Source organism: Amphiura filiformis, chromosome 6 (genome assembly GCF_039555335.1).
Source record: "Amphiura filiformis chromosome 6, Afil_fr2py, whole genome shotgun sequence".
Taxonomy (NCBI): Eukaryota; Metazoa; Echinodermata; class Ophiuroidea; order Amphilepidida; family Amphiuridae; genus Amphiura; species Amphiura filiformis.
This window is the reverse complement of record NC_092633.1, coordinates 8,082,571-8,133,765: the sequence shown is the minus strand read 5'-3', so window position 1 is coordinate 8,133,765 and position 51,195 is coordinate 8,082,571. Positions and strand designations below refer to the sequence as shown.

Genomic DNA, 51,195 nt, shown 5'->3' with positions numbered 1-51,195 from the left:
GAGACACCTGCTTGGAGTGACGGCTTACTTTAGAATCGCACCCATCACGAAGCTTCTTCTCTCTAGCTAACCAAATGTGCTTGAGGCCATTCAATCCACAAGAATGACCATGAGCATCCGATGCATTATTCTTTGATGCGATCCCGAAAAATCCAGCACCAGGCCTAGATGAATCAGGAACGGCAATATCGTCACCAACATGTAGGCCTACAGAAGTTGAGCCAGTGGACTCCGATGCATCAAAGTGATGACATTTTCTCTCTTTTTCTTCACAATCTGGGGTTCCAACGTTGTCTGATGTAAGTAGCGTGCTCTGATTTGGAGACAGTATACCTTCTTCAAGGGAGTATCTATTGTCCTTCCTTAAACATTGCTGCACATTGTAACATTTTTGGTCAGTTGTTGCAGATCCACTCTCAAGAGCTGAAGAAGATACCCTTCCTACGACTTCTTTAGTCGGACAAACTTTATTGCTGCGCCCAAAATTTATTTTTCTGGAACTTGACAACTTGTGGGAAATAGTTGGTGAGACGTTGTTTGCCAAAACTAGACCTCGTCCTGAGCTCTCGTCCAAATTCGGTGCGACACTCGAGCAAATTGTATCTTTGTCTGCTGTTTGCATTTCCTGATGCTGCATGTATGACTTCGAGTTCGACGGTGATGAGCATGAGGCAGCGATTCTTTCTTGATGAGAAGTTGATTTTACCTGTGAGCTAGATGCGAGCATATCCTTATTGACATCTTTAGGTACATTTGGCTTAGGTGATGAACCAGCAATGGATTTAACATTGCTTATAATCAAAGGTATCCCAGCAGGTTGGAAGACTACAGGTCGCTTTTGTATCTTTTTCGACGGATCAGGGCAAACCCACGTAGATGGTCGAACGGTGGATGAGACACATTTGCCAGTGCAATGAATGCCACAGGACCTTGTGTTATTGCTTATTGGAGTGCAGACATTGCTTGCAGATACCGATGGCGGGGTAGACACACCTTCTAGACGCATGGTGAATTATAATGACAAAATTATACAGCAATAATGTTGTGCCGAACTGCATGTAGCTTACTGTTGTAACGACTTCTTTGTTGTTTTGTGTATTTGTGTTGCCAGGGAATAGACGCGGACCACTGACTGAACCAATCAATACATCGCGTGTCTACTCTAAATCACGCGCAAGTGCGCGCGACACTTCAAATTCGCGTACCGACGCCCTCGGTCGGTACTACGCAACGCAACAACAAACCAAAAACAGGCTTGATAGAGCACTTTTCGGGTGTGTTTTTCGGCAGTGCAATCATGACTGCATGTGTGGGAAGGACGGCACGGATCGTTGTTACTGACGAAGAAAGGCTTTACAAAAATAAACTCAACAATGATCTGTACGAAGAAAGATAGATTTATGAAGTTAGCCCTTGAGGTTAGCTCTTTACCTTTATTTATTTTCAACGTTATCTTTGATATTGGCAGGATTCACAAACACGACAAAATTGAAATCAGATAATCTGGTTGAGGAGCAATTTATATTATCTTCAGTATCTTCGAGCCGGCGGCTTTAGGTTGAGCTAGGAGAGCAACATTTACTTCTCCACTCCTGCCTGGTAGGCCTACTGTGATCTTGAATTTCGGCATTGGATGAAAAGCACATTCTCAGGCATGTGATGTTCTCTCTAAACACAGACGTGGCAGATTTAGTAACACCCTCCTACTCTACTTGTTCAAGATAATTATCTTTTTTTTAAAGGCCCACCGGAAGATAGCAATGTTTCGGCGCTGTTTCACTGGATTAGACGAGAATAAAGTCATTTTGAACCAGTCCTTACGTCTAAGTTGGAATATGCATCAACCGTGTGGAGTCCAACATAAGAAAGTTGAGGTAATAGTCGAGAGAAAGTGCAGTCCAACGCCTTTGCAAAAATGATATCCAAATGGAATCTTTGGAGAGCAGAGGACCGAAGACAGATGTGACCACAGAATTAATTCTATAATTATGTGGACTTGACAGATACTTACAAATTCCTTCATGGACATGATGATGCTGATGCTGACAAGTTCTTCTCTCTCCCCCACAAAAGTCTCAGAAACCATTCCAAAGGTGAAATTATTTCAAAGGCGTTCCAGAACACATGCAAACCACTTCTATAAATAGGGTGGTAAAGCATTAGCCAATTACCAGATCAAGTTGTGACTGTGTACTGTGGCATCATTCAAGATGATTTTGAGAGTCCTGCCGATAGGAATCGACTGCAACCTTAATTTTTGCTCTGATAGAAGGTATACATGAATCTTTTTATATCTGTGAACAAACTTTTTCCATCATACCATATTGAGGCGAAATATGGGCATAACATTTCTCGGTGATCCATAGTTTTTGACCTATTACCAGTGGCGTAGATTTCTCTTTGACATGGGGGGGGGGTGGAACAAATTTCTTGAAGTATAGTAAATCCAGCACCTTTTGGCGAAAGAATAAGTTTATGGTACAAATGCGCGTGAAAAATTTGCCATATTGAAGCTAAACTGATGAAATATGGTGCAAAAATTCGCGCAAAGCATGCACAAATGGAGCTAAAATGGCCAAATATGAGGTTAATTAGGTCAGAAACCCACATACAGGCGTCAACATGGGTGGGGTGGGGGTGATTGTAGGGACAATCCCCCGGCAAAATATTGGGGGATTTGGCTCCCATAAAGCCCGAAGCCCCATACCTTGGTTCTCAAGTAAATACTTGTGACAAGGGGCCACCTATTTTGATAAAACTCGCCCCTGCCCTGGCCCTAATGGTCATTTTGAGTATTATTAATCAGAATTGTGCATTTTGGTCATAGAATGTAGGTTATTTCTTGCATTCTCTGCCTGTTCCTCTGGTTATGAAGGCAATTATCTTAACATTGTCGAACATCAGTAATTTTGTGCTTTCAAAATAGCCCCTGGTTCCCTGTAAAACCATGTGAACCGGGGACTATTTTTTACGAAGTAGCCCCTGGTCCGGCGCTTATTTCCCAGTCCGTCTGTCACCCAAAGACCCTTTATTTTTCCTTTTGATCTTTCACCAAAAGACCCTTATTTTTCCATTTGAACAGCAATAAGTCATCTATCCCGGATTTTCTTTTTTACTTCTTTTGAAATAACAAAGCCATTAAGAATTAGAAATTCAATTATTGAGGCTTCTTTTGGCTCTCACCCAAATACCCTTTTTTTTTTTTTTTTTAAAGGTCATATTATTCTCACCAAATGCCAAAAATGATGCTCTCTCACCCAATGACCCCATACTTTTTATATTTTCTCACCGAATGCCCCTTACTGTGAAAGTGCCAGACACCTATATCCATTCCATATAGAAGTATATACAGGACTTGTGAAAATATCACGTATCGATCGTAAAAATTGAGGTTTTAGTTTAAATTTGCCAACTACGCCATGGTTATCCCCAAATTGCACAAAAGCTTGAAGTTTAAGTTCCAAAATGTTGAATTTTCAAGAATTTAGTCACTATTTCATGAGTCAAGAACATCAGCTGTATACAAGCAGATAGGAACTTTAGCTCAAAATGTAAAATAAGTTTCCGCCAATAAATGATGTTTGTCCTGACAATTAAAACCTCTAGCAACAGCAACAATTTCTGGAATCAATATTGCTTGCCACCATGAATGCATGCTCTTATTTAATATCTGTTACCACACATAGGCTTATTATCTACATCATGGCACTTTACACTGCAACTTTCAATAATGAAATTGAATATTTCTTGCAATTCAAATCAAAGAGGGTTATTCAATTTACTCAAAAGGTTTTCAAGAAAAGACTTCACTACAAATCATATTATATCCATGCTTATTTTATTTACAAAACACATTTTCTTGTTTTCCTTGAAAAACTTGGTAATTCTTATGAGATTTGTAAAACAGAATGCTAATGCATTTGACCAACAATCATCAATCATGATATAAAAGGGCCCATGTCATGTGTGAGAAGAATATTTCTACTCATGTAGCGGTACTTAATCGACGACGACTATGTTAAATGTGGACGGATAATGATGAATATACTTTTTTAATTTATCAAATAATAACATTTATCATGGTAGAGACCGGAAGAATGTGCTTACATTTTGCCATTATAAGTATCATGGTTCAAAATCTGAAGGAAAAAACAATGTTTCTTCTTTCACTTTCACACTTTTTTTTCAACAGATCTATTACAGAACACCAAATCAATTGATACAATCCTGTAATTCATGTATGCAATACAACTATTGGTCAAGATGCATGATTTCACATTCTTCGGAACTTTCAAAACAAAATGGTGTACATTTGATGCAAGTAAGAAGACCAACAATATTTCAGTACATTTACACAAACATTAATAGGTATTTTATACCTAGCACGAAAAACTCACGATGTAGGAAAACCTATAAAGAAACGATGATGTTAGGTGGTTTGATTTTTGGTTGACTTTTATCAATTTGACCAGATTTGGTAGGAAAAGCTTTAAGACCTCTTTGCCCCGATTGTTGACAACAGATGCCACACATAATCAGGTTTCACCATTTCTGAAGCCAGATGTTGCTGGTGCAATCAAAAATCCTTTTCAGCAGTTAGCAGATCTATTCTTAGAAGAATATAGCACAGGCGTATTACTGGAATTCCAAAAAACTGCATTTATTGTGTTTTCCCATCCATCTACCAGGAAACCCAGTAGAGTTACCAAAGGCAATATCTCAATGAGAATACAATTATACTGACCATGCAGAGATTAATCAATCTTCTTGTATATATTTGTACACAAAAATCAATTCTATTTATCACATTTACAAACCAATTGTAAGAGGTCATAGCACTTGTCCAATGAGTATTTTCACAACGGGCTATTCCAGTTGAAATCCATACACTCCCTATGGAAGATATGGCTTTGCCTTTAACCTACCACAAAGGGAGTGTGAATTTAAAATGGGGTTACATGAATGGGTGACTCCATTTTAAGTTTACACCCCTTGTGTGGGAGATTACAATACATATACATACATGGCACCATTTCATAAAGACCACACTGCAAAATGGCATAAAAATACATAAATAACAATATAACAAAGTTAGATCACTGCAAACAATGCAAGCCTGACTATTTGGTGAACAGATGTGTTTAGATGGCTTTCTTAAAAACCGGTAGAAAACAGATGACTGGATGTCAGATGGTACAGAGTTATAAATTTTCTGAGCTTCTGCCTTTTATCATAAGTGGATTACAGAATTTGATAGGGGGAGATAGATTTCAACTAGAAGAGCCCAATTCTGTCAAATGAATCGATACTTGTAATTCACCCTAAAGTAAAACCAATGTCTTTATACAGGATAAAAACAATTTATTTAACTTTAATACAAACTAGAGTTCTTTCTCCTAAATACATTCCTGTGTAACAATTATCAAACAACACACAAATAATAACCCAACCACAAAACAAACAATAATGTGTACAACAAGAAAATAATTAAAGTAATTAATTAAATAAAATAATATACAAAACAAAAACCTCCCCCCCCCCCTGGTTATTCCACTGAATGAAGAAGCCACACATTAGAGTCTACATAAAATACTACAAGCAGTGAGCTGCTAAAAAGCACCACATTTAAGGCATTTGATCATAGGTGAGGTACAATTTAAGGTTTATTTTGTAATAAGGCACACTAATAAAAGTGATTCAAAAAATGATTGCTACTATCAGAGTATCAAATCTTTTAAACTCCCCTTGCCTGAAAATTTGTTTAAGTAACTCATAGTTTTCCCAAACTCAAAACTCAATACTTCCACTTTTAAAAGCTACAACAATAATTATTATTAAAGTTTTATAAATAAAACTATTCATACAAACGATTAGTACTTGTTCAACTAAAGCATTGCCATGCGGTGGGATTAAACTAGAGACAAGTATGTTTATTGAAAACCAGAATTTTGCTAAAATGGTTAATGATATATATTTACCACAGTATTAACACATAGATCCATCACAAATGGGCAAAGTCCAGTATCATCTATTAATGAGGGCCAGTATCTTTCATGTAAACACAAAGCCATGCAATGCCGTATACGATTTGTTAAGCTTGGGTGGTAGAACAATCGGCCCATGTGAGTATGTGAGGATATGTTTGCTTATAATGTGGGATTTTTACACATTTTTAAAGCCATTTTCCCCCTCATAAATAATATTCTGATCTTCCAGAAAAACATTTCAGTTTTGGCTGAAAATTGCTCTACCTTTCACACTATTTAATAGAATTGGAAACAAATGACAGAGAAAAGGTTCTTCTTCAGAAGCAGATAAAACAACTGTATCATTGAACACAAATAGAACAAGTTTTGATTTCTTTATACAGGATATATTTGTGACACAATCTAATCCACACAACCCATTAGGCTAACACACCTAGATCTAGTATTGGTAAGTAAATAATAGGTGGACAAATTGACACTTGGCAATGTAAATTACATCCTCTTACACAATACATACCCAGACCTGCCAAGTCAGAATGAGGGACATTGAGACCAAAAGCTTGAACATGTACACATGCACACAAACAAGGTACTGACAAATTCAAAGACTTGAGGTGTGCACTACTTTCAGAATTCAGAGGTTTTGCAGGTCTGAATTTATCACAATAGACTAAAGAGAATGCTATAGCAAAATCATTTTCTGCTGTTTTCATTTAAATTTGCAATCACTGAAATTTTCAGAAAACAGGACTGTCCGTCATTTTGACTTTGGTAAACCCTGATTGAAGGACAGTCCCTCAAAATGAGGGACAGTTGGCAGGTCTGCATACCTCATGCTTGATCGCCGATGTCTTTCATGTTACACTTAGGAATTTTGAACTACATGTGATGCTGAAAAGGTACCCCCCCCCCACCATCGGTACTCTTCCCATCACAAATATGCTCCAGATATAGGGTTTTCAGCATTTTAAATGAGCAATACTATAATTGGGATAACTCAATTTTCAAAATACCTGATATTGGTCTGAGTGGATCAGATCATGTCACATTTTATAGAGGACGGAATGAAGAAAGAATCACTTCAATTCTCCTGAAAGTCAATGGACGGAATAACCAATTTATTATACTTTACTACCTCGCCATATATTATCCAACCACCTGATGTACGTATCTATCGCTCTGTAATGAAAGTACTGCTGTTGTTGTTGCTGGTGTTGCCACTATCGGGAGAAGTCATCCTCTGCTGGTGACGGCGAAGTTGAACCTAATATGACAAAGAATACAACTCATTGCAACATTACTGTTATCAACTTTACAAGGTTTGTGTGATACTTGTATGAAGGGGAATAGTACATGCCTGTATGTCATTCATGCTTTAAGGTGGTACTACACCCCCTGATAAATTTTGTGACTAATAAATGCTGCATTATTCTCAAAAAATAACCACACATTGGTAATAAAAGTTATGCATATTATAGGGGCAAGGAATCCAATTACTTCAATGAAATATAAGTGATTCAAGACAAGTGGTTCATTATATATGTTAAGAAATGGGTACAGTCTAGCGGTACCTCTTTTCTTATCATAAATAACGTACTGCTTGTTTTGAGTCACTGAAATTCCAGTGAAGTAACTGGATTCCTTGCCCCTATAATATACAGAACTTTTGTTACCAGTGTGTTATTATTTTTTGAGAAAAATGTAAAAATAGTCACAAATTTATCAAGGGGTGTAGTACCACTTAAGCTCATGTTTTAAGATTATTCTAGTCTTTAAACATATGGGCGACTTCAAAAAAAATGACTCCTTTCAGTTTCCACCCTATATTTGTAAATTGAAATGATTTTTAGAGCAGGTAATTAGTCTTAAATATGAGTTATGATGCCCACCTTTCATTACCAGAAAATTTTTTCTATGGCTGCTTCAGAAAAAAAAATATGAGAATTTTTGATGCCAAAAATGGTCAGGAGGGTAACGTTTTTTGTGGACATTGAAATTCAACATGAAATTTATGTAAGCTATAGCAAAAGTAAGACCTATTCAATTTGATTCCTGATATTTGTTCCAGTAACATGTACCCTTATATTATAATTTTACCAAATATCTGTGTAGTTTATCTTTTGTAAGTACCAAAAAATGTGTCATCTACCAATGAAGTCAACATTTTCAAAAAAGGGGTCAAATTCTAATTTAGCAACAAAATCACTCAAGAAAGAATATTAATCAACAGCTGAAAATTCCAGTTTCCATATTTTGAATAGGTGTTCTGTTACCTTTCATTCAATGCTAAATTGATGTTTGTGAATTACATTTTCTTATTATAAATTTGAGTTCAAACTGTGTACCCTAAGAATGTCAGGAGTGTAACATTGAATTTTATCCTAGATTTTGACAATGTTATTGCTGATGAAATTGAGCAATCATATTTTTCTGTTGTTGTATCTAGTGCAAATAAACTAATAATGATGGAAACAGACATGTTATGTTACATGTGTCAGCTTCATTGTGCATTAAGTTGGTTGTCAGGAGTGTAACACCATTTTAAAGTTACACTCCTGACAACAAAACAACACCAATGCACAATTGTAAAGTGAAATTTATGGCAATATTATCAATAATATATCATGCAATCATATAAACTAAAGTACAAATACCCAACAAAAATAAAAATCATGGCAATGTTAATGTGTTCTGTTCAAAAACAGGGCTTCACCTTGCCTAAGTACCTTAACAGGCACTATGTTTAGCCACATATTTGTGCTTTTTATAACTAATTTATGTATAATTAATATATTTATGATTGTCAGCGTTACTTTAACATCCCTAACAGTTATTTTTTTTAACAATTTCAAATGTTTGTGATCATCAAGAGTTGCTAGTATTTACCACTCTTGGTGTGTCAGGAGGGTAACACAAAGTGAACAAAGTACATTGTGTGTCTTAGTGTTGAACTATCTTAGAAATGAATGAAGCATTAGCTCCACATTTTCAAAATGGTTAAAACAAGACTATGTTGACATTTTAAAGGCAAGTTTACATGGTGTTACTGATATTTGTTTTGAATTATCATTTTATATTAAAAACTTGAGATAAATTCTTGCAGAACGGACACAAAATTTCAAAGACACCCATAATAATTGTTGTCGAATGAGCTTTTCTATGTTTCATATTATGTTGGACAATCTAAATACTTGATTTCTAAACAAGACAAGTATTTTGATATCCACAGAATAGCAATTTCCTATCAAAGTTGGCACGTCAGAGTGTAACACCAATGTACAAATATGGTATAAATACATTTTGGATCCCGCAGTGCCTTGTCATGCATTATGCTATGAACTTGAAACTTTTGGAATAGTTTCTGACAGGTATTGTTTATAATGTAGGTATGTTAAACAGTTTAACTACAGTTAATTTTTTGGAGAATGAAAACTTCTGCCCCTCAAGTGAGTAAAAATCAGTGTTTTTAATATGAAAAATGATATTTTTTCAGTTTTTGATGGTAAAGATATACTTTAAAGGGCTTGTTTTTCTTTAACCATGTCACAGATTACCTCTAAATGTTACAGTAGTGTTGATAACCATTATTTTAGATACCTAAAAAACAAATAAAGTTTTATGTGACTTTTCTTACAAAGTGGGTATATTCTGTAGTACATGTGCCATAAAAAAATAAATAGATGCTTTCAGACTGTCCCCTCAATTGTTTCACAAACTTTAACATACTAACTTCAAAGTAGCACACAAAAATCACTTGGATAGCGAATTTGAATTTTCGGACAAAATGTCCCACTTTGGAGTCATTTTTTTTTAAGTCGCCCATATGCTAAAAATTCACACTGACGTCACTGTCTGAGCTTGGCCAAAGCACTCTACTCATTTAGAGATGGCCTGCATGATGCTATGTAGAGAGAAGACATTAGATGAACAAAATATTTTAATTGAGGACATATCACTTGTTAACTGCCTTAATTTATTTATTTATTTTACTAATAGAGCAAAAAAGAAAGGTGTTGTGGAGATGTCTGCTTTTATACCTGAAGCTGTAGTTTATTTGTGAAGAACATTTTCTTCCAGCCTACATCATGTGCCAATGACCTCATCTCATCTGTCACTGTGTCACAGTGGGTTGCGTAGATTTGTTCCCATAAGGCTTCCATGTTGCAAATCTATTACAAAACAATATCAAAACATCACAAGTTCTTTTTAATGTGTAATCAACAATATACAGCTGGGATTGCCTGTGACCTATGCAGTTCACTCATGCATGGTGCATGCAATCCTACACTTGTACTGGCCTGGCATGCATTGTACACACTCATATATATATGAGACTATGAGTACGTATACTCATATATATTATCACTGCACTGCACTGCAATTGTAAACAAAGTGCCAGCTAAATGGATAATACATAGATCACTGTGCCATCGCAATCACCCAAAGACCCCTATTTTTCAATTTGAACAGCAACTTTCATTTATCACTGAAAATGATAAGTAACTCAGTAAAACATGCCTGAAAAAATGTGGAATCCAGGAATGCTATCCATGGAAAATTTTGGGATAGGGAAATTGTGGCATTTGGATGTGAAAATTATGCTTTCCCAAAAACAAATAACGAAATACATAAAAACTGGGAAATATTTCTATTTTTTAACCTACCCAGAAAATGAATTTTTGTATACAAATTTGCATCCTGTAACTCACCTCATACATAAGTTTATTGGTCTGTGATAGTCTGGCTACAGAGTGTAGATCTAAGTGAGATGCCAGGTAGATAAGTAAAGGCTTTGGCATGCGTACTATGTAGTCAAGATTTCCATGGCATAAGCTCAAGGCATATTCCAGAATATGCTCTCCAAACACTCTCTTTACATCAACTGAAATCAATGAATCAACAAATAAAAAATAATGGATTTTGTGATGTAACCATTCATGTGTATATCAATATCATTCCATTATTTCTGTAGTTATCATTTTGATACAAAAACACAATTCACTATTTACCATGTGCAGTGTTTCACAATGAAGTGCATGGGCATCTCAAAACCATGACTATAATGCCCCTCGACTTTGTCTCGGGCATAGTCATGGTTTTGAGATCACCTTAGGAAGAATAATTTTAACCATGCTCCTAATAGCAGTCAATATTGAATGCTAGATAATCTCTATTGCCCCATTTATGTCAAATCTATGCATGTTATAAATAGGTCATTTTCCACAAAACAAAAAAACAATAACAAAATTGTTGTGCTGCCCTTACATGTTTGTGAAGGTTGACATTCATCCAGGTTTAATAAATATTAAATTGGAATATAAAAGTGATCAACTGGACTCACTTTTTACCAGACAGCCAATAGTACAAGGTGTGATACTGTAGCCTCTCAAAAAGCGAGTCCAGTTGATCAGTTTTATCATAGATCATCTTAGATGATCTATGGTTTTATATTCCAATTTAATATTTGCCCTTACATGAAAATCTTAGATCTATAGGCTTGGGTGATCTTATTTTTTATTTTAAAAATATTTTTCTACATACCGTATTTAGTCAAATAGTCCCCCCCTCAAATAAACGCCCCCACCACTTTTTTCAACCAAGATGTTTCAAAAATGCCGATATTTCCATGCTATCTTGTGTAGTAAGCTTACCGAGTTGCGCACATGGTCGATAATAGTGTCAATAATTGGCGAAAATCTGGATCAGAAACCCGGAAGTGAGCCAGAAGTCAGTGTTTCTAGTTCATAGTTCATCATTTTAGCGTGTGTTTTTACTTTACCTAATGATTTTAACGGGAATTATCGTTCTAAAATTGACCTTGAATAAACCCCCCTTGGGAAAATGTAACGCCCCCGTGGGCGTTTATTTGACGAAATACGGTAATTATACCAACTAAACCATTTCAAACCTACAATGATCGAGTGGTCAATAAACAGTTTTCACATTGTTGGCTGTATTTCATGAATATTTTTCGAGCAGTAACACTCATCAGCTAGAAAAAATATTCACCTGTGATTTTTTAGACTTTTCTTGATTTTTTTCGCAGTAGGCCTACTGTCTAACCACTTTCATCAACAATAACAACAAAAATGCTGACCTGATTTGCTGTATCTTGCAGTGCAAGATATCCATGTTGTACTAGTAATTAAAATTGATAATTGAAGAAGGATAAACCCAAGATTTTACAAAAACTGGGTCAGTCAGGTAAAGGGCACCACTATTTTTGCCTTATATTGGACACACTATTATAGTTCACTTACACTGCATTTTCTCATCATAAGTGAAGTCTTCATGTGACTCTTTGACCTCTCCAGGTGAAAGTCGTTTGTAATCATTCCTGAGAGTTATTCTCCATGTCCTCCATATTACCTGTGTGCAAAATGATCAGAATATTTATAGGGCCTATACAAAGTAATAAAAATTAAAGCCAATACAATTTTATAAAATAATAATATGAAAAAGCCAAGTTGCAGTTGCAATTTTACACAGAAATGAATAATTTGTAACTAAAAAGAAAAAGTCTGGACGATGTTCATGTTATTTACTTTTGGCCTTACCACATTTACTCCAAGTTCAACAGTCAAAATAGCAGGTGTGGTTTTCTTTCACTTTACCTTGTTTATATTTTGGCATAAAATGAACATAGATCCTTGCTGATACTTATTAAGATGTTTTTATAATAAGTATAAGTGAACGTGAATATGCAGCGTAACTCATGAACTCGGTGAATGATTAGGTTTGCAAAAGTGAAATTTGCAGTTGCATAACCACCGTTCGAGTTTTTATCACGAAAAGTTGTGCAACTCGGTAATTTATTATAGATAGCTCGGGTGGTATATTAAAAGAAAAGATCGCCGGTATACAATGCAATGCTGAATGGGTACAAAGTCATGCCAAATTGGTCAAGCTGGGAGATTCCACGTTTGTTGATAGAAAGACAGCTTAGGCTAATAGAAATTGGCACTCCATTCGTGGTGGATAATAATAAAGTTTAAAACATGTAGGCTAGCCCTAGTCTATGTCCGGCACTTAGGCAGTGTGATTCTTTGTTGGATTATTTTATTTGATCCTATTTGTGACCTCTTTTCTTTTCTCACAAGTATGAAACATCGAGTCGTAGTACCGTCCATGCGAACTTGGCCCGGGGAACTTGGAGTCGGATGTAAGCTTAAGCGAGTTTAGGCCTACATGTTGACGCAAATTCAAGAAAGTAGAAAACTTGGAAGTAGGCCTATATGACTATATCCCGGGACTATATCTGCCTCTGTATTTTGCAAACTAAAACAAGAATAGGGCCTACTCTATTAAATAAATACGAAAATGAGAGTAGGCCTATGACTGAATTAATTTAGATGCCAAGATAGGGACAGGCACATCTGTGTGAGGGCGCTATTTATTTTACTTGATAATAAAGCCCTATGTAAATCTGTGCCATTTTGTGCCACTGAAAACACCATTTTTGGAGAAAATGATGAATAAAACCAAAATTAATCTGTTTCAGATGCTCTAGTTTGCATTGACAACAGATTCAAAGCTTTAGGAAGCAGAATGCAACCTTGTCTTCACTTTTGAATATTTTTTTCTGTGAGATATGCCTTGGTGAAAATCACCGTTTTGGTCAAAAAAGGGGTCAAAAAGGGCCATTTTGGGAAAAAATTCTATTTTGACCCAAAATTCATTTTCTGACAAAAGGGAAACATGGTTTGACAAAACTTTCATCCTTTTCACATAACAATTCCAGTTTACTTATTTGCTGGGAGAAAGCACTTTTTGTTATCGCTTGGGGAAAATCATTGTTTTTGCCTAAAATGGGCCCAAAATGGCCGAAAAATGGAAAAATTTGACCAAAATTAGCACAAAAATCACTATTTTACCACCTTAAAATTTGAATTTTCATACAAAATTTAACAGATGTGTTGAAAATGATAACATACATAATATTCAACAAAAATTAGATTAAATTACAGTGAAAACAAAAAATTGACAGGGGGGCACAAAAATTATCAAGTCCCCCCATGCACTCGTATGGTAAGTCTTATCAGAGAAAATGGCCCAATGTTCCGACAGTAATTTCGTCATAACTTCACTTAGCAATACAGTAGAAGATTGGTTTTGGTGTCAAATTGTTTCTGAGAAGTTCTCTCTTCCAATAAACAACAATTCATGTTAATAGAATTAATTTGAAATTTTTATGCCTGTCCCTAGCCAAGACACTGAAACTGATATCGTAAAAGTCACACCGCCACCGGGGCTTGCACAAAGATTTGAAAGAATGAATTACAATGGTTTATACTCATCACATGTAGCCTATGGTCGGGGCACGTATGTAGCCTTGCATGCTTGTCATGGGTCGACCTGGCTAAAAATCCTGGTGTTTGCGGGCCGAATGTGGCAACCCAAAATTTACGGTCGACCTGGGAGAAACCGATTTACGATAACTTAGGTGGTCTATCGTGTGCGATACGCTATTTTTGGTCGACCTGGGATTTTTTTCTCCCAGCTTGACCCAAAACGCCAAAGTCATGGGTAAGCTTACTGTTTTTACAATTATGTCACGTCAAAATCACAACCAAATATTTATGATTCATTGGATAATTTATATCCCCTAACACAGAGGATTGCCCCATAATAACTTACCAGATCATTTTTTAAGATTTCAAACTGATGGAAGTCTTTGGAAGGCGAAGGGGCTTGATTACTGATGTCCAACAAAATACCATCTTTCGGTAACAAGGACGCCATTTTCGAAGGTCCCTGGTGATGACCTGACCCCTGAAACAGTGAAAAAAATTAGCCTTGCTCCCAGTCTGAATTATAATATTTTGTAGATTTCCTTTTACAAATAATAAGGGACCGTTCACAAACACTTGTAAGGGGGGGGGGGGACCTGGTACAAAAAGGAGCCCTGAATTTTGTTATCCCTCTGAAGGGATACATTTGAATGTATTTTATGTATAGTTCCATTTTTTCCCATAAATTTTAAAATCTTTTTCATAATTTTTTCCGCCGTTTTGTTTTGTTGAACCTTCCTTTTTGCCGAATGCCGCCCACTATTAGGCCTAGACCTAATAGGCCTACTTCTACTTATGCCCCAAAGCCGGGGGAAAGCCCCCCCCCCCCACCTTTGTTCCATAACCATTACATGTACGGTATAGGACAGTTTTTGTTTTTGCTATAGCCCCCGTATTAGGGAGTGTTCAGAAATACTTTGGTGGGGGCCTGGTAAAAAGGGAGGGGGCCAAAAAGGTTTTTGGCCTTAAAAGAGGGGGGACCAAAAAGTTTTAGGTGGTAGGAAAGGGGGGGCAAAAAAGGTTTTCCTCTTCAAAACCCAACATTTTCGCGCGCTCCGCGCGCATTGAGACCCTCTACCGTAAAATGGGGTAACTTCGGTCAGCAGGGTAACTTTGGTCGGTCAAATATATTTTTTGAAATGGTTATATTTCCGTACAGTAATATTTTTTTAGAAATTTACTTTAAAAAAATTGATTTTTGACCAAAAATGAGCATTTTTTAAATTTTTTTTCAGAAAAAATAAAAATCGATATTTGTGAGCAAGGATGTAACTTGATCAATTTTACAAGGGGTCAAATGTCACAAAAAACAACAACTTGCTCATTTACAGCGAAGACTTCGTCAATTGTTTTGATTTTTTTTTCTTCATGGAATGTAATACTTTGACCAAAGTTGCCTCAAATGCGGGGTAACTTTGGGCAGGCTATTTTTAACCCCTAGGGCACCCTTACAAAATTATTGAAAAATCTTTTTTAACTTCAAGGTGTAGAAGGGAACCCTAATGTCATAAAAAAAGAGTTAATTAGAAATATAATTGGTTTTGTTTGGAAGCAGTGGTTTAAAAGTGGCACAAAGTTACCCCATTTTACGGTATATCACTTTTACCATGGGCAAGTTTGGGTTTACAGTGCTTTATTTGAAAAAATTATGGCACTTAGTGTACACATATCTATTAATTAATATAACATTAAAGATGATCAGCAACATGCAACATCTGGGTTGGTTTAAGAAATACTGGCACTTTTTCTCATAGAATTTTATATCTCTTCAAAGTAGGCTACAAATATGATTATGTACCAATCTGATCAAAATACAACTAAATCAAGAAAATATTGCAAATAAATTGGATTTCTTTGCAAGTAAACTGCACACTTCAGTTTACTATTTCTCATTGCAAAATTATTTTGTACACATAAGCCCATGGGTAGATTTATATACCATATATAGGGCAGAGTGCTAGTGGGCACAGGCCCAGGTACCACGGTCTTTGGGTGCCAAAACTGATAGGCCTACCTGTGTACATTTGCGTGCAGTGACCAAATTAATCTCATATTTTACCATTTTAGCTTTTTGCATAAATTAGTTCCAATTTTAACAATATTTGACCATTCAAGCTTCAATATGACCAAATTTTTTGCGTGGTTCGCGCGCATTTGTAGGCTACTATCATAATAGCCACGGATCCAAATTATGCTGATGTGCCTATGAACCTCCAAATAAATCCTCTATTTCATTTATCCCTGTAAAATCAGATAAACACCCTGATTTGGGACAAATCTAAATTAAGTATAAAATGAAAATTTCCTTGTGCTTGTATTTCATGCGCAATTGTCCCACCGGGAATGTTTCAATCATTTGCCTCTGACATGTGACCCATACCACACCACTGAAAACAACACTATTAAAGGAGGATTTCGTGATCCTAGCATCCTCTTTTTATGACATTTTTCAGTAGATATCCACGAAAAAAGCTTATTTCCAAAATTTCAGTTGATTCCGATTTTGCGTTTGCGAGTTATGCATGATTATGTGTATTATACTGCTCCATAGACAATGTGTTGTAATTTCGTTCTGGTGCACCAGAACGAAATTCAAGTGTGGCGATATTTTTGCTAAACGAATTAATCTGCAAGAAATATTTGGTACATAAACATTATGTAGCCAGAGGTATCCAGTGGTGTAAAAATCTCAACTTTTTTGGGAAAAGTGCGGGGATGAGGCTGTGGATCACGAAATCCTCCTTTAGTTTAAGTATGTTTGTCATACGATAATGGGAGGGCGAGTTAGCGCAGCGGTAGTTCCCTCGCTTTGCACCACTGAGGTCCCGGGTTCAAGCCCCGGCGGCGCGGCCCAAGTACCATCATGTGCACTTGGTTTATCCCGATTCCATGCTCGCTCTCGCAAGTTTTCTCCGAGATAACCGGTTTCCTCCTGTATCGCAAAAATCGGTGATTAGTTGTTTGGTTATCAAAAACTTCAAAAAGTTTAGGGTCCATCGAGGGGGGGTCAAAGAAGTTTTCGAGCAAAAAATTTGAGGAAGACCAGCCCCCCCCCCCTAGTCCCTACCAAAGTATTAGGCCTAATGAACACTCCCTTAATTATGTTTGCACTCACTCAGGTAGCATTGTGTGTGAATTTTACAAGTGCTATTCCTTTTTATGGGCATTTAGTGTCTAAAATGGCCCAAAATGAGGGTTTTTCTATATTGCCTCCATTTCTAATCGTCACCCCCATATACTTTACATGAAAAATAAAAAGGCTCATAAAAATTTAATAGCAACTAGTTCGGATGTAAAATTCGCACAAAATGCTTTTTGAGTGATTACAAAGATAATTAAAAACTTTTCATGCGGGGGCTATGTGGAATTTTTTTCAATGTATTCCTTGTACAATGAAATTTCACAATAAATTGGAAACAAAGGTGCCCCCCCAAAAAAAAAAATACGCACATGCCTAGAGAGTACCACAAAAAGTCTTGAAAGTGATCCATGCTCTCTTAAAGTTTTCCTTAGGGACTGTGCCTGCCAAACAATCTTTGCCACCCCTTCACATGCCAATCCCAATTTGCAAACCATTTAAAAATGGTCTACTGTCTGTTCAATTAGCTTAGATTCTAGTGTTTTTAAGATATTTGAAAAAATAAAAATTGTGGTCAAAGTCATCAACGAAAAGTGTTAACACATACAGCCTTAGACCCAACGTGATTTATAGGCCTACTTTTCAAATTTCAAACTAAGTTCAATTTAAAACCCCATTTCTTTTTAATTTTGCCTCATACTTGGGTCCACAAAGGGTTCGCGACCTTTTCACAAATCGAGTGGAACGGTCCATTTTCAACTTAGGGCCAGGCCTGCTTAGGGCATATAGGCCCTATCCTAAAGTTTAGCAAAATAATCTGTGACATTCGTCCCTATTGCACTAAATGGATTGATTCAAAAAAGTTTATAAAAATATCGCGGGAAAAGACCAAAATTGAAAAGAAATGGAGTTTCAAATTGAACTTTGGAATTTGAAAAGTATAAATCACATTGGGTCTAAGCCTGTGCTAACACTTTTCTTTGATGACTTTGACCACAATTTTTTATTTTTTCAAATATCTTCAAAATACAAGAATCTAAGCTAATTGAACAGACATACATGTTTGGAGCACAGCGAGCAATTTGCATAGGCATATATAAGCGTTTCCGTGCTGTTTTCCTAAGCCTTTTTAGAGCGTTTTATTTAAAAGGCGCCCCATGAATGTTTGCCAAAAATCGCTTGCCCCCCCCTCTCGGCTTGCCAAAAATTACTTCTCCCCCCTTTCGGCTCGCCACAAATTTCTTGCCCCCCATTTTACCCCCCTATTATGCACATATTATTGCATTATTATTGCATAATTATTATTTATCCCAAATGTTGAAGGAAAAAAAACTGACTAATCCCAGAAATTGAGGAGGGAGGGGAGACGTCGAGACGTTTAATAAATATTGCATTTCTCTCTCGAGTCTCTTTTCACTCAGACAAACAGCTGTTTGAAGACTTGGCGCAGACTACGTACAATATCAAAACAAACTCCCCAGCACGAAGAAAATTAATTCGCCAACATGGCAGATCGAACGTCGACGGAAGCTGTAACTTCAGCTGTTGAAAATCAACCAAGTAATCCACTATCCCGCAAATTAAATAAGATTTTGGAAACCAGACTTGATAATGATAAGGTATGTTGGGTTTTTAGTGAATCAAAAAGTGTTATCATTGATACTGTGTGTTGTTTACAACATTGCTTACCATCGCAGATGAAAGGGTTGCCAAATTCGTCGGGCTCACAGAACTGTCAGGTTGATCGAAAAATCTATCTTTTATGCACGACGACACGAGAGTTATGTGTGCATAAGATAGAACTTACGGCTATTTGAAAACGCGTCTGCATAGCGTTGATACTTTTTATAACGCAAGTAAAAACATTCTTCCGAATGTCACTTTTGGCTACAATTTTCCTGGACTAACATAATGTATCTTCGGATTCAAGGTTGCTTACTTTTAAAAAAAAATACATCTTTGAAGTACATTCTGGAGATGTTTTAGGTCACAGCAGTGCGATGCTCCGAGCAATGATCATGGCCGATTTACTGTCACCGATGTACACGCTAGAGACGACCTTTTTCAATTGGGCAGGGTTGCCAAAACTTTTTAGCCCAAGTCGCGGGTATTAGCCGTGAAATGTCGCCCAAATAGCCAAAAAATCGCCCAAAATTTTAAAGTCGATTTTAGGGGGGTTCTACACCCCCCTTTTATTTTGAAATTTTTGGAAAATGCTGAAATAAATTCTAAAAAAAAAAAAAAAAAACTGAAAAACTGGAAAAAAAAAATTTAAAAAAAAAAAACAAAAACGGAAGACAAAGTTTAAAGTCGATTTGAGGGGTTCTATACCCCTTTATTTTGGAATTTTTGGGAAAAGCTGAAATAAATTATAAAAAACTAACAAAAAATGAAAAAAAAAAAAAAAAAAAAAAAAAAAAAAAAAGAGAAAAATAAAAAGACGGGTCAAGGGAGTTCTACACCCCTTTCTTTCTATGTTTTTTAATGCTGAAATAAATTATAAAGAAACTATAACAAAAATGAACTGATTTTTTGTTATAGGCCTAGGCCTACTGTAGGCCTAAGGAAAATTTATTTGTGAATTTTTGTGGAAATATTGAAATAAATTATAAACTAACAAAATTGAAAAAAAAAAAAATGTTTAAACTGCAAATTGAAATAATGGAAAAAAATTATGGAAAAAATGAACTGCAAGGAAAATAAAATGTTTTTAATTTTTGGAAATGCTGAAACAAATTAAAAATAATTTTAAAAATGCCAGGAAAACAATCACATTTATTAATAGACATGCCATTCATTTGCAATATAGGGGAATATGCTTACAAAAATTTGCCTGCGTCCATGGTGATAACAACATGTGCATGTAATATTTTTAATGAAATTCAAAACGGCCAGCCTACTTTTGATCATCATGCCGTAAAAAAAAAAAAAAATTGCCGTTTCAAAAGAAAATGTGCAGTAGGTGTTTACATATTTTATTTCAAAAGAACCGCCAACGGAAAAAAACTTATGTTGACTGAGTAGAAACTAATTAAACTTGGCACCCCGCTGACACTAAGAAGCTTAAACCACTTGTGAGTATTTAGATGGGATATTCTAAGGATAATCCTCCAGCTCAAGTGGTCTTTAGCAACAACATGTGACGCGATTAACCAGCCCCCCTCCCTGTGCGTGCCATTGTCATGGGAAGCACACTGACCCGGGACACTGACCACAGAGTGTTTTGTAACTTTTGCTTATTGAATTAGTTGTTTGGTGCTTTTGTTAAATGACCATTGAAAGAATTGGCAATCATGATCAAAAAATATGTTTTTGAAGTCGGCTTTGTCACAAATCGCCCAACATTTAATACATTTCGCGGGTGAGATTTTCAAAGTAGCCCAAATGTCGCTAAATCAGGGAGCACTTTCTTTGTCGCGGGACGGAAGTTGAAAATCGCCCAATTGGGCGCCCAAATCGCGGGTTTGGCAACCCTGCAATTGGGTACATCCGGGTCATAATCAGTCACAGTCACTGATCAGTGGTCACAGTACATGCGCAGTGTAGACGGCTGGTGGAATAAGCACGTCGGCGGAGTTCAGGATTGGCAAAGCAGCGACTTAGTAGCCCAAAAGGATGACTTTTCAAGATTTTCCACACTACTGTTTCCTGTCCAATAGACACCAATTGATGGTTAAGAAAGTAATTGAGCAACTTTTCAAATCTGGCGTAGGCAATTTATGGTATTTTGCTATCCCATAGATACCAATGTATGAATTTTAAAAACAATCGATCGACTTTTAATTTATTTGACTCGCGATTTGGGCTAACATTTTTGGCAACACTGCTGGAGGTCAGTGGGTGCATATACAGCAGAAACACGGCGTTGATCGAAGCCGTTCGGAGAACGAATATTGACGTTTTGTAAGTACATGTATGAAAATTTAAGAAAATATTATAGTACAGTGTGTCGGTAATATGTCACGAACTATTTCATGATATTTTGGAGACAACAACTAACTTGAGGAAGAAGTTTTTATTCATATGCATGAAATTGTACTCTGTATGGCAACTGCGTACATGTATCACACGTACATGTAAACAAGCACGTTACATACGATAACATCCTTGCAAGTTCTAACTTTCGTATCACAAGCTATCGGTTGTTCATACGAAAGTTAGAACATTTCGAACAACTGTCAGGGAACCTATCCCATCCCATACTAGACTCGCTTGCCAGTCCTATATCGCTCATTCTACAAAATCCGGTGCCAATTAGTACAAGGAACTTATACGATGTCCTCATTCACAAACTGATACTATCTGTCCATCGTATAAGACTGTTACCGCACGGCAACTGGTTGAAGGAATATTACACAGTCAAGAATAGGCTCCATCATTTTTTTGTTCTGAACCCTCCCAGTCTCCCAAAACATCAAAAGCGTTGCACTTATACTTACTTAAGACTGTCCTTTTTCATATAACGCAGACAAAGTAGGGCCAACTTGCCTAGAAATGGTCAAATTTTGGCAAGAAATATCACAGGTGTAATCCTATGATAAGTCCCATATCACATCGTTATCGGCGATCGAGGTTTTTTTTTCTTTCTGAAGTTTGGTTGGTACCCACCAGCGTCATGCATGTGACGTGACACGGCTAAAATAAGCGACCGGGAATCGGGGATCGTTAAAGCGTCAACAAATTTCAAAACATAGAAAGCAGTAAACTTATTGGCGAGCGGTCCGAATTTTGAGCCATAAGTTTACGTGGTGAACTAGGTGCCAATAGCCCTTTTTCCATTCTTTGGTCCACAAATACTTTGTCGAGCATTTAGGGCATCAAATATGTTGTTTTTCTGATAGAACTAAACGAGATCTACACGGACATATATAGTTTAGGTATACTAGGTGAATTCAAATTTGCCATCAAATTGCATCATTTTATATATCAAATTAAAGCCCTTGAGTAAACTAAGCCAAAACTGAAAACCTTTTTTTCATAGCACTTTCCGTAGCAAAGTTACATCTTGTCAAAGATTGACTTTCATCAAAAAGATTCAGCTAGCAAAATTCCCCAAAACGGCATTTCGGGGTGTTTCTAGATCTTAGTCTCATGGCGATAGCAGCTTTTTTTAATGGAACTGCTATCAAAATCCCTCTAAAATTCCATGTGCGACTTGATTATCACCATCAAAAATCATATATTTGGGTCAAATGAAGTATAGAAAACATATTTATGTAGGTTTCCTTCACCCACCTATTCTCGAAAAAAATTCAAATTTCTATGTAAGTATGCATTGTGTTGGGGCCCCGGTCTCGGCGAATTCGCTGACTAGTAAATGCGTTAACTAAGGTTTGCCTAGGTTACCTATATAGTTGTCCATACTTTAAATGCTTTCTTCAGCCTGATTAACCCTTGCAAAGGCTCGAAAATCGCTAAAATTGCGTTTCCACTGCTCAAGTGTCAAATCTGATCCTTTAATATTTTCTTTGAATAAATGCGATATCTTTACATATTTGTTGTTTTTAATTAGATAAGGCACCATCATATTGCATATCAACATTATTTTTTAGTGATTAAAACGTCTTTGTGTAATTCTAAAATAAATTGCACTTTCCACCAAAACGCTGTGAGCTACGTTACTACTTTTTAACACACGTTATTGGAAAAGACGTAAAACAGAGGTATCAACGTAGTTTACGGTTTTGAAAGGAAACACTCATAGGTTTTTAAAATAACAGTAAAAATCGTGATGCTGTAGCATTTTGGCATAGAAATGTTGTAAACATTGAAATTTCGACCGACCATGTTAAGATTGGTGAGCTACGTTACCAGAATTCCATAGTATGCACTTGTATAACAAGTACTTCCTAATAATATGTGATAGGTACCAGTGATCGAACCCCATTTATATTAGAATTAACCGACATAACATTCTAACGTTCGCAAATCACATCAAAAACATTAAAAACCCGTGAACTACGTTACTGTGAGCTACGTTACGCACTCATTTATGCATCTTCAAAACTTCTATGAAATGGTGAAATAGGTGTTACATTTCACTCAAGTGATCTTTCGTTTGCTTTTTATGACCTTGGATTAAGTAAAACCAGCCCATTTTGTAGCCGTAACGTAGCTCACATTACATTGAGTTTTAGTGTTAAAAACATCATGACTTCCTGAAAGAAAAATATACAAGTGGTGTTGAAAATCTTTTACATCTGAAGGTAGTGATACATATAAAAAAAAAAAACACAAAAATCAGGTCTTTTGAACAACTTTATTTTTTCAATTTTTACAGTGGATTGGCACCGGATTTTGTAGAATGAGCGATATACGCTGTACCTATGTATATTAAGGACTGGCTTACGCCATTTTGGATGTCAATGGGAAATACACACTTAACGATTTGCGCCGGTTAGAAACTTGAAAAAAAATCTTTAAAATTTCATCAATGTATACAAAAGTGGTACCAACCGATTGTGCTTGCTAATTTAAGACTCGGTTGAAACAAAATTAAGGATCGAAAGCATTTTAGTGTCCAAAAGGCAAAATTATCGTCAAAGTTCTGCGAAATCGGCACCCTTGCGAAGGGTTCAGAATTGAATCGGGAACGAAAATATCCGATCTTTGCGATCAAAAACACAAAATTACAACTTTAAACATACTATTGGCAAAAGACATTATTACCAAACAATACAGAATAGAAAATTTGACATCATTTTCTCAAAATATTGAAAAAATTTGCTCACTAGACATCGAAAAAGTACGCAATCCAATTCCCGTTCAAACGCGTGGGAAACTGAAAGTGCGATAATCGTGACTATCCCATACACACATGCATACTTCATAGACAGTTGCTCTGCACTGCACTCTGCACAATATAGGATTATTTGTATACACAGGTCTGGTGCAACAGAATTACACAATTGTCCTGTGCACATTAAGTGTCAGAGAGCTATTCGAAAAGAGAAGAGGTAGCATCCCCTGTTAATTCTGGTACCGTACTATAGAAAAAATATTAAATTTGTGTACATCGTGGAACATTCAACTGAACTACGCTTGTTACTCCACGACTAATCATGCTAACTACACACGCGTACAATGCTACTCTACGCGTCCATATTAGCGAGGCTATCTGCGTACAACTGCTTACTACGCGCATCCACGCAAAGAGTATGTTCCACGATGTACACAAATTTGATAATTTTTCTATAGTACAGTACTACTCAATCCTAGGTTCCTGGTTCAGGTACTGCTAAACACCCCCTTGCGGGAGCCAAACTAGCAGGACGGTGCACCACTTGGTTACTTGGTGTTGGCGTAATACTGAGTTACTGCTGCCTTGAACTTGTCTTTGTCCTCAATTGAGGTTATGTGTTCGGGTATGGCATTCCAGTCTACCAGTGTTTTTGGAATGTAGGAGTACTTATAGCAGTTTTTGTTGGTTTGAATTTGGGTGTATTTGACGTGTCTTGATGAACGTTGGGTTGGGCGCAAGACCTTTTGCATTGGGATGGCGAAGCTACCCTCTCTAGAGCTTGGGGGAATATTGTCACTCTTGAAATCTTCCTACGCACCTCCAGAGGCTCCCACTCCAACTTGGTCTTCATATTCGTTAAACTGCTTTTTCGTTCATAATCCTGACAAACAAATCGAGCCGCCCTATTTTGAACAGCCTCTAGTTTCTATTTGAGTTCTTGTGTGTTGGGATCCACTAAACTCCATGTACATGGCCTCACAAGTGACTTGTAAGCTATGATTTTTATATTTTGGGAGCATGAAAACAGGTTTCGCCTAACAAACCCCAGAGTTCTGTTTGCTTTGGACACTATACCATTCATGTGTGGGTTCCATGATAATTTTGAGTTTAGTGTAACACCCCAAGTATGGGTGTTCATTTGTTTCAGCTATATTGTATGATTGAGAGTATATGTATGAGTTTGTGGTGTTCTTGCATGTGTTATCCTTAACACAAAACATTTTTTTGCAAAAAAACTTATTTGCCACCGTGATTGCCATTCAGTGAGTGGATCCATATCCTTTTGCAATTCGCTTGCATCCTCTGGTCCAGCTACCTTCCTATAAACAATACAATCACCTGCAAATAGCTTCACGTGTGAGTTTATATTAAGTGGCAAATCGTTTATAGCAAAAAGGAAGATTTGTATTGACTTGTGTACGTATGTATGTCATCTGGGATGTTATTTTTTGTCTTGAATTGAAGAAAGAATTATTATTTTTGATTTATGGAACTTATATTTTTGCAGGATATGCTAGAAGCCCTGAAAGCTTTGTCCACCTTCTTTCATGAGAACAGTCTCAGAACTCGCCGTAATTTGAGAGGTGACATTGAGAGGAGAAGTTTGGAAATAAGTGAAGAATTTGCTTTAGCTTTCAAAGTTGTCAAAGAGGTGAGTTGTATTTAAACTATTAATAAAATTTTTATTTTATAAAATGATAAAACTTTAGTATTTCGGCCACTTAGCTGTGGAGCTCTATGAGGATTTGGTGAATAAACCCTGGGAATCCCTGGGGTTTATTATATTAAAACTCTTACAATTTTACTGTAATGTAATTAAAAGCACTTCAAGCTTAGTCTTTCACATGGTATACACCATTGGGTATTACATTGGTGCAAAAAGTTGAACCTCAAAAAAACCCTGAAGGTGTCGCTGTGTGGAGCATGACATTAGAGTGACAGTTCATAGTGAGAGGTAAAACATGTTCAGCAACAGTGGGGGAAGAAGCATTCAAATTTAGGGGTCAGGGGGACAAGCATGTTTTGTTCTGATGTCACTAAGATTTTTTTTTTGCACAGGAAGCACACAAAAATGTCAAATTCAGACTATTTTGGCCCCAAATGCTGTGTGTTTTGCTATTTGATGGGCCAGTGCACACAAAGCATTCAAAATGTTGCAATTTTACCCTATTTGGGCCCAAAATGCAGTGGTTTTTGTGTTAAAAAGGAAGATGCACAGGGGCAATGATTGCTTGATTTTTTTCTTCCATCATGATTTTTAGGGGGATGTCAAAAATTTAGGGGAAAATGTTCAGCACACATGTCCAATCCAAACATTCATGAAATAACATATTCATACATGTGCATTAATATCTAATATAATGGCTCACATGATTGGTTGGGAGCCGGGCATGAAACATGTTAATGCCTGGCTACTTTAGCTTGACGATTCTGGTATAGAACAACAAAAACAAACAAAACAGGAAAATCTCATTTAATGTAACATCTTATTTTTTTCTTATTGTTTGATGAAAATACAATCACCGATTGTTGGGGAATGTATGGCCAGGTTCATTAATAGAATTGCATGATCGTTGTTCATGCCCTCAATTATATTAATGAACCTCACAGTACAAACTAGACCTCACAGTACAAACTAGACTATGTGATAAGAACTGATGTTAGAGATGAGTACAGATAATAGGAAAATGTAAGAGTAATATTGTTTATAGCTCACCTGTCAACCAAATTGATTGACAGGTGAGCTATAAACAATTCTGACCAGTAGTATAGCCAGCACGGACTGCCCCTTTATTTTGCCCTTGCCCTCGCTACAACCAAGAAAGCTGGCTAGCTACGCCCCTGATTCATCATACATGCGTACATTACACCCCAGGCACACCCGCACATGCATACAATTAGTTTTAATTGAAAGATTGTGTTTGTGTTTTAACAGGAGCTAGATAATATTCATGAAGATGTGGAGTCTATGAGTACCTGTTGTCAGGACATGACAAAGAGACTCAAGGTAAGAATTGTATACAAGGTCATTCTTTGAATGTAGAACTGGAATCATACCATAATTATGGGCCCATTTCAGGGCCTAGATTTCAACGAGAATCACAGAATCAATTCTTGTAATGATTCTCGTAAGATTCGGTTTTGAGAATAGACTTCTCTCATTGTATCATACAGTAAATGCAGTGACTATGATGGATTTTGATTCTCACAAACCAAGATCAAATCTAGGCCCAGCATTTGACACAAGTTGAATTTTAGGCACAACCTAAAAGTGCCCTCCTGTAAATTTCTCACCAGCAAATAAGTATACGGAACCTTCATTCTTGTTGGAATTTCAGAGGAGGAAGCTCTCTATTTGCACATGAAATTTACCCCAAGGCAAAGGAGCCCAAGTGTGCCATTAGGCTAATCTTTACAGCATCGTGGTTAAGGAACTGTGTCCTAAAGATTGTTATGTTGAGATGCTAGTGATGGCAATTTGGTGCACATGTCATTTGCATAATTATGTTATTATTATATCAGAGCATGTCAATCATAATCCATTGCTAAATGGATTTTATGATTCAATGTTTTTACTTTCTTTTGCTACAATGAATGTGTTACAAAATACTAATTGCAGGTCCTAAATTCATTCTTCACTATATTACCGGTAGTACTACTACTAAGCACCTGTTTAGCTACTGATGAATGCCTACAAATTCCATATTATATTATTTACATTTAGAGCACATGACTCGTCAAGTTTTTGTATTCCTTTTCAGGCTGCAAGAGAACAAACAGCAGATCTCATCAGCAAGACCACCGATTTACAAAAAGAGAGGTAGTTTCATTGCACTATTAGAAACCATTATTAGATGCAATATAATTATGTGGTACTCAATTTGATAAACTCATTTTCACAACTACCAATTTGGATCAATCATATCACATTTAGAGAATTTTAGAACATTATAGAGTTATTTTCTGTGTCACAAAATTATGAAGTTCATGTTCGCCTTTGTTGGACATACCAATAACACAACTGCAGTGTCACATCTCTTCAATTTGTAATAGACCGCAATGTATTGGAGAAAGGAGTTTGTACAAGCAAAAGTGTTAATGACAAGAATTGAAGCATCAGATTGTGTCTCCTGTCCTTATTGAATTGTAGACCCCTAGTAAAACTGCATGAATGGTGGCATGCTGGGCATTTTCTGCAGACCCGACTGACCAATCTATCAAAATTAGTCTATGAACAACTATTCAATCTTTCTTTCTTTTCTTTTTTGGCCTTGTGGGAATGATTTGTGCTCCACACATCAAACAGCCTCTTTTAAAGGAATTTGTGACATTGACGTTATATATAACACACTCACATTGGCCTAATCAAAACACCCTAAAATTCATCAAAGGTATGATTTTTGGAACAAGCATTATTTAAGTTACTGAAGCGGACAAATCACAAAAATTAAAGCAATCTGATTCTTACTTCAAATTGCAGATAAAGTGAGGTCATACTTTTATCATCGTCGTAACTTTCTTATCGTCAAATTTGGCATGATGCAGTATGAACATATGCTAGCAGTAGACACCGCACCACTTCCTATACTAAGCAGGTTATTTACATGATGCTTTATGATACCATAGGCCTTCAAAAAAAGCCTTTTGAAGAAATTGATATGGGATATATTATGATTAAATTGGCCTATGCAATAATTGCTGATAGGTTGGTGGTGCAATTAGGCAAAATATTTTGTACTGAAAGTCTCAGAAAATAATTTCTGTAGTGCTCAGCTCACACTGTCACCAAGATCATTTTACTGTTATATCTTTCAGTCAACGTTTGGAAATGAGAGCCGATGTTGCCGATGCATTCTTAGCAAAATACCAACTCAAGCCAGAAGAGGTGAAAGTACTTAGAGGAACCAGGACTGGACAACTGCAAGAGGTATAACAGACAAGCACTTCTATAATCAAAGCCTGAATTAAAAAGACTCATTTGTGTTTGACATCACTGTCAATCAAACTCCCCACGCCCTTGATTCGTTAGTAGCATGTAAAAAAAAGGATGGTTCATCAGACTGGTGCATTCATCGGAAAAAAGGAATCGCAGAAAATGGTGAAAAATAACTGCAGTACTTTAACAAGGCAAAAAGCATCTTTTCTAGGCATAGTTGACATGGTGTCTTCAGGAAAGAAAGTTTCTTATTACTAAGACCTAACTTTTAAGGTGGTTTGTATGTTTGAAGGTGCAAAATTAACATTGAGGCATGCTGATTTACCTCTGCATTCAGAAATTTCTATCATCATGACAACTTGTAAACAAACCGTTTCTGAGTTTAGAGTACTGTAAAACACTTAAATTTCGCGAGGTATTTAATTTTCGCGAGGACCTGAAATTGGCGAAATTAAATCCTCCCGCGAAATGTAAAATTTACATTGAAACTAACAGTAAATCTTCTGGATTCGCGAATTTAAAACCCTCAAAAATCCTGCTTTTTTCAATTCGCGAAATAAAGTACCCGCGAAATTTAAGTGTTTTACAGTATCTCTGGCTTCGATGGCCTAGAGACACAAAGCAGCTATAAGCTCATCACCTTCTTTGTTTATTATCATTGCATTCTTGATCATTGTGTTCAAACCTTTTAATAAAACAAAATTATGCAAAGAAAAACAAATAATTATCTTTATTTCACACGTCAAATGTGATCTATGTAAAGCATTGCAAAGTAAAATTGACCTCCCCCACAAGATCTCTCCCTCCACACTTTAAAGATTTTGAGCACTTTTACCCTCAATAACTAAAAGTACATTATTAGCAAGATTTGACCATTGCCCTTGATCATGGTCACTTCACACATTGTTTATTTATATTGAATATTTCTGTCAGACTCTAGAAGGAAATCAAATTAAAATGATCCTATTCTTATATTCTCTTCACACAGAATTTCTTCAAAGCACTAGAGAGAGTGAAACAGATTCACAGTGACTGTAAAGTTTTGCTAAGAACAAACCAGCAAACTGCAGGGTAAGTGTTCAAAACTATTCCATATTCATGTTATATGCTTGTCGGGGATACTGAAAATGTTGGACCTGCCTCTTTCACACTAGTATAGTAAAAACAAAAATTGTTATTGTTTATTCTCTAATTAATGATATTGTTGTTCTTTGGCAGGTTGGAAATCATGGAGTCTATGGCCTTGCATCAAGAGACTGCTTATGAAAGACTCTATAGATGGACACAAGGTATGGGCAAGGGGACAATGAATTCAAAGGGAGAATGTGTTATCTGCCATATTTGCTTCTATGGCCTGTGGAGGGGTAGTTTTAAATTATTTCATTACTCGCATTACATTACATTACATTGTACATTTTCTTGTCTACTATATTGCTCATGATTTTACAAATGGAATGGTCCTTTTTTTTTCTCATGGATTAAATGATTGGGTTTATTTATTAATTTTCAACAGATAAAATATGTAGAAGCTACTAATATAAGTGCAGAAAAATATACAAATTTTAAGAAGACAGACTAGGTAAACAAATAATATATGAAAAGTGCTGATAAAAACCTGGATAGCTCATAAAATCCAAAAACATCTCACGCTTATTTCATATAATGAGGTCCTTGGTTAATCATCAATTAGAAAATGGAGGTACAGCTGTAATAACCAAAACTGGAGACAAACAAGCCCCAAACAGGCTGGGGGAATTGAAATGACCAAAGAATAAAAATATGAAAAAAGAAGGAAGGGGTGGATGCACAAATAGGACCTCATTTGCAACATATTCTTAGATTGCACACTTTAATACTCTGACAGACTAAAGTAAAAAGATGTGTCAACAGCACTTTGAGTTTTGGAACAACAAAATTGACCACCACTATAAGTTGGGAGTTTGGAGAGATGTTTATATCACCTGATTTCTTCTGAAAGTTATTTGCAATGATGTACTTTTGTTTTTATAGGGGAATGTCGCAGTTTAACTGGTGATACAGTGGAAGTGACATCCATTCACAGCAAAGCTATGCATGCTTTGCAAGACAGACCAGTACTGTTTAGGTAAGATTCAAAGTGATATACAGTCTTTGACACGCAAGGTAACACTAGCTTATCAATGTTTTTTTTTTATGTTTAAATTGCAAGAATAATTTAAAATTAGACTACAATGTAACTTATTTATTTCACTGGGAGTGCTTTCAAGGAACTTCCTCATCATCAGCCGATGTTGTTAGCTCTGATGTTCTGGGAAATATATGATCACATTCATGACAGTGAAGATAAAAGAATTCGAAAGAAATGTAACTGATTGGCAGATACTTCAAAAGCAAGTAGAAAAAAATCTTCTTCTTCTTCAAGTTACGGCTCAACACTCCAGGTGGAGAAAGGCGAGTTGGAAATTGCGTGTGCGCTAGTGCTTTGATGCTTTTTATTGGTAATGGTTCTGTTGTTGATGTTTAAATGCTTCGGGATCTTCTATGCTGATGATGTGTTAGTGCAAACTATTCCAATCTATGATAGTTCTGGATATGAATGAGTCAAGTTAATATCATGAATACATTATTTATTATAACATTATTTGAATGTTTTGCTTTACACCTGTGCTTGTTTGTTTGTTTGTTTTTGTCAATTAGGTATGCTTTAGATGAATTTGGAACTGCAAGAAGAACGGCGGTAGTTAGAGGCTTCATCGATGCCCTGACTAGGGGTGGTATGTATGTTGATGTACTTAATATACTAAGCAACAAAACCTTTTATTGCCTGGAGGCTTGTACTATTGGATACTCACAGATGTAGAAACATGTACTAAAGATTCTTGTGAAGGAAGTTTTAAACTACATGGGGCTATACAAAATGAAATTGCCTATCTAGTAACACATCCTGCACATACAAGTATTGCACATGTAAGCATGTGACATTATTTTTTAATCTGACCAAGATGTATGAAAAACAAATGACCACATAATTTTGGTTTCTGTTTTGATTCAGTTTATTTCAAGTCCATTGACCTACAAATCTTGGTATTATTTCCCATAGTTATTTGTTTTGTTTTGTTTTGGTCACCAATCACTAATATTGTTACTTATGTCACAATATTCTATGCCATAACAGGCCCTGGTGGTACACCTCGTCCAATAGAGCTTCATTCCCATGATCCTTTGCGGTATGTTGGTGACATGTTGGCATGGCTACATCAGGCATGTGCATCGGAAAAGGAGCATCTGGAAGGGTTACTTAAAATGGCTACAGCTCAGTGTAAGTAATCTGTGTATTACTATCAAAGTTGAAACTTGCAGAACAAGCATTAATGTAGCTATCATGTACGGGCAAATTTAATCTTCTAAATTGCGTAAATCTGTAAAAGTTCGCAATTGTGTATTTTAGTTTGATAATTACGATTACAATTTATTTTTGATTGACAGCACGAGATAATGAGATGCAGGAGATTCTTGGACACATATCTGAGGGCGTATGTCGGCCATTCAAAGTGAGGGTTGAGCAAGTCATTGTAGCTGATCCTGGTCCTGTGTCCTTATACAAGCTTACCAATCTACTCAAATTTTATCGCTATACTATAGGGTAAGCCAGACACTTGCAATATGTATTTTTCTGTCAGAAAATAGGTAAACAACAGGAAACACATTGTGTTGGTAGTAACGTAAGGTTGATCCAAATGAGAGACAAATGAGGGGTAAAATAATTTTTCTAAAATGGGTTTTGAGCTCATCCAGTTAACAGGAGAGCTGTGAGGTAATACAATCTAGTGAGAGGAAGTACCGTATATCTATGGGACACTAGCACTAGGATCTGAGTGTTATGGACATCGTTCATGTAAAACAATGTTGTAAATTGTAGTAATAGAAATAAGAACTGGTAATTGAAAGTCATTATCAAGATTCCTGTGATTTAGTCAACAATTTTGTACCCAATAACATGCAAAAAGTGCACTTATATAGGTTTCTTAAAGATTACATATATTAAGAAAGCCCACTGATGGGTTGTTAATTAGTTTGAATAAGAGTAGGTGGTAGAGCTCTTAAATGTGAACTCCTGCAACTAATTGTACATGCTCTTTTTATGTTAAACAGTCATTGAAATTAGAAGAATTGGGAGGGCGAGTTAGCGCAGCGGTAGTTCCCTCGCTTTGCAGCACTGAGGTCCCGGGTTCGGGCCCCGACGCGGTCGTGGACGTATGTGCGCTTGGTTTTCGGAGGTCGCTCGCTCTCGCAGGTTTTCTCCAGGATCTCCGGTTTCCTCCAAAAAAAAAAAAATCGGTGATTAGTTGTTTGGTTATCAAAAACTTCCTTCACCCAATGGAATTTGGGGAGCTGCACGTATAATTGGTGGATGTTACAATCTAAATGCGGATAGGTGTGCGCTGTTCGGCAGCAACCTAGTTGAGATGCGATCTGATTGTGATGATTCACCATTGCAGCGAAATTACAGCGCTTTGAGTCCTCTAAGATCTGGAGAAAGGCGCTTTATAAATCCAAAATTTAATTTATTTATTTATTTATTTATAGAAGGTAATGTTCTGAATTTGATTTGCTTCATTCATTGTTTTTAGGATCTGTTCAGGTGGTGGTCGCATTGCATTCTTTAAATTCAGTAAATTTTCATTGTCAACCGTGTAATTGAATGGGATTATTTTGAAATTTTAAAACGCTTGAAATATCACAAACAAATAGGCCTATGTTAATAAATAATATAAATACATGCTAAAACAGTTGGGGTTCGATAATGAACCCCACAAAACTAACCGAGTATATGGAAAATGCCATACGGCCGGGCGGTTTCACAAGTTGCCGGCTCTATATCATGCCATTCGCCGCCTGGATCTGTTATTGTGTATTATAATTGTTTCAGAAGGATTAACTTGCTACTGGTGAATTGTCTCTAGGAGGAATGTGATTTGTGTTTTATAACTAAGTAATAAATATGATTGAATATCCTCTTATGATACTTTACAGGCAATTATTAGGCAGTGAGGCAACATTACTAAGCACCTTGAATGAGATGGAAGATTTATGCCAGAAAGTGTTCTTCAATGCACTCAATGTTATGTCATCCAAACTTGTGGATAAGGTATGTGGACATTGCAGTAAACCCTTTATCATGATTCATTCACTGTACCTATTGTGGTTGTGAGGAGTTGTTTCAGGCTGTTAGTGTTGGCAATGTTTAGGCCAATAGCAATAGTTCTTAATGGCCACCCCAATATTTCCAACCTCACTATTATTGGCTCTTACAGTATTCATGGCTGTGGAGAGCTGGCCCGGTTCCATGGGTCAGTTGAAATTCAGAAATACCAACCCTCCCGGATTATTATGTATTTTGTACATTCCTGCAAACAAATTTGATAACCTCCCGGATTCAGGAAGGTTTTGTACCCATTAGGTTGCATGTAATTCTGAAAACCTGCCTGATTTCTGTGTGAAACCTCCTTGATTGCTGAATATAAATGGTGGCATCTCTGCATATCAAATAGGCTCTGTGTTTAAGGGGGTACTACACCCCTGGCCAATTTTATGCCTATTTTTGCATTTTTCTCAAAAATTATAGCACACTGGTGACAAGTAAGATATGTATATTATAGGGGCAAGGACTACAACTACTGTACTGAAAATTCAGCAACTCAAAGCAAGTAGTTATTGATTTATTGATCAAATATTGGTTTTCCTCATTTTTGACTGTAACCCCACAACTGTTGTCTGTGCTGAAATAAAATTTACAGTGCAGTAGTTGTAGTCCTTGCCCCTATAATATACATATCTTACTTGTCTTCAATGCGCTATATTTTTAAAGAAAAATGCAAAAATAGGCACAAATTTGGGCAGGGGTGTAGTACCCCCTTAAAGGACAAATTTGATATATTTGTACTTTGAAAAAGCCTTCCAAATGGTAACTTGTTTGATTTGAGCTAACTTTTGGGCTTTTATGTTCTTGCCCCTAAGACTGTTACACCCTTCCCCTTCTTGACAGGATGTCAGTGTTAAACAATGGGCTGTTCCATTTGAAATCCACCCCCCCCCCATGAAGACATGGCCTTAATCTTTCCACACAGGGAATGTGAATTTCAAATGGGGTTACCTATTAATGAGTGACTACATTTGAAATCTACACCCCCAGTGGGAGAGTAGTGTCATGTCTTCTATATGGGGTGTATGTATTTTAACTGGATACTGCCACATATAACTTATAAGAATTATTATGCCTGATTTTATTCATTTGTCGTTCATTTTTGTGAATTAATGTCACTACATATGGAGGTAACTTTCACAATCTGTGTCAAAAAATACAATATGAAGCATACAGCACTGTACACTAACACTTTAAAGCATTGATTTTGTACAGGTGGAGCTTCCTCCCTCAGATCTAGGACCAACAGCAACTTTGACCCAAACCTTAGGCCTACTGAGGGAGGTGTTGAAATCACATGATGCATCAGTAGTTCCACTAGATTCCAGACAAGAGGATTTTGTAAAGGTATGTAGTGTAAAAGTGGAATCTTTTATCACTCTGTTTAAAGTAGAAATGTATAATTTGGCAGTTAAATGTATCATTTTGAAATGGTCATCAACACTAACACTACTGTACCACAGCAAACTGAAGCTGATAGCAATACATGTATTATTTATTTGAAGTGGTGCAATTATTGTTTCTAACAGTTTCACCTGTAAAATTCCTCAAAATCTTCAGTAGCAAAAGGGGCACCAACTATAAAGAGCTCCTTATCAGAGCCACCATCCCAAGTAGATATGGGGCAATCTACTACAAACTGTATCAAAACGATTGCAACTGGGATATAAATTTTGACCTTTCGTATTGAAGATATGGATTTTTTTCCCAAAACACAAAAAAAATTAGGTCTTTTGGGGGAAAAAATCCATATCTTCAATATGGAAGGTCAAAATTTTCAATTGATTGTCGGCTTTTCCTCCCAGCTACATACACTTTAAGACTATATCATTAGATTTATAAAATTTACTTCGAGGACTGTTATATATCAAAAATGTGAAAAATATCAAATTTTAATAATTTGACATAAAATTTGTATTATATCGTGAATTTCAAAAAGTGAAAATTATTTGATATCAGTAAGACATTCTGCGTATTCAGAATGCAATTCGATATGTCTGATGTGCTCTCATGTCCCACAAAAAATACTGTCGAAATGCTTAAAACGCTCATTAAAGAAAATGTTAAAAATATAAAATCGCTAATAATTGTTATTTTTGTGTAATGATCTGATAATCGGAAGCCAATAGGTTGTTGCATCTGAGAATCTTAACAAATTTGACTGACAGAAGTTTGACAAAGTATAAAAACAGGGAAAATCTGTTCCAATTGACCAGCAGGATACAACAGTGTCACACTAGCAATGGATAAAATTAAAAATAGGGAAAATATGACACAGCATTCAATGGGGGAGTAACACAAAATATATTTTTTTATAAGCAAAGTTAAAAACCCGACATTTCGAAAAGACAAAACTTTTCTTTTTGAAGGGATAAAATAAGAGACCTGCTCTCAATATAATGGAGACCAGGTTATAAATGATAACACTGTCAAAAATCATTTATGCTTGTCCAATGGCAAACCTGTTGAAATCCTCAATCTCTATGTAGAATACCCTTTGCACCTTGTGTGTTAGGGTGAGGGTAAGGGTATTGAGGGTATTCCATAGTTATTCCAAGACTTAGCCTCAGCTTGTACCTGCTTCAATTTCAGATTCTCACCTGTATCCTGGATCCGCTGCTACAGATGTGTTCCCTGTCTGCAAGTCGTCTTAATCCTGCTGATATGGCCGCATATATGATGAATTGTCTATATGCTATGCAGTCTACGCTAGCATTGTATGAGTTTACTGATCAAAGACTGGAAATGCTTCAAGCGCAGGTAAGTTTATGATAAACTGGCTTCTATTCATGTCCCAGAGAGTGTGAGTGTAAAGCCCTTGGATTGATTCAAAGAAATTATCTAAGAGTTGTCTTGTGGTTCTTTTATTCCTTGGATTCTGTGCTCAAGCTTTATACATATCAGAAGTTTGCTTCTTAGTGAAAAGGAATTCAAAATGCCATTCAATGCTTTGTGTGTTTGTCATTTTTGGAACAAGCATGCAAGTCCTTGGTGTGCTATAAACCATTTCCACCATTTGTCTTATATAGACAGAACCAATGAAAATTTGTAGAAATATAAGCAACTTGCCCATATCAATGAGTGATTGTGATGTTTTTGCATGTTTCAGATAGAGGCCCATAAGGACACATTGGTCAATGAGCAAGCATCCTATGTGTTGACTAAAGCTGGTTTGATGCAGATATACAGTATAGCACAACAACACCAGCCACAAGAGGTAAGCAATAGCAAACCAAGGAGTGTGGGCATCAGAATTCCTGATGTCATCAATGTTTGTGTTTAATGTGAGAGGGCTAAATTAGTGTAAGGAAATGGCTATAGAATGCTTGATTTTTTACATCCCACAAACAAAGATTTGCAAAGATTTGATCATACAGAATCCATCAACTCTTCACTTATTTCCTTCAAAACATTTTTATTTTGCAACTTCACTGTAGTACAAAATTGATGTAGTAAAGTCATCAATGTAAAGCAAGCACATAACAAACCTGTTCATTCTGAGAGGGCAATGTCCCAGTTGTTGAGAACTGTCCTATTTGGGAGAGGGCTGTGAATACTTCTTTTTAGGAGAAATGGAGTATTAGCCCATGGAAGAAAGAGATAAGAAGGAACCACAACGAACGCATTCACTTTGTCCACTCCCTTTACCGACATTTAATTGACATTGTTATTCATGAGGATTTACTTTGATCAATACCCGCGTTAAATAGGTGATTGGTATTGTACTCCATGTATTTACATGTCTTCTGGAGCGTGTCTGAAGGATGATTTGAACTAATGACCTTCCGTGCAAGCACCCTATAGGATTTTCTCTGGTGACGTGATCATCGGTCATTGATGGCCTACATCTTTTTCTTCCATTTTGCCCAATTTTTCCGAACTTTGATGACTTTTTTCTCAGAGTTGGCAGTCTTTGGCACTAAAACGAGTTAGCTAGTTACGATTATACACATATAAACTATTAAATTAAACAGGTTTTACGTACCGGACTCAACCGGAACATTATGCATTATTTAAGAACATTTTACATCCATTTTTCATCAAAAAAGTCACCAAAATCTTACCTTATTTGCTAAAGCTGAAACTCAGCAAAAAACCGGCCGATTTTGACGACCTTTTCGATGTTTTAAAGGAAATTTTCTACACAATACGATCAAGAAAACAGTTTGACTGTAGATCCCAAAACAAAGCTACTATATACATGTTCAGAGCATCAGTGAAATTCCAGAATCTTACTTCCGGGTAGCGTTTGTTGTTCGTGGATGGGTTTGATATAGTTTTTTCCAGTAATGATTTCGCCAGCATCAAGCATCGTTCGCGGTAAATGGAATATACATGAAAGGAGGTACCATTGATAGCTTTTCTTTTCATGCGCCAATAGATAAGCGGATTAAAACTTGGCCGATCGAAGTCGTTGTGGTTCCTTCTCATCTCTTTCTTCCATGATTAGCCTAAGCATTAAATTGTTTGCTACTAAAGATTAGCATTTTAATGATTGATTAGAGATTGACTGCTAATGTGTTTGATTATTTTACAGGGCCCATTGTCTTCTGTTCATGGCATGGATGGATCATCAATCAAAGCAGCTATGGTAAGAGTGGATAACACTAAAATATTATTTATTTATTTATTTGCGCTTTCATTATACAGGATAGCCCCTTCAGTGACAAAGCACTGCTATTCTAGGGGGCCCTGTTACAGAGTATAACTTCAGAATATAAACAAAAGTACATTAAAAATGGAATAACAGTTACAGTACTGGAACATTGTACATAATACACTAAGCCAAAAGGTCATATCTTAAAATCCTGTCTATCAAAATTAACCAAAATTACACACATGATTGCCTCAATACTCTACTCTAAACACATGTCAGTAACTGTGCAGTTGTCCAACTGACACAACAACAAAATGCACTGACATGCAACACCTTCTTGGACCACATTCACAGCGCAACAGATTTCTTTGGCTGTGTTCCAATTATTCGCCTGTGAATGTGATCCCGGAAGCTGTTCCGTGTCAGTGCATTTTACTGTTGTGTCAGTTGGACAACTACCTGGTTACTGACATGTGTTTAGAGTAGAGTATTGAAGTAATCTTGTGTGTAATTTTTGTTCATGCACAGGCGAATAATTGGAACCCAGCCAAAGAAATCTGTTGCACTGTGAATGTGGTCCAGGAAGGTGTTGTATGTCAGTGCATTTTGCTGTTGTGTCAGTTGGATAACTGTTTGGTTACTGACCAGTGTTTAGAGTAGAGTATTGAAGTAATCCTGTGTGCAATTTTTGTTCATATTTATGGAGAGGATTTTAAGATATGACCTTGTGAAAAATTAATCTTTGTACACATTTTTGGGCTTGATTGTCACAGCATATGGAAAACTCCCTAAAAATGCATGTTTTTGACCTGTATTTCCAAAAATTGGCCAAATATTAAAATTTTACTCTTATTGCCAGTTAGAACTAACTAAAGGATTAACTGTTTGGAATCATTTTGATTGCAGGCACGATTTGATGCGTACCTATCATCACCAGACAGCCTCATTTTATCACAGTGCACATTCCTACATAGCACATCACTAAGGTAAGAAATGGGTTTCACAATATAGGAGATGAAGATAAGTGTTATATACACCAGGTTTTATTTTTGTTATCAATATTGTTAAATGCTGGGCAAATCCAGAGAAATTTGTACTTGGAATGTGAGCTTTCACAGGTATGATATTAATGTGTTTTCCCTCAATTCTTTCCATGAGTCCGGCCTCCTGGGTAAACGGTAGAACCAATTTTCAGCCAAAATGAAAATAAATGTGTGGATTCATTTGTTTATTTGCTTTTTCGACATAATACATAAGATGACTTGGTTCTTTTGGAGATTGGGATATTGGGCTGATCTTAATCTCCCACACAGGGGGTGCAGATTTCAAATGGAGTCACCTGTTCAGGTAACCCCATTTGAAATGCTTACTCCCTGTGTATAAGATTAAGGTCATGTCTTCCATAGGGGGTGTATGGATTTCAACTGGTATAGCCCATTGGATATATCGATCTTGTCAGAAGTTGAAAGAAAACAATGGAATATGTTGATAAATTTTGTTTTCAACATGAGAAATGTAGAAAATATGTGGTCATAAACATATCAGCCATGTCATATGTCATACGTGTACAGAGAGCCATACCTGTGCATGTATCTCGCAGTCAGTTTAAAAAAAGTAGGGTGATAACCCCTGACTGTTCCCAACCCGTCCCGGTGTTCAAATGGACCCCAATGGAAATAAGCTTCAATAGAGGCTTTCTTGGGTTCTCCAGGGTTGTCAAAACCCGAACAAATCAAATAAAAAAAATCAAACAATATTTAATGGATTTCAATATTTTGTGGCTCTGGGGTGAGGTTCGTCAAATTAATCCGAAGATCTTATCTTAAGATATCTCTTAAACGGTTGTATCAACCTCCCTATGCTAAATGGTTACTTTGCCATGTTGTAAAACATGGGACCATGACCACAACCACCTGGAAATGTGGTTGACTAAACCCTCACTACACTTTCCACAGTTTGTATGATTTTTGCATTTAATTTAACAATTTTAAACATAATTAGAGTCAAGCGGTAGCATGACCAGCAAGTTTAAAAAAACCCGACTGATAAAGAAGAATAAACAGATGCACCGCGGGACTATATTTACACGAAACAAAACGCTATTGTTCTATGATATTTTTCGCTGGGTACAAAATATATCTAAAACCATGCTAAATCTTATTTACTGCCCAAAGTGTAATATTTTAATAACTCATTAATTCAAAAAGTTACACCAATCTTACAGGCAATCCGATTGTTTGATAAGAAACAATCATTCTTGCTTCATTTTATGCGGTATTTTATAGCCAAATTTAGTGGCAAATCATAGCTAATCATACTGATATCCAGAATCTTTCAACACTGCTACAGCCATACATGGCTGTCACTGTCGCACTACTTTTTGAGATTCACTTCCAAATATACCCTAGCATTTTCCTGGATACCCTCCATACAAATTCTGGATCCCATTCGCCAAAAAATCAAGTTTTTTCACAATTCTTTTATTCTTTCCGGACCACAGCATACATTCATATTAATAAATACTCCACTTTTACACGTCGTTATATCGAGACGCCCCGTGTGAAGCGGTTAAGGCCATGGACTTCTGATCCATTTATGAGTTTTTGCTCAAGTTCGAAACTTCCCACCACTTTTTTTTTTTCAATGTTTTATTAACGAATTTATTGTCATAAATCAAGAATAACACCATTTTGAACACCGATTGCTATGGTGATATTATTTTTTTTTCATCAAACAAACAATTTATCAGTGGCTCTGTTCACAGCTCAGACTGAAATTATATTTGGAATAAATGTTATAAATTGTCACAAATTAAAATCACAAACCGCGAAAGATAACCAACAACTGCCGATAAATATTGATATCCAACTAGATTTCCCCACAGGGCTATAAAGAACCACAACCCGCGAAATTTGGATATCCAACTAGATTGCCCCGCAGGGCTACAAAGAACCACACACCACGAACTATGGATATATCCAACAAGCTTAAATTATAAATTAGCTCCCGATAGAGGGCAGGGCTTGATAAGGGAAATTCAAATCACAAACCGCGAAAGATCGCTGACAACCGCCTTTTAATAGGGATATCCAACTAGATTGCCCAGAGGGCTACAAAGAACCACAAACCGCGAAATTTGGATATCCAACCAGATTGCCCGTGAGGCCTATCGATTATAAAGAACCACAAACCGCGAAATATGGATATCCAACAAATTTAGACCACAAACCGCGAAAGATCGCCAACAACTGCCGCTCAATATTGATATCCAACTAGATTGCCCTTCAAGAGGGCTATAAAGAACCACAAACCGCGAAATTTGGATATCCAACAAGCTTAAACTATAAATTAGCTCCCGATAGAGGGCAGGGCTTGGTGAAAACAACAACCCACGAAAGATCGGCGACAACGCGCCGCGAAATACGGACTATCAACAAAGATTGCCCGCAGGGCTATAAAGAACCACAAACCGCGAAATATGGATATCCAACCAGATTGCCCGTAGGCCTATCGATTATAAAGAACCACAAACCGCTAAATATGGATATCCAACAAATTAAGACCACAAACCGCGAAAAGATCGCCAACAACTGCCGCTCAATATTGATATCCAACTAGATTGCCCAGCAGGGCTACAAAGAACCACAAACCACGTAAATTTGGATATGCAACTATTGCCCCACAGGGCTTCAAAGAACCACAAACCACAAAAATGGATATCCAACAAGCTTAAACTATAAATTAGCTCCCAATAGAGGGCAGGGCTTGATGAGGTAAATTAAAACCACAAACCACAAAAGATCGCCGATAACCGCCGCTTAATAGGGATATCCAACTAGATTGCCCCGCAGGGCTACAAAGAACCACAAACCGCGAAATTTGGATATCCAACTAGATTGCCCGCAGGCCTATCGATTATAACGAACCACAAGCCGTGAAATATGGATATCCAACAAATTAAGACCACAAACCGCGAAAGATCAACAACAACTGCCGCTCAATATTGATATCCAACTAGATTGCCCCGCAGAGATACAAAGAACCACAAACTGCGAAATTTGGATATCCAACAAGTAAACTATAAATTAGCTCCCGATAGAGGGCAGGGCTTGGTGAAAACAACAAACCACGAAAGATCGCCGACAACCGCCGCTTAATAGGAATATCCAACTAGGTTGCCCCGAAAGTCTATACAAAGAACCACAAACCGCGAAATTCGGATAGCCAAGTAAATTGCCCCGCAGAGCTACAAAGAACCACTAACATTAAAACACGATTATCTTGCCTAGTCGGGGCATTTAGACGCTTCCGTAGTATAGGCTTAAATATATGCGCATTAACCAGTTCCGACTTGAATTAGGCCTAAATCAGACTTACTCTCTGTGTCTATCTGGCATTGTCTACATTGGGTGTGTGTTGTTCATGTTTACATTTTCTTTACATATTTACGTTGCCTTGAATAATTAAAGTGTATTAAAATGTATCTTAACATTACAGTTACGCGTGACGAGCAAGTTTTAAAAATAAACGACTGATAAAGTTTTGTTAATTTATCTTTTATTGTCATGAATCAAGAATAGCAATCTCAAACATCTATTTTACGTTATATTATTCGTTTTATGGAGCACTTCGTAACCTGATGACTTTCCAAGCTTGGAGCTGATTGGCTACATTCATAAAAAGAAAAGAAATCTACCAAAAAAACGTTGACAACGTAAATAATTCAGCAAGTTTAAAAAACCCACCTCGGCTCACTTTTTGAAACTTGGTCCCATTTTGAACACCAACAGCAAATCAGTGTTTTTATTTTATTTCAACAGAATACAGCGTTTCCAACAAGATTACAAGCCTACTTTTTATTTGTTTAATTCAATCATGAATCATGATTATTATAAAACAAAACACAATAGGATATTGGTTTACCATGCAAGAACAAGATAATAATTAACCTTTTAGGTCGTTTCAGAAAGCTTACAAATTAATATCGCATTTGCACATTAAAGATACATAACACTTCTGGAAATGTTTTAAATTTATATAAATATGATAAAGTTGAAATCAGTACCTTTTACAAATGGGACCAAGTTTCAAAAAGTGAGCCGAGGTGGGTTTTTTTAAACTTGCTGATTTCTTTACGTTGTCAATGTTTTTTTGGTAGATACTGTTTTACTTGATATCAGCAGTAAACCAGCTGTGTATTTTTATCAAGCTGTAGCTAGGTAAACAATGACAATTTAATTAAATGAATTGACATTTTAAATGAAAACCTATCCTTATAATTGGCTATTCCAGAAATTGTCCATACACCCCCAAAGAAGACATTGGCCGGGGATTTCCCACAGCTTTCCCCCTCAATATTGCTTGGGAATTTCCATCAGGAAATGTCAAAAGAACATCCAATTTCCCATCCAGATGCACATCGGAATGTAAAAAATTGAGAATTCCGATAACTTTAGGAATAAATGCATGTAAATCCCAATTCCCAAATGTACACTCTAAATATTTGGCTGGGAAATCCCATTGTTATGTTATGGGTAGCTCGGGAAATTGCATATACTATTGCGAAATCATTCATGTGAAATCCCACATTTTGTTTTAAATTTAACTTTGTCATCTTTGGGGGTGTGTGGAAACTTTCTGGAATAGCCCAATGTCTAGCCATTTAATTGAATTATCGGTTTTTACCATTTTTTTCTGATTAATGTTTTACGGTGATTGTAATTTTATGAAATTGTAGGCATTTTTGCATTCTGATTAACATTTTTTATACATAATACCATTCAACATGACATTAGTGAATCAGGTGTGTACTTTCATAGAGCTGAGCTAGGTTAAAAAAATTACAACAAAAATCAAGTCAGATGCACTTTCAAATTCTATATATTTTATGTAACTATTTAGTTACATTCTAGATTGTGTTTTGATTATGGCAAAATAACGTTGCATCACAAAATAATGGTATTGGTGCAAACGGCATGTGTATTATCTATAATATTCTTAATTGTGTGACCAATCGTGTAAAGTATTATTAGAAACAACAAGAAGTTGTCCATGCGATGATATTATGCCAACATGTGGAAATATTGTAAATGGTTACATCAAGAATGTTCCAAATTATTCTCTCTGCTGATTACACAGCAATATTATACTCAACAAGGGGAAACTGAATATAATTAAACATAACTATAGAAAAGGGCAGAACTCCAGATAAAAAATCAGAGAATATGCCAACATGGGAATCAAACCTGAAACCTTATAGGCAGATGCCCTGACCAGAAGACTATAGTCTTCTGGTCAGGGTGCTAAACATGGATGAAACCGGTTGATGTAGGACAGTCGGGTACACAACACATGCACAACAGACACTGGGAGCAGGAGATCATCAAATGGTTTTTTTAAAAGTGTGAGTTTAATGTTTAAAAGCATTAAAATTGCCACTCTAGCAAAGAAATAAGTATGAAATAAAGTTATGCATAGGAATGAAGCAGAAAAAATGCAATGGGGATCAATTTCAATGAAACTTCATACTTATTTGGAAGCTTATTTCAAAGTTTTCATAGTAAAAATTCCAAGAAAAAACTCATGTTTTCCATACTTTTTCGGCAATCCAGTCTGTTGCCTTTCTCAATGGTATATGCCAATTGATCCTTTGTTGGATGGTATGACGTCATCGGAAGATGATGACGCCTCAAGATCAATTGGTCATAGACGTGACTCAGTTGGAAGGCGCCCTCGTCGCCGTTCATTAGGCTCTTTCACGCTGATCTTGAGGGCGTCATCATCTTCCGATGACGTCATACCATCCAACAAAGGATCAATTGGCATATACCATTGAGAAAGGCAACAGACTGGATTGCCGAAACTGTATGGAAAACGTGAGTTTTTTCTTGGAATTTTTACTATGAAAACTTTGAAATCTGATTACTGTATTCCTGATGAATCTCTTCAATAATTATTTGGAAGCCTTTAAAAATCGGTGCTAACCTTGTATTTTCATAACTTTGTGTTGTTCACAGGGAGAAGATTCATCGTAAGGCTATGGACTTAGTAATTGGTGCCTATGAGTTGTTGTACAAAGCCATACTTGACTCTAGTAACAACTATACAGATCCTAACTCCATCGTTATGAGGACTACCGAACAAGTCAAAACATTATTATCATGATATGTGTTAAATACTGGTGAAAAAGGCAAGCAACAGATGACCATCAAATTTATTGTTTAATGCATCTTTACCCGATACCATTGTGATTTTCTCACACTGACAACAGAAAATCATCCCATTAACCAAATGAAGGGGGATGGACTGTATCAGGGGTGGATGCTGATGTCTGGTATCCAGGGGTGCCAGTTTTGGGAGTAGCATGTGGGGTCTACCTTGAGAGTATGAAAATGTTGCTAATGAAAGGGTATTTTTATAGCACCTATTCCTTACTTTTTGCTGATCTATTTACATAAACATAAACAGAAATGGGAATAGGCAATAGGCAAGTGAGGGAAAGTGCTTTACCCAAGTGTACAACATGATCAAAGTGCCGGTACAGCTGAGCCACCATCCCCCAACACTATTCCTTGCCAGCTCTTATTGCTTCTTTCACACTGCTGCATATAATAATGGACATTTTTGCAGAACTTTGATTTTCACGCTTAACGCAGCTGCTGTGAAAATAAAACATGAAATAATTAAAGTTATCAAGAAAAATCCAAACATTTTGCTTTTGGAACTAAGGAATAATCTGAGGTTCATCAAGCATGTTTCGATTTTTTACATTACCCGAAAAATAATTGATGCAAAGCCATTAACCTCATCCTTCACCATTACCTTTTTCAATTTGTTTGATTCCACCTTTATAATATTATCATGGTATTTTTTTAAATACAATTTTTAACTTTTTCTGTAATTTTCCCTTTAACAAAATTGAATGGTTGACCTGCTAGCAACCAATTACAAAGCTCTTTATAATCGCGTAGGATATGCGTACACGGAAGTCATTATTTTGCATAGCTCCATACCATGTCACACACAGAGGTTCATTGTTAAATATACGTAATTGCGTTTTGGCTGATAAATAAGTTTGATTGGTCTCATACACATGTGACATGATATGGTCCATGGAGGCCAAAGGCGGCAACTTTGAAATTGAGATCAATGCAAACTATGGCGTAAAAAACAATAAAATATGCAAGGAAATAAACATCCCAAACTATGCTAGACCTTTGGGGTTTTCAATATAAACTGAGCTCAAAAAGAAACTTATAATTTTTCACAAGGTCATATCTTGAAATCCTGTCCATCAAATTGAACCAAATTTACACACAGATTTACTTCAATACTCTACTCTTAACACATGTTAGTAACCAAGCAGTTATCCAACTGACACAACAGCAAAATGCACTGACATGGGACAGCTTCCTGGACCACATTCTCAGCCCAGCCCTGTTTCATGAAAAAAGTGTATGAAAAGCAGAAAGCAGCACCGTTTTATCATCTGTGCAAGGATCTTGTGTGCATTCTCACAGATTTTTTGTCCTGGGTGCCAAATGTTGGGCTGTGAAAGTGAAGGAAGTACAGGAAGCTGTCCCATGACAGTGCATTTTGCTGTTGTGTCAGTTGGACAACTGCTTGGTTACTGACATGTGTTTTGAGTAGAGTATTAAGGTAATCCTGTGTGTAATTTTGGTTCATTTTGATTGACAGTATTTTAAGATATGACCTTGTGATTCACAAGTTGTAAAAAATTATAAGTTTCTTTTTGAGCTCAGTTTATGTTAACCTAATGTTTGTATAAGGTGATAATTATAGTAACTCAATTTTCAAAAATGCCTCCTTTGGCCCCCATGGACCAGACCGTGTCACATGTTCTTTATGTATTGGTCCTTATATATTGCAAAGCATAACAAATTATGTGACCTATGGTATTTGTGGATTTTAACTTTTCAACTGAGCACCCCCTGTATAGGAGATTAAGGTCACTTCATCCATAGGGTGTGTATGGATTTCAGCTGGAATAACCCAATACACGTGTGTGCCAATAGGTCAAAAGGCTCTGTTAGTCTTTCAATATTATCTGCTGTTGTCTGTCTGTCTGATCAAGGTTATCCATATCTCACTAGGTAAACCAACAGACTGGTATCTATTACAACAGTTCAAGGTTCCAATTCCACATGTAGATTTCAAATTGAGGTACCCAATTCAGGTAAAAAAAATAAAAAATAAATGTAGATATTTATATAGCGCTTTATGCCGTAAACAGCCTCAAAGCGCTTTACATTTATTCCGCCGTCATTAGAATATGTCAGAACCACGTTTGCAGCCTACAAGTGGCGCAGGGTCCATCAGTACAACGACTGTGACTACCCCTAACAGCTTCCCATTGCACCTGGGTGGGGTGAGGCAAGCGAGCCAAAGCGCCTTGCCAAAGGGCGCAACACGGTGGTGGGACGGGGAATCGAACCCACGCATGTCGAGCAAGCTCTCAGATTATGAGTCCAAGGCCGTAACCACTGAGCCACCGTGCCCGTAACCCAATTTGGAATTCAATTGGAAAAGCTCATTTGATATGCTCTAATGATGTGCATTATGCAGAATAAATATGGTAATTTACAGTTAATATTATGGAATATATGGATGCAGCTAGTGCTCTGCTGGGTTAAAAAACTGTTTGCTCGCTTTGCTGCATCAGGCTGATAAATTAGGATTGGCTGGTCAGCTTTTTTTCACTCTTTGTGAAATTAAAATTTAATGGCAGTGTTTTTGTTATACATAACATATATAATATCAAGGTGTTTCTTGATAAGTTATAATTTATCAAAGATATTTAATATTTGTGACATGATCTAGTCGATGGGGGCCAAAGGCGGCAAATTTGAAACTAAGATAAAGGAAAAAATATGGGATTTAAAAACAACAATAAAATACATAAAAAATACACATTACAAAATCTCATAACTTTAGAATCAAGTATGCTAGACCTTTGGAGTTTTCAGTATATGATAGCTTACTACAAGGTAATAATTATAGTAACTCAATTGGCAAAAATGCCTCCTTTGGCCCCCATGGAGCAGATCATGTCACATTTTAGATATGAATTGTATCAATTTCAATATAATACTGCTCACAGATTATGTAATATTTATTGGTAATGGTTTATGTTAAAAACAGTATTTTATCATTAAATTTCATTGCACATATAGATTATATTGTATTGTGTATTTACGATTTAATGAAATTGCATTTGATTTGTAACACACAATCAATAAAATGAAATTATTATGGAGTTTTGAAACAGCTGCACTGCAAAATTAATATAGATTTAGCAATCAACGGTAATTAAATTTATCTCCTATAGATGTACATCAACTACTAAAATTGGCAAAATATCTCTTGGGATATTAAAGCCATAATAAGTGATTTGCTTCAGAGTGATGCCCTCAATTGTTCTGGAATTTCTACTTCTTGCATGATTGTAATGCCCATTGGTGTACAAAAACCCCAAGTGAAAGACTAAGCCAGAAGGGCTTTAATTATAGTAAAACTGAAGTTTTTATATTAAATGCAGAGATCTCTGGTTTTATTCCGAGTTCACAGATCAAATGATGGCTAACACGTCTCATGCGTGTGAGCTCATGTACACATGTATCATTGAATCGGTGACGTATAAACTGTGCATATCGCTATTCGTCTTATGACTTTCAAGCAAAATGAAACATGTTTTGTTGAGAAGAAAATATCCAAGGGTTCAACACTCTGACTCGAGGAAGGTATACGGACTATACAAGCATTAGATATTGATTAAATTATTTCAACAAAAATAAAGCAATTTAATAATTTGCAGAAATAAAATTTCCACATAGATGTTGGCCACCTTTTTAATCAAAATTAGCCTTTCTTTTCAGACTGTTTCCAACGTACCAAATCTGTATTCATTTTAACTAACACATCTTAACAACCAAAATTCATATTTTAACCGAATAAATTAATAGCTAAGTATAGCCATGGGTAATTTCAATATCCTGGCACGTAAGATAACAGAGATGTGATGATGGAGGTATAACTTTTTGAATGACCCTCGTAAACAACATGGTATTCCATGGTGCCCATTGCTCAACAGCATGAAGTTTGAAATATGCTTGCACAAATTCATTCATTCATATTTAATATAGAAAATATAGAAAAGGATTCCATAAAGCTAAAATAAACACATTACCAACAGTATACAAAATACAGGGTGTCCCAGAAAAAAATTACTGGGTGCATGAATTTGGTCATAAGTCGAGAAATAGATATCAGAATCAATCAAATTTAGAATGTAGCATGTATCACCTTTTATCGTGCATCATATACGCAAATTTTATTTGATTCGGTTGACTGGTTGCGAGGAAATTAACGATTACATAATGCATGCATCAATGCGGTTCATTCCTAGTTTGATCAACAGGCGCTTTTTTCATACTCGCTCAGCCCTTCCTAAAGTTTGTGTATCTCATTAAATTTTGTCCTCATTATCTATATATAATCCGATGGTGTTGTTATTCATGCTTTCACTGAAATTGAACAACAGTTTGCCAGAGAAAACTTTTGATTTCTGCAATTGGAAGCTCCCCAGCTATAATTCTTTATGTTGTGCAAATATAATATATTTTAACTTTCCAAAGAATATTTGAGCCAAGAAGACAATGACCAAGTTCTTACAGCTTAACATGTGATTATGGATATCATGCAACATTATGTTGAAGTTTTAAACTTTGCATTACCATTTCTTGGAAATATTACAAAAGCATTACTAGTAATATGTGTTATAAAACTCTTTAGCCAGCTATATAGAATTCTTTATGGTCGTGCGCCATGAATTGGGGGCCAAATGCGTTACATACTAAAAAATTGAACAATTTACATTTTTTTGTACTTAAACTGATCTAATTCATAAACTGTTCATTGGTCAATATACAGGGTGCCACAAATGTCATATAGGGTGGAAAAGTTACATTTTAGTTTAAAAAGTATACTATTTTGTTTCTCTCTTATTTACTATCATAAACACCTGTTCTGCTACAACTTTTTTAGATGTTCTAATAACATTATAGGCTTTCAAAAAAAGCAAACTTGTAATGATGAGTTATGTTGCTTTACTGAGATACAGGGTGTTCAAAAGTTGTACATAATTTTTATGATTTTTATTACATTTTCAATCAAAAATTTTTCCCTCCATGCCCCACACAAAAACCAGTGGCATAGTTGAATTCCTCATCAAATTTCCATCCAAAAAATGTAAACTTTTACAGCAGTGGGGTAACTCCTTCAAGAAATATGACCTTCAGAACATTTCGGAATATAAATGAATACTTAACACAGTGACGTATAGGAAAAGCCTAGAACCCATGA

General features: G+C 36.3%; 2 protein-coding genes and 1 long non-coding RNA gene across 3 annotated transcripts; 2 read left to right on the top strand and 1 right to left on the bottom strand.

The window, feature by feature from the left end:
• Positions 1–4,639: 4,639 nt before the first annotated feature.
• LOC140154927 (F-box only protein 36-like) lies at positions 4,640–14,754 on the bottom strand. The gene is made up of 5 exons (XM_072177588.1): positions 14,625–14,754; positions 12,248–12,356; positions 10,697–10,869; positions 10,025–10,156; positions 4,640–7,251 (listed from the first exon to the last, which is right to left on the bottom strand). The coding sequence occupies exons 1-5, from the start codon at positions 14,727–14,729 to the stop codon at positions 7,159–7,161; spliced, it is 612 nt and encodes a 203-aa protein (XP_072033689.1). The 5' UTR covers positions 14,730–14,754; the 3' UTR covers positions 4,640–7,158.
• Positions 14,755–18,836: 4,082 nt separating this feature from the next.
• Positions 18,837–49,004, top strand: LOC140154925 (conserved oligomeric Golgi complex subunit 6-like). Its single transcript, XM_072177587.1, has 18 exons — positions 18,837–18,976; positions 25,607–25,750; positions 27,035–27,106; positions 27,861–27,919; positions 28,915–29,026; positions 30,024–30,106; positions 30,254–30,324; positions 31,046–31,139; positions 31,712–31,788; positions 32,190–32,333; positions 32,501–32,657; positions 34,049–34,163; positions 35,433–35,564; positions 36,810–36,977; positions 37,327–37,434; positions 38,755–38,808; positions 39,721–39,800; positions 45,831–49,004. Exons 1-18 carry the CDS (start codon positions 18,863–18,865, stop codon positions 45,976–45,978), a joined length of 1,932 nt encoding a protein of 643 aa, XP_072033688.1. The 5' UTR covers positions 18,837–18,862; the 3' UTR covers positions 45,979–49,004.
• Positions 21,567–22,804, top strand: LOC140154926 (uncharacterized). Its single transcript, XR_011859325.1, has 3 exons — positions 21,567–21,604; positions 22,115–22,228; positions 22,712–22,804. It is a non-coding gene; the product is annotated as an uncharacterized lncRNA (long non-coding RNA).
• Positions 49,005–51,195: the final 2,191 nt, after the last annotated feature.

Coding starts and splice junctions, on each gene's coding strand:
- LOC140154927 (XM_072177588.1), bottom strand. CDS start 14,729: ATGGCGTCCTTGTTACCGAAAGATGGTATTTTGTTGGACATCAGTAAT. Junction 10,870..12,247: donor TTATGATGAGAAAATGCAGT/GTAAGTGAACTA, acceptor CATTGATTTCAG/TTGATGTAAAGAGAGTGTTT. Junction 7,252..10,024: donor CAAATAAACTACAGCTTCAG/GTATAAAAGCAG, acceptor TTGTCATATTAG/GTTCAACTTCGCCGTCACCA.
- LOC140154925 (XM_072177587.1), top strand. CDS start 18,863: ATGGCAGATCGAACGTCGACGGAAGCTGTAACTTCAGCTGTTGAAAAT. Junction 27,920..28,914: donor ACCGATTTACAAAAAGAGAG/GTAGTTTCATTG, acceptor TATATCTTTCAG/TCAACGTTTGGAAATGAGAG. Junction 34,164..35,432: donor CATCCAAACTTGTGGATAAG/GTATGTGGACAT, acceptor GATTTTGTACAG/GTGGAGCTTCCTCCCTCAGA.